The sequence below is a fragment of the Aegilops tauschii genome, chromosome 7 (assembly GCF_002575655.3).
Source record: "Aegilops tauschii subsp. strangulata cultivar AL8/78 chromosome 7, Aet v6.0, whole genome shotgun sequence".
Taxonomy (NCBI): domain Eukaryota; kingdom Viridiplantae; phylum Streptophyta; class Magnoliopsida; order Poales; family Poaceae; genus Aegilops; species Aegilops tauschii.
In genome coordinates, this window is record NC_053041.3 from 583,968,710 (window position 1) to 584,040,798 (window position 72,089).

Here is a 72,089-nt window from a genome sequence, read left to right on the forward strand (position 1 = left end):
AAAAGGTTCGTCGTAAAGGGTTACGTCGATGCAAGTTTTGACACTGCTCCAGATGACTCTAAGTCTCAATCTGGATACATATTGAATGTGGGAGCAATTAGCTAAAGTAGCTCCGTGCAGAGCATTGTAGACATAGAAATTTGCAAAATACATACGGATCTGAATTTGGCAGACCCGTTGACTAAACTTCTCTCACAAGCAAAACATGATCACACCTTAGTACTCTTTGGGTGTTAATCACATGGCGATGTGAACTAGATTACTGACTCTAGTAAACCCTTTGAGTGTTGGCCATATGGCGATGTGAACTATGGATATTAATCACATGGTGATGTGAACTATTGGTGTTAAATCACATGGCGATGTGAACTAGATTATTGACTCTAGTGCAAGTGGGAGACTGAAGGAAATATGCCCTAGAGGCAATAATAAAGTTGTTATTTATATTTCCTTATATCATGATAAATGTTTATTATTCATGCTAGAATTGTATTAACCGGAAACTTAGTACATGTGTGAATACATAGACAAACAGAGTGTCACTAGTATGCCTCTACTTGACTAGCTCGTTGAATCAAACATGGTTAAGTTTCCTAGCCATAGACATGAGTTGTCATTTGATTAACGGATCACATCATTAGAGAATGATGTGATTGACTTGACCCATTCCGTTAGCTTAGCACTTGATCGTTTAGTATGTTGCTATTGCTTTCTTCATGACTTATACATGTTCCTATGACTATGAGATTATGCAACTCCCGAATAACGGAGGAACACTTTGTGTGCTACCAAATGTCACAACGTAACTGGGTGATTATAAAGGTGCTCTACAGGTGTCTCCGATGGTACTTGTTGAGTTGGCATAGATCAAGATTTGGATTTGTCACTCCGATTGTCGGAGAGGTATCTCTGGGCCCTCTCGGTAATGCACGTGACTATAAGCCTTGCAAGCAATGTGACTAATGAGTTAGTTGCGGGATGATGCATTACGAAACGAGTAAAGAGACTTGCCGTTAACGAGATTGAACTAGGTATTGAGATACTGACGATCGAATCTCGGGCAAGTAACATACCGATGACAAAGGGAACAACGTATGTTGTTATGCGGTTTGACCAATAAAGATCTTCGTAGAACATGTCGGAGCCAATATGAGCATCCAGGTTCCGCTATTGGTTATTGACCGGAGATGAGTCTAAGTCATGTCTACATAGTTCTCAAACCCGTAGGGTCCGCACGCTTAACGTTCGGTGACGATCGGTAATATGAGTTTATGTGTTTTGATGTACCGAAGGTAGTTCGAAGTCCTGGATATGATCACGGACTTGACGAGGAGTCTCGAAATGGTCAAGAAAAAAAGATCGATATATTGGATGACTATGTTTGAACTTCGGAAGGGTTCCGGGCAAGTTCGGACAAATACCGGAGTACCGGGGGGTTACCGGAACCCCCCAGGGCGTGTAATGGGCCTATTGGGCCTTAGTGGAGAAGAGGAGGGGCGGCCAGGGCAGGCCGCACGCCCCCTCCCCCTCTAGTCCGAATTGGATAAGGAGGGGGGGGGGGGGCGCCCCCCTTTCCTTCCCCCTCTCTCCTCCTTCCCTCTCTCCTACTCCTACTCTTGGAAGGGTTGGAGTCCTACTCCCGGTGGGTGTAGGAGTCCCCTTGGGGCGCGCCTAGGAGGGCCGGCCCCTCCCCCTCCTCTACTCCTTTATATACGGGGGAGGGGGCACCCCATAGACACAAGTTGATCAGTTGATCTTTTAGCCGTGTGCGGTGCCCCCCTCCACCATAATCCACCTCGGTCATATCGTAGCGGTGCTTAGGCGAAGCCTTGCGTCGGTAGCATCATCATCACCGTCATCACGCCGTCGTGCTGATGGAACTCTCCCTCGAAGCTCTGCTGGATCGTGAGTTCGAGGGACGTCATCGAGCTGAACGTGTGCTGAACTCGGAGGTGCCATGCGTTCGGTACTTGGATCGGTCGGATCGTGAAGACGTACGACTACATCAACCGCGTTGTCATAACGCTTCCGCTTTCGGTCTACGAGGGTACGTGGACAACACTCTACCCTCTCGTTGCTATGCATCAACATGATCTTGCGTGTGCGTAGGAAGATTTTTGAAATTACTATGTTTTCCAATAGTAGTTTACCGTTTTTATTAAGCTGGGATGTCACATGCACTCCCCTCAAAGGAACTGACTTGCCCGTCGGCCCAGCAGGAACGTTCCCACCTAGCACACTTATGTGTGTGCGAGTGCCAACATCCACATGTACCCCATGTACGCATCAATGACCCGCATACGCCCACGTAACCACGAGGGTCGACTTTGATTCCAACTTATAAAGCCCCGACCAAACTCATCGGTTCCTGGGCCTTGCGAGCTGAGATCTGGACTAGTCCCACATACCAAGTTCTTTTGGATGGGCTCCGAAAAAGAAGGTACATCTTGTTTTATATGAGTAGTCTATCCTTCCTATTAACCCGGGATCTCACACTTCCCCTGTGTGAAGTGTCGATAGTTTGTCGTAACGTGCAACAAATAGAAGAATGGGATAAATAGCTCCCATGTTTTATAACTATTCCTTGTGTTACCGCATGGGCATACGCGCTGAAAGTTATGTGTTAGCGTAGCTCGTGCTGGGTGACCTTGTTAGCGTCATAGCTCCCATGCTTTATAGTTATTCCTCTTGTTACCGCATGGGCTTACGTGCTGAAAGTTATGGGTTAGCGTAGCTCTTGCTGGGTGACCTTGTCGGCGTCATTGAGGTGGGAGCACCTCTCTCTCTAGCCTCGATCTGCACTACCCTAGTGCCATCGTTTTTTATTTGTGTGACCCTAGTGGAGACATGGAGGAGAGGGTGGGGGGAGGATGAGCTCGGATCCGCTGGTGGCTCGATGGAGCGGGGTCATGGCGGCGGCAGTGGCGGTTGTGGTCATTGGCAACCTCGGCCACAAGATCCCGATGAGGAAGGCTCGGACGGTGGGTGGCCTAATGGTGATGCGGGGGCGATGCTAGTTGTTGGTTGCTGCCTGACCATCGGTGTGCTACCTGCTGCTCCTTACATCCCAGAGAGAGAGAAATAATTTTTTGACTTTAACTACTGCTGTGCCAGGTGGGGTTCAAAGACCAGTGACACGTCACCCTCAATACCACTATTGCTCTGGTTGTGGGCGGAAGTTAGCCGGTTTTGACACTAGAGGGATCAATCGTGGCTCAAAATATTTCGAGGAACCAAATGTAGACTTTTGGTGATTTTAACGTACAAAAACATACTTTTCTCAAGTGATATATGACAATTTCGAACATCAATAGTTGGGCACTATACTCTTTTTTTTTTAGTACATTGGGCACTCTACTTAATTTCCACGGTTCGCATTTTTGCACAATTAACGCTTGTTGTCAACAAAAAAGGAAAAAACAGCGCACCGTTGGGACGTGGAGTTTCTACACCCAAGAGCAAATGCTCCTGGTGTGAACAGTAAAATCAAAAAAAATAAAAAAATCTGAATTTTTTATGGCATACTTTCACAAATGTTTGTTGTGCATGCAAAATTTCATCCCAAAATCACATTGGTGGAAGGCGTGGTAAAAAAATTAAAATCGATGCTCTGAAAATGTTACTTACAAAAGCATTTTGGAGCACCGACTTTGTTTTTTTTTGTGTACGACTTCCATCAATGTGATTTCGCGATGAAATTTTGCGTGCACGACAAACATTTGCGGAAGTATGTCACAAAAAAATTTCAGAAAATTTTGAATCTTTTTTCTAATTTTTCGATTTTACTGTTCGCACCAGGAGCATTTGCTCCTGGATGTAGAAAGGCACTTTCGGCACCGTTGTTTCTTTTTTGAAGGGGAGCAGCGCACAGTTTCTTGTCCGATAACACGAATATGGTTACTCGTGCACGTCCTGCGCATCGTTGCTCACGTCGACCGGCGCCGCGCGCCGCGATCCTGTCCGGCTTGGTCAACTGCATCGCCGCCACACCCGGCTCCACCAGCACTGCCAAGGAGACCTGGCATTTACCTTCTACGTACTACGTACGTAGTACCAAACTAAGCCAAGGACCGCACTGCCAAGGGCGTCGCGGTCATTGCCGTCGTCCATGTTTGGCATCAAACCAAGCCAAGCTGAAGGAAGAGGAAAGATGCCATCATTGGCGAGCGAGCAATGCCATCCTCTGGGTTTCAGAAGGAGCGAAAAGATGAAAACCAGCGCGCCCTTCTTCAAACCCAAAATGCTTGTTATAATGGGTTCTGGGTCGCAGCCGCGCGAGTAAAATGCGAGTTGGCCCTCCTCAGCCTCGTCCTTTTCAGTTTTGGCCTTACCGGCCATTTCATCGAACACTTGGCATGCACAGCCTTCGTCTCGTCGCCGACGAACTCCGGCAAGCGCGAGCACTCCTGCGACTTGCGTGCCGTGTGATCTCCGGGGCCAGATACTCGTGCGTGCCAACGAACGACGTCGACGAGCTCCGGCATGCCCCCCCTGCTGCTGCTGCTGGCTGTTGTTCGATCTGGACCCCCTATCTGGAGCCCGTGGAGGCGCCCTTGTTGCTGCTCTGGTACCCGAAGAGCTCACGCATGAAGCATGCGGGCTGGATGCAGGCGGCGGCGTTGGGGCCGGAGGTGCTGCATCTGCACGGCAGGGAATGCCTAACATGCAATTGTCCGGGCTCGGCGCCATGCTGATGCAGGTGCCTGCCGGTGCCGCCAATGCTGCTGTCCGGGCTCGCCACGCCGCTCACAGGCGGGGACGCGTCCCAGTCTCACACGGCCAGCGCCTTGCCGCCGTCTCGCGCATGATTCAGAGCCACGAAAAGGGCTGAACAGCAGAACAGCAATAAGCATACTACTGGCAAACAATCTTTACACAACACACTGCCCATAAGCTCGAGCAGAGCAGAGCAGAGAGCGAGGAAAAGACCTCTCCGTTGCCTCTCAGAGTTTCAATTTCAAGGTTTGAGATTGCTATAAATAATTAACTGCAATTTTGGGAGTTTCGAGCCTTCTCTTCTCCCTTTCTGTCTCATTCCAAAACAGCAACAACTCAAGATGATCATCAACCAGAGCATTAGCAAGAAACACGAAATGAGCATGGCCCCATATACACACCATCTATCCATATGCGCACATCGCAATATTAGCTCAAAATTTCATAACAAGTGGCAAACTTGACCCATCGATTCATAACAATGTTAAATCTAAATTTCTACCAGCTATAAAAAGCTACAGCTTGCTAAGGATACTGAAAATATAACAATTCCTTGTGCAACGAGCTACATGCTAAAATCAAATCTTAGTAATGTGTGACATCTAGTAACACCGTGCATGAGCAACAGTATTCACAAGAAGAAAAGAAGACTACTACTGGTAGGAGCTTGTACCCTACCAGGCCTGGGACGTAAGCGGTAAGGGAAGGAGGGGGCTGGGCGAGGCGATGAGCGGCCCGCGCCGGCGGCTGGGCGCCGTCGCGGAAGAGGAAGATGGCAGCAGCAGCGCAAGAGGCAGGGGCGGCTAGGGTTCCGGCTCCTCTGGGAGCCGGGAAATAGAGATAATATTCTTATTGCTTAATCTCAAAAAGAGTCTTACAACATATATTTATAACCTAGATAACTTGCATATGAATTAACCTAAGATAAGTTGTGGGCTAAGATTGCCCGGCGGGCCTTCTACGGCCGTAAGTCAGGCCGGTCATAACATCTCTCCCCGCCTGCGCAAACAGCTCGTCCTCGAGCTGAAAGTCTGGATAGTGTTGGCGGAACTCATCACGCTGTTCCCAAGTGGCCTCGTCCTCCGGAAGTCCAGCCTACTGAATCAGCACGTAGCACACCCCGCGACAGAGCTGGGCCTTCAAGACCTTCTCCGGTCTCGGAAGGATGCGCCCGTCGAAGGTGGGAGGCAACGCGGAAGGGGCCGCAGGTGGCTCCCCACGGAAAGGCTTCAGCAGCCCCACATGGAAGACGTCGTGGATGCGGGCACCGGCAGGAAGCTGAAGGCGGTAAGCCACCTTCCCGATGCGCTCCAAGACAGGAAAAGGCCCGGCGTAACGAGGCCCAGCTTGCGCTTCGCGCGCGGGTCCAGTGACTGCGTAGAGCGGGAAAGAAGACGCAGCCACACCCAATCTCCCACCGCGAACTCCACTTCACGATGGTGGTCGTCGTAGTAGTGCTTGGCTAGCTGCTGGCCCTGAAGAAGGCGTTGCCGGACTTCGGCCAACATCTCGTCCCGGCGCCGCAGAAGCTCACCCGCCACCTCTGTCCGAGCCGTGGCCGAATCAACCAGAATGATGGCTGGGGGCGGTCGGCCATATACCACCTCAAAAGGAGTGGCACGCAGGGCGGAGTGGTAGGAGGTGTTGTAGCAGTACCCCGCCCATGAGAGCCAGTCCACCCAAGCGCGAGGACGATCACCTGTGACACAACGCAAATATATGGCAATCACCTTGTTGACAACCTCGGACTGGCCGTCCGTCTGAGGATGGAAGGCCGTGCTCAGGCGGAGTTTCACGCCCGCCAACCGGAAGAGATCGCGCCATACATGGCCGGTGAACACCGGGTCCCGATCGCTGACGATCGAAGAGGGAAACCCGTGGAGGCGAACTATCTCGTCGAAGAAGGCGCGGGCCACAGAGGCAGCAGTGTATGGATGACCGAGCGCAATGAATTGAGCATACTTGAAGAAGCGGTCCACCACCGTGAGAATGACTGATTTGCCACCCACCTTAGGGAGGCCCTCGATGAAGTCCATGGAAATATCCACCCAGACCTGAGATGGCACCTCCAACGGCTGGAGTAGACCAGCTGGCCGTAGTGTCTCCGTCTTGTTGCGCTGGCACGTCACACAAGACCGGACCCAGTCGCGGACCAGGGCCCGATCACCACGGATGTAGAAGTCGGTGCGGAGACGATGGAGGGTTTTCTGCACCCCCTCATTGTCGGTGTCAAAACCGGCGGATCTCGGGTAGGGGGTCCCGAACTGTGCGTCTAAGGTCGATGGTAACAGGAGGCGGGGGACACGATGTTTACCCAGGTTCGGGCCCTCTCTATGGAGGTAATACCCTACTTCCTGCTTGATTGATCTTGATGAATATGTGTGTTACAAGAGTTGATCTACCACGAGATCGTAATGGCTATACCCTAGAGGCCTAGCTTGGTGTGACTATGATAATGAGTATCCGCCTATCCGGACTACGCTCTCCGGTTTATATAGACACCGGAGAGATCTAGGGTTACATGGAGTCGGTTACATGAAAAGGAATCTAAATAATTGATCGCCAAGCTTGCCTTCCACGCCAAGGAGAGTCCTGCCCGGACACGGGTGCAGTCTTGGATCTTCGTATCTTCATAGCCCATCAGTCCGGCCCATGGCTAACGGGCCGGACGCTCGAGGACCCCTTAGTCCAGGACTCCCTCACTCATGGCCCGCCGAGTGAGCCAGCAGCAGCACCTGGTGACGGAGATCGTCAAGCGCCGGCACGAAGATGCGGCGCCCGTGAAGGAGCAACCCATGGGCGAAGCGCCAAGGCTCCTCCAGCTCGCCCGCAGCCAACTGCTGCTGAAGAAGAAGAGCGTCGGGCGCAGCCGCTGTCGCTCGGGGAATGTCGGTGAAGAGGCGAAGGTCGGCCCGCAGTGGATGTAGAGCGCCGCCCCCTCTGAGTCACCGCCGGTGGTGTCGTGGTCGGCTTCGCGGCGAGACAAGGCGTCGGAGACGGTGTTAAGGCGGCCCGGACGATACTCGACAGAGAAGTCGAAGCCGAAGAGCTTGTTGATCCACTGGTGCCGCGGCACGGTCGAGAGCCTCTGGTCCAGCAAGAACTTGAGGCTGTAGTGGTCCGTGCGAATCCGGAAAGACCAACCCCACAGATAGGGCCGCCAATGGCGCACCGCCTGCACCAAGCCAATGAGCTCCCGCTCGTACACCGCGAGCTTAAGGTGGCGCGGAGCGAAAGGCCTGCTGAAGAAGGTGAGAGGGCCATCGCCCTGATGAAGCACGGCGCCGAACCCTGCGCCCGAGGCGTCACAATCCACCACGAACGGGCGGTCAAAGTCCGGCATCTGAAGAACGGGGCCTGTCGTGAGGGCCCCCTTGAGGGCCTCGAATGCCGCCGTCGCCTCGTCGTCCCATGCGAAGGCGTCACGGCACAGCAAACGTGTGAGTGGCGATGCGATGAGGCCGAACTCCCGGATAAACTTCTGGTAGTATCCCGCGAGGCCGAGAAAACCGCGAAGAGCCCGCGAGGAGTGCGGCGTCGGCCAGGCTACGACGACGGCCACCTTGTCGGCATCCATAGCAACCCCGTCGGCCGAGATGACGTGGCCGAGGTAGGCGACCGAAGGCGTCCTGAACGAGCACTTCGAGCGCCTAAGATGAAGATGGTGCGCCCGAAGCTTGTTGAAGACGATGGCGATGTGCTGGAGGTGCTCCGCCCATGAGGCATTGTAGATAAGAATGTCATCAAAGAAAACGAGCACAAACCGACGTAACTAGGGCCGGAGGACGTCGTTCATCAGAGCCTGGAAGGTTGCCGGAGCGTTGGAGAGGCCAAAGGGCATCACCAAGAACTCGAAGTGGCTGTGGTGAGTCCGAAACGCCGTCTTGGCAATGTCGTTCGGGTGCATGCGCACCTGGTGGTACCCCGACCGGAGATCAAGCTTGGTGAAGAAGCGCGCCCCATGGAGCTCATCCAGGAGATTATCGACCACCGGAATAGGAAACTTGTCCTTGAGTGTGAGAGCATTAAGGGCGCGGTAGTCGATGCAGAAGCGCCACGTGCCGTCCGACTTGCGGACAAGGAGAACCGGTGCGGTAAACGACGACGTGGATATCCGAATGATGCCCGCGGCGGGCATGAGTGCACACTGCCGCTCCAACTCGTCCTTCTGCAGCTGCGGGTAGCGGTAAGGACGCACTGCCACCGGTGCGGAGCCCGGCTGGAGATGTATACGGTGATCATAAGCCCGGGCGGGCGGAAGGCCCTGCGGCTCGGTGAAGAGGTCGCCGTGCTGCTGCAGAAGGTGCTCCAATAGTGGGTGCTCGGCCTCGGAGGTGGCCGCGGCCAGCTGAAGCTGTGGCGTCGCCGGTGCGGCGCCCCCAACGCCGTCCCACCGGATGCGGCGGCCGAGCCGCCAGAAGGTCATCGTCAGAGCGTCGAAGTCCCAAAGTATGGGACCGAGGGTCCGCAAGAAGTCGACGCCGAGGATGAAGTCGAAACAGCCCAAGTCAATGCCCGGACATGTGATGGAGAAGTGTTCATCACCGACGGTGATGGGTACGTCTCGTGCGAGGCCATGACACCGGAGGCGATCGTCGTTGGCCACCGTGACCTGAAGTTGCTCCCCGCCCGTCGGCTGAAGCGCTAAGCGACGCATGGTAGCCTCGGGCAGGAAGTTATGGGTGGAGCCTGTATCCACCAAGGCCACCAAGCGCTCGCCATGGATCGTCACTGGCAAGAGCATGGTCCGCTCGTCGCGGATGCCAGCGAGCGCGTGGAGGGAAACCACTAGGGCCGTCGCCGGGGCAGCCGCGTGGGCGGCCTCAACAGCCGCGGGGGGCGGTAGTGCATCGGCCCCGTCGGCCAGGGTGTCCTCCTCGATGAATTCGACCGTCTCCAAGTAGAAGAGGTGCGGGCAGACATGGCTTGGCGTATAGGGCTCATCACAGTTAAAGCAGAGGCCCTAGCGCCGGCGCTCCATCTGCTCCACCGGAGAGAGACGCCGGAAGGGTCGCGTCGTGGCCGGGGTAGTAGACGCCAGAGCGACCGGAGGTGGCCGGCCCGACTCAGGGGCCGATCGGGCGGCCTGCCGGGCTCCTCGAGCCGGGGCGGCCGGCTGCATGGCCTGGGCGCGAGCCTCGTAGGCACGGGCGTAATACATGGCCGTCTGGAGATCCTGAGGGTCGCGAAGCTCCACGTCCACGCGAATGTGATCGGGAAGGCCACCGACAAAGAGGTTGGCGCGCTGCTGCGCCGTCACGCCCGACGCATGGCATGCCAGGGCCTGAAAACGGTCGGCGAAGTCCTGCACCATGGAGGTGAAGGGAAGGCGGCCGAGCTCCGCCAGGTGGCTCCCGCGAACCGGCGGCCCAAAGCGAAGGAGGCAGAGCTCGCGGAAGCGCTCCCAAGGAGGCATAGCACCCTCGTCCTGCTCAAGAGCGTAATACCAGGTCTGTGCTGCGCCGCGGAGGTGGTAAGAGGCGAGCCAGGTACGCTCCGATGCGAGGGTGCGCTGCACGCGAAAGAACTGGTCGCACTGGTTGAGCCAGTTGAGGGGGTCCTCCGTGCCATCATATGTGGCGAAGTCAATCTTGGCGAACTGCGGCGGTGCCTAGGTCGGAGGGCCATGTCGAGCTGGCTCGGAGGTGCGGAGCAGCGAGGCGGGTGGCGCCTGGTCGGGGGACTCCGGGTAGGGACCCGTGGAGCCGGACTGTAACGCCCGGATAATCATGCTACAATAATCCCATGTTAATCATGCCACGTCACCGCGGTTACTGTTCCTAACCTCGCAATGGTTCGAAACCGTTTCATAATTTAAATTCAAAATATGTCAAACAACAAAATTTTTCAAAAGTTGAAACAAAAATATTCGGCGGGTGCTGAATATTACAAGGGTAATTATAGTAAAGAAAACACTATGTGTAGAAATGCTAATATGCTCTAAAATAAATAAAACAGAAAAGGGAAAATAAATAAAAGAAAAAGAAAATACAAAACAGAAAACAAAAAGATAAATGAGAACCCCCCCGGGCCAGACGACCCAGCTACTAACCAGGCCGGCCCCAAACCGGCCAGCCCACCCCCACTCCTCCATAACCCCTCCCCACGACACTGAAACCCTAACCCCCACGTTCCCCACTCCTCTCCTCTCCTCCCTGCTGGATCTGGATTGGGGCGACAACCCCGCCGACCGCGCCCCGTCTGCTGCCGCTCGAAGGCCGCCCCCCCTCGCCGGACTGCCTCCCCTGCGACGCGCCGTCTCCGTCCTCCTCCTCACGCACCGCTGCCCCGTGCCCTACTCCCCGCGGTGAGGCCCCGCCTCCCTCCGCTTCCCCCGCTCACCGCGCTCATCTCCCCCTGCCCGCGCTGGCCGGCGCCCCGCGCACCCTTGCCTGCGCCCCGGCGCGCGAGCCCGCACCCCTGGAATCCCGTGCGCTCGCCCAGCTGGCCGCGCCTGGTTGCGCCTGCCGTCTGCCCCGCCGCGGCTCCCGCTCCGCTCCGGCCGCGCGCCCCGCCTCCACTGCTTCTTGCCGCCGCACTCCGCCTCGCAGCCCCCCCCCCCCGTGTTGTCCACGACCCGCGCGCCTCGCTCCTCCTTCGCCGCCCCAACCCTGCCGCTGCATCGCTCCGCCGCGTCCGCGGCCACCTCGCCTTGCGCCACCGCCTCCCCTGCTCCCGCCACCTTGGCCATGGCCTCGCCCCTCTCCTGGCGTCGCCGCTGGCCATTGGCCGCGCGCACCCCGCGGCCTCCACCGGCCGCCCGTGTGCCTGCTGGCCTCGCCGGGTCCAGTCACCCGCGCCCCGCCGCCGGCGCCGGCGTGCGCGCCACGCTGCTCCTCCGCCGCCCGGCGCCCGCTGTTGCATCGACGCCCGTTGGGACTGGGCGCCAGCGCCCGCTTAGGCCCCAATGGCCACAGATAGATGGGCCCGTTCCCCCTGTACCTATGACAAAGGGGGCCCAGCCCCAGAACGTTTTAATTAAAAAAATTAAATAAATAAATAAAATTAAATATTAATTAATCAAATAATTAACTTAATTAATTTTGTTTAAATTACCTAATTAAGATTAATTAACCTAACTAACTACTGTTAATTAGCTAAACAGTCCCTGGCTGGTGGGACCCACCTGTCAGGTTGACTAGGTGTGCTATGGGTGATGGGCCCAGACCCCTGTGCGCTTAGGATTAGACCGGCGTGCTGACCTCTCTGTTGTGCCTAGGTGGGGCTGCGACGTGTTGATCTTCTGAGGCCGGGCATGATCCAGGAAAGTGTGTCCGGCCAAATGGTATCAAGCGTGTTGGGTTATGTGGTGCACCCCTGCAGGGAAGTTAATCTATTCGAATAGCCGTGATCTTCGGTAACAGGACGACTTGGAGTTGTACCTTGACCTTATGACAACTAGAACCGGATACTTAATAAAACACACCCTTCCAAGTGTCAGATACAACCCGGTGGTCGCTCTCTAACAGGGCGACGAGGGGAGGATTGCCGGGTAGGATTATGCTATGCGATGCTACTTGGTGAACTTCAATCTACTGTCTTCTACATGCTGCAAGATGGAGGTGGCCAGAAGCGTAGTCTTCGACAGGATTAGCTATCCCCCTCTTATTCTGGCATTCTGCAGTTCAGTCCACTGATACGGTCCTTTACACATATACCCATGCATATGTAGTGTAGATCCTTGCTTGCAAGTACTTTGGATGAGTACTCACGGTTGCTTTCTCCACCTTTTCCCCCTTTCCTTTCTTTCTAGTTGTCGCAACCAGATGTTGGAGCCCAGGAGCCAGACGCCACCGTCGACGACGACTCCTACTGCTTTGGAGGTGCCTACTACTACGTGCAGGCTGCTGACGACGACCAGGAGTAGTTTAGGAGGATCCCAGGCAGGAGGCCTGCGCCTCTTTCGATCTGTATCCCAGTTTGTGCTAGCCATCTTATGGCATCTTGTTTAACTTATGTCTGTACTCAGATATTGTTGCTTCCGCTGACTCGTCTATGATCGAGCACTTGTATTCGAGCCCTCGAGGCCCCTGGCTTGTATTATGATGCTTGTATGACTTATTTTATTTTTAGAGTTGTGTTGTGATATCTTCCCGTGAGTCCCTGATCTTGTTCGTACACGTTTGCATGTATGATTAGTGTACGATTGAATCGGGGACGTCACACGGACGGCCCGCCGAATTGCGGAAACGGGGTCGGCTGCTTCGGAGCCATAGTGTAGACCGGCGATGGCGACGACCCCGCCGCCCAAGCTGGTAGTGGCGACGGAGAGGGCGGAAACGGACCTGATGGATCGGCAGTCCCGCCGGCGAGGACGCCACTGGGCTGGGCAGAGATGGCGCCGGTGGTTCCAGCGTCGGCTGCGGAGGGTGGGCGGGCGCGTCGGTGGCTGCGGGGGACGGCGGCTGCAGATACCACAGAGGGGCCGCGGCCGGAGAGGTCCTGCCGGGGTGCCCCGCCTGGAACGGCAGCAGCGGCAGCCCGGTGCAGGCCGGCGCACCCGGGGTCGGCCACGGCAACGCCGGGGCCCCTGCCTGGAACGGCAGCAGCGGTTGCCCGCTGTATGCATGCGCGCCCTGGGACGGCCACGGCAGCGCGGGGTGGCCGTAGGCGGCGATCGGCCCAGCCGACAGAGGTGCGTACGACCCAGCCATATACTGGTGGTACTGGTTCAGGTGGAGCCCTTGGACGGCCGTCACGAGATCCCGCAAAGGTATTGGTGACCTGTTCCGGCGTGAAGATGGCGGTCGGCGGCGGTGCAGACGTGATGGGGGCCGGCGGCGGTGGGGAGCCCGCGGTGGTGACCGTGCCTGGCAGCGTGGGGGCCCCGGCGGTGGTCACCGGGGCGATGGACGGCGGGCCGGTGGTCATCGGCGCGGAGGTGACGACGGGCAGCGACGGCGATGGTGTGGACGAAGACATGATCGAGCCCAAGTCTCTGGATACCAAATTGGTAGGAGGTTGTACCCTACCAGGCCTGGGACGTAAGCGGTAAGGGAAGGAGGGGGCTGGGCGAGGCGATGAGCGGCCGCGCCGGCGGCTGGGCGCCATCGCGGAAGAGGAAGATGGCGGCAGCAGCACAAGATGCAGGGGTGGCTAGGGTTCCGGTTCCTCTGGGAGCCGGGCAATAGAGATAATATTCTTATTGCTTAATCTCAAAAAGAGTCTTATAACATATATTTATAACCTAGATAACTTGCATACAAATTAATCTAAGATAACTTGTGGGCTAAGATTGCCCGGTGGGCCTTCTACGGCCGTAAGTCAGGCCGGTCATAACGAACAGATATAACTGACAGAATACATATGCTTTGAAACAGCATAACGAACAGATATAACTGACAGAATACATATGCTTTGAAACAGCACCAGAAATATTAGCCTATTCTGTATGTACACAATTACCAGCTTCAACAATAGTACAGATTACAGTTAGCTGCTAATGAGTTTGTTAGCAGCTGTAGTTAACCATCTCGGAAACCATACAGATCTAACAATCTAAACAGTAAACATGCACAAGAGTATCACATAAATCTACAGGCCAACTGTCTACAACGTCCGACTCCCAGAAGCCAAAGCTCCATAACAGCCATGTGGCCCCAAGAAGCTCAATAGCAAAGGATGTTAGATGAGCCCACAATGTTAACCCACCACGTGTTACTGGAAATTCTTTTACAGCGAAGAACGTCCCTTTTGCAAAGGTATTGATCCATAAATTAACCATCTCATTTGCTTTGTAGCTTTTCTTCCAAATCTCCTTGCTGATTACAAACTTCCTAATGACCGTCAGAGCACCACACATCAGAAAAGGACCAATGACTTTTTCAACCCCCCAACGAAGAAAGAGGCTCTTTTCTGTTGCACTTGGAGCTGGCGAGCTGACAGCTGATTCTTCTTTGACACTCTCGCTCCTGGGCCACAGAGCAGACAGCAAGAACATGGCCAAATGAGAGGCCAATGAGACGCAGACTGATGAGCATGGCCACATCCATCCCTTCGCCTGTCCACTGTTATCTGCTGGTTGTTCTGTGGCCCTTCTTAGTTGATTTAGCAATTCCTTCTGCAAATTTTCTGGTAAATCGCGATAGATATTTCCAACGAGATTTGCAACTTGTGAAATTATGAGCTGATTCGTTTGGCTGTCTTCTTGTGGCTTGAATGATTCAAATGAATTAAATGTACCGCTACAAAATTGAGAAATAAAGCAAATATCAGAATAGGGCATTTCTAACTTTATCAGTGTGTATCCTAGTCACATGTTAAACTTATGGGCCATAATCATATACTACATATAGCTTCTAATTTATCACACATCACAATGAGGTAGCAGCCGAAATTATCATTTCCAAGCAAAATGAACAAAGGAAACTTGCACCTAAAATGAGAGATAGCTGCTCATGACCATATCACCCTATGCTATTTGCGTATTTATTAGTTAAGAAGGCCTTCCATTTTTACATTTGATACCAAGCAGCAACTGGTATGAGCCCATTACGGTAGAAAAATAACTAAAACAATAGGACAATTTTTTTCTGCAATCATTTATTTATGAGAAGAATGCAGTAAGAACATCGATATAAAAGCCCTAATTAACCGTACAACTACACTATATCTATCGGATCTAATAAGATGATCATGGAGCACAACTACCAACACAAAACTAAATTAGAAGCTAAGTGGAATCGTTTACAGTTTAAAGACATACTATGGCACATTTTCAGTTGCAAGTTGCAATTGAGCTGTAAACTAAGGCACTGTAGCATCATACCTGCGCAGGGGAGGTAGCAGACCAGCCTCCATCCAGCTGATTTCATCATCACGAGCTAAGGTTTTCCCCAAACGGGCCATCTCAATTCCAACTTCACCGACATGCATTGGCTTAAGGTTTGCCTCACTGTGATCATGTAACTTATCCAGCATTGACAAGGCATTATCGAGAAACTGTACAAGATATTCAGGTTTGAGGAAGGGCGGCAAGTGCTTGTCGGGTCGCACGCAGGAGGGCGTGCTCTTGGTGACCGGAATAGTTGAAGGTGCGGGCATCGAGTAATCCGGCGACGCCACCAGAGGAGCAACAGATGCACGAAAGACGAGGCGCGGCGGCGGCAAGTTCTTGACAACGGGGTCGCTCAAAACAAGCGGCGGCACGCCGGGCCCTGGCAGAGCAATTTCTGCCTGATTGATGGCAGAGCTTCGTGGAGGATGGGGCGGCGCTCGCGCCGTGACGGCGAGGCGAGGCGGCGGCAGGTTGTTGGCGAAGGAGCCGGGAAGGAGAGGCGACGGCAGCAGGTTCTTGGCAACGGAGCCGTGCGGAAGAGGCGGCAGAGTAATCCGTAGCTGCTTCTTCGCGGGGCTTCGGGGACGACGGGGCGGCCCTGGTGCCGGGACGGCGAGGGGAGGAAGTAAAGGCGGCCCTGGCGTCAGGACGGGGAGGCTGCGTAGAAGCAGCGGCGGCGAGATGCTGCAGAGTGGTGGGGGACGAACAGGCAGGCTGGCGTCGATGGGAGCGTCCATCCGGCGGCTGTGATGTTGGACAGAGGTAGTCGCAGCCCGACGGCGTGCGGAGGGGGAGCCACGCCGCCGACGGGGCCGAGTCGAAGAGGCCGCCTCCTGGCCACGACGACGGCCGTCAACAGCCGGCCCTGACGATCCAGGAGCGCTGCAGCAAAAATGCATGGGAGACGGTCGGCGTCGAGGAGCAGGACCACGAGCACACGCGGCCGACCGTCGGCGTCGAGCAGAGTTCCTCGGAACTCCATGCTTTTTTCTCTGTTTTCCTCCCTGTTCTTGTTTCAGATTCTCAGAATTTCAGATCTAGGTTTGGAACCCGACCGTTAGGGGAGAAAGAGGCTTTCTCTCTCTCTTCTGATCTACCAGGCTTCTCTCTTCACCCTCCTGGGCCGGGCCTCCTGTTGATCGCTTGTTTCTCTTGGGCTTATTGTTGTGTCGCGATTTGTACCACCTGGGCCCGTAGTAGAGCTGATTCCTCATACGGGGGAGAGGTGAAAGCACACTATAGAAGAAAAAAAAGTGGCAGAAGGCTATCTAAGAGAGTTTTTTTTTCCTGAAGCACTATCAGAAGATGTTTGGCAGGAATATGCTAGTACAACTAATTAAGCGAAACAAATTTGGTAGGATAAATAAATTCATAATGGGCGATATTTTACCTGAATTGGCGGTTGAATTGTGCCAAAAGAACTGTTTTGGTGTTACGCGCAAGGATATCTATAATTGAGGGGGGGGGGGGGTATCTTGAGACGGGTGGAGATCGATTGGTATTGCATAAATCAAGCAAGGATATTCAATAGTCAGTTTCTAGTATAGACTTCGAACTATCGTTGGACTGGACAACAACATGCCAACATTCACTCTACTACCTCTTCTATGCAAGGAGTCAAGATATATGACACTGCTAGCATTAAGGGGTCTACCCATCAAGATGATTCCAAGAGCTATTGGAGATCTTTTTAATTAGTCCCCACCATTTGGGCTTGCGTAACTGAGGTCCATTGAGAAGCTTTCAAATTTGTTGACACTAGACCAATGCCGGAGCTTGAGCCAAAAACATGGGGGGCATGGGCTTAGGGGGGGGGGGACAAACATAATTGTTTTTGGCTTATATTTAGTGGAAATAGGCCTAATACAAAGGGATATAGGCTTGTTTTCTTCTGAACTTTGGGCGGGGGGCATGGCCCAGGTTGGCCCCATGAAGCTCCGTCACTACACTAGACCTTTTGCATCCGGCATACATGAGTTGCCTAGTGTGATTGTGAAACTGAAGAAGCTTAGGCACTTTTTGTCGAGAAAGAAATGGATCCATACTGGAAAGAGTTTCAATGTAGTAGTGGTATGCATACCCCCAGTGGTCTTCGAAAGAATTTCAATGTAGTAGTGGTATCTTGTATGCATACCCCCAGTTCTTTGGTCGAGGTCTGTGCTTCGCACCTCACAGTTTCGTGCGCGGGGTTCTCTTCTTCTATGGGTGTCAATCCTACACATTGCCATTATGTTGTGCGGATGTTTTCTCAGGACAGAGCCACACTTCAAGCTATTCCGTTACTATTTCCAAGTTAAGGTCCAGAAGAACTTCCCAGAGAATATCACATAGAAAGCAACATTCAATGAAAACTTCATGGAAATGATGTTTGCACATTTGAAAAAAATCTGGAAAAAAGAGAGATGTTAAGAGGGTGATGTTTTATCGACTTGCAGGATTTCAAGTTGAAACACATTATGAGATGTGAGCTATGAAAAAACAAATTCAACAGTAAATAGTGACGTTATTGTTTGACACTATTCAATGTTAATTTTGTTATTTTTGTAACTCACATCCCATAATGTGTTTGAACTTGAAATTTGCCATGGCAATAAAACATCAACATCTTAATATCCGTAATTTTTTTAGATTTTTTCATAACTTTAAAACATATTTTCACCTAGTTTTCATCATTTTTTACTGAATGTTGGTTTCCATGTGATATTCTCCCATTACAGAGATGCACATGTGTCACAACATGGCTGGATAACAAATTCGATTGACCCACAAACAAAAATCAATCAATATTGTTAGAACCTAAGCACGATGCTAAAAAAGCCTAAGCACATTTAGGGGAAAGTGGTTTTACCCTACAAAGAACATTGCGTTTGAGAATTCAATTGTCCCCTGGCGGCGCCTAGGGTTTCCTTTCCTTGCGGCGACTCCCTTATCGTAATTCCACCTTGTCCCGGTGATCCTCGCTGTGATCCCTACTGATCGTGAATCCCATCGATCGTCAAAGCCCTAAGTCTTGCGCGTCTCGTGCGTTTTCGCTGTTCCATTGCGCCTCCAAGTTCCCATGGAGACGACAGCGGATGCACAATCCACCAACTAGGGCGGATCTCAGGGTCTTGCCGCTGGTGATCTAAGGGACCTTTTCGAGAAGCTGGACCTCCACAAGGAGGAGTTTGATGATGTCGTTGTTGAGGAACAAGCTCTCGATCTCTTGGAGGAAATTCGCTGGCTTGCCCTAGCCAAGGTTCACACCACAAAGAACTTTAGCCAAGTCGCCTTCTTCCAAGATATGCGATCGGCCTCGAATACTGCCCAACCCGTCCGCTTCAGACCAATTGGTCGAAATTTGTTTGTTGTCCAAGCCTCTGGCCTTGGTGATTGTGATCGTATGATGACTCAGGGGCCATGGTTGTTTCGCAACTTGGAGGTGCTACTAGCACCCTATGATGGGTTTATGAATTCCGATGAAGTGTTAAACATCCATATGCCCATCTGGCTACAAATCCACAAACTGCCTGATGGTTATTGTAGAAAGGGTATGGTGGAGAAGCTTCTGGAAAACGCTGGAGAAGTGCTGGAAATCAAAATCACCGACAACTCCAGGGGTGATTACATCTATGTGCATGTCAATCATGATGTGAGGAAACCTCTCACAAAATTGTAAGTGTGGTGAAAGCTAAAGCACGCAAGGTCTATGATGTGAGGTATGAAAAATTAGCAAGGTTCTACAAGGCATGTGGCTTCATAGGACATGAGCACAAAGAGTGTGGCAATGGGGTTTTTGTAGAGAAAGATTTAAAGTTTGGTGACTATCTATATGTTGAACCCCCAGTACGTGCTCGATCTGATTGGGAACCAAGCCGTGTTGATACGAAGGTGAGCCCCGATCTGAAAGGGGGGGGGGACCCTTGAGTAAGCAAGATGATCCCACTGTAGATGGGGATATGAATGATACTACAACAAGCCCTGTAAGGTTACCAAATATGGCTGATATGGCGCTGGACAGATCATCCCATATACGTCTGAATTTGGATGATATTTCAGCAGTCAAAAACAAGAGCAGCAAATGCAGTCAATGGAGATAATCTGCTGCTGTTAACTGATGGCAGAGAGGATAAATTAGCTGATGATGCTTCTCTATGTTCTAGCATGGGCAGCAAGCTGATACGTCTCCAACGTATCTACTTTTCGTAACGCTTTTCCTCTTGTTTTGGACTCTAATTTGCATGATTTGAATGAAACTAACCACGGACTGACGCTGTTTTTAGCAGAACTACCATGGTGTTGTTTTTGTGCAGAAATAAAAGTTCTCGGAATGGAATGAAACTTTGCGAGGAATTTTCATACAATAAATAAGAATTTCTGGAGCCAAGATCCACCGGAGAGGGGCACCTGGGTGGGCACAACCCACCAGGGCGCGTCCCTCTCTCCTGATGTGCCCACGTGGGTTGTCCCCACCTGGTGGCCCCACAGACCCTGAAACCGGCGCTATAAAATCCTATTTTTCCAGAAAAAATCAGGGAGAATGAATTATCGCGATCCACGAGACGGAGCCGCCGCCACCTCCTGTTCTTCATCGGGAGGCCAGATCTGGAGCCCGTTTGGGGCTTTGGAGAGGGGAATCTTCGTTCTTCGTCATCACCAACCCTTCTCCATCGGGAGGTAAGGAACTGCCATCCAGTTCCGCTTTAGATTCACCTTCTGTTATGAGAAAACTTGCAACACCACCACATGCTATCAATTCTAATATGTCGCAAATTATTGATGATGCTACTTCTGCTATGGATAATGCTTATGATGATGCTAGTACCTTGCTTGATAATGATGATGTGCCACTTGGTGAATTTCTTGATGAGCAAATTGCTAGAGTAATACAACATGATGTTGTTGCATCTGATGATGAGCTTGAAACTGAAACTCCTGAAACACTTTCTAGAACTAGCCTTCCTAGATATGAATTGCCTAAGGTACCGGAAGGTTATGTTATGAATGAGGAGACAACTATAGATATTCTTGCTTGTAAGGATAGAGATGATCTAGAGAAATTACTACGCAAGTATAAAGAAAAATCTCTGAATGCAAGAATGAAATGTGATCCTAAGTTTGCTACTTCACCTATCTTTATTGATGATAAGGATTATGAATTCTCTGTCGCGTTAATTACTTTGGTTGAATCTGATCCTTTCCATGGTTATGAAACTGAAACTGTTGTGGCATATCTTACTAAGTTGAATGACATAGCCACCCTTTTTACTCATGATGAGAAGACTTGCTATTACTTTGTTCTCAAATTATTTCCTTTCTCATTAAAGGGCGATGCTAAATCTTGGTACAATACTCTTGCTCCTGGTTGTGTGCGTAGTCCCCAGGATATGATTTATTACTTCTCTGAAAAATATTTCCCTACTTATAAGAAACAAGCGGCTTTACAGGAAATATTTAACTTTGTGCAAATTAAAAAGAGAGTCTCCCACAAGCTTGGGGGAGGCTTTGCCAAATACTTAATGCTTTGCCTGATCATCCTCTTAAGAAAAATGAAATACTTGATATGTTCTATAATGGACTAACCGATGCTTCTAGGGATTTCCTAGATAGTTGTGCTGGTTTTTTTTCAGGGAACGAACTGTTCGGCAAGCTGAAGAATTATTGAATAACATATTGAAAAATTATGATGATTGGACTATTCCTGAACCACCGCGTAAACCCACTCCGAAGAAGAGGGGTATATTATATCTCAGTCCTAAAGATATGCAAGAGGCAAAGAAATCTATGAAGGAAAAAAGTATTAAAGCAGAGGATGTTAAAAATTAACCTCCTATTGAAGAAATACATGGGCTTAATACACCACCACCTCCAAAGGTGGTAGAGGTAAATTCTGTTATGAAGTTCAATGATAATGACAATCCTCACAATATGCATCCTAGCCAATGCCTTTATGAGTTTGAAAACTATATTAGAAAACAAGATCACTTCAATGCAAATGTTATGAAACAATTGAAATACAATTCTGATATGATTGCTCGCTTGAGTGACTTGTTATTTAGAATCTCAAATGATGTTAGAGGTGTTGGAAAGCACGCTTCTATGGTTCAAACTCAGTTAGAACAAGTTGCTAAATCTCAAAGAGAGCTGCTAGATGAAATGAATCATAATAATATACATGACTTTGCTGTTAGAGTTGCAACTAGAGGAGGTAAAATGACTTAGGAACCACTTTATCCTGAGGGACACCCAAAGAGAATAGAACAAGATTCACAAAGAAATAACACTAGTGCACTTAGTCCTTCTAAAAAGAAAAAGAAGAAGAAAAATGATAGGACTTTGCATGCTTCTAGTGAACCTGAAATAGAAAAACCTCCTGACAATGATAATGAAATTTCTATCTCTGATGCTGAAACTCAGTCTGTTAATGAACACTCACCTACTGATAATGAAAAAGATAATGATGAGGTTAATGAGGATGCTCAACCAAATAGTAAAGAACCAGACAATGATGTTGAGATAGAACCAACTGTTGATCTTGATAACCCACAACCTAAGAATAAAAGGTATGATAAAAGTGACTTTGTGGCTAGAAAACACGGTAAAGAAAGAGATCCGTGGGTTCAAAAACCTATGCCTTTTCCACCTAAGTCAACTAAAAAGAAAGATGATGAAGAATTTGAACGCTTTGCTAAAATGCCGAGGCCAGTCTTTTTGCGTACTCGCTTGACTGATATCCTTAAAATGCCTCCTTATGCAAAGTATATGAAAGACATTATCACCAATAAGAGAAAAATACCGGAAGCTGAAATCTCCACTATGCTTGCTAATTATACTTTTAAAGATGCAGTACCTAAAAAACTTGGAGATCCGGGAATACCAACTATACCTTGCTCTATCAAAAAGAATTATGTGAAAACTGCTTTGTGTGATTTAAGAGCTGGTGTTAGTGTTATGCCTTTCTCTTTATATAAAAGACTTGATATGAATAAACTCACACCTACTGAAATATCTTTGCAAATGGCTGATAAATCAACTGCTATACCTATCGGTACCTGTGAGGATGTGCCCGTTGTGGTTGCTAATGTTACTATTTTGACTCACTTTGTTATACTTGAGATGCCCGAGGACAACATGTCGATTATCCTTGGTAGACCCTTCTTGAATACTGCAGGGGCTGTTATTGATTGCAATAAAAGCAAGGTCACTTTTCATATCAATGGTAATGAGCATACGGTGCACTTTCCGAAGAAACAATGCCAAGTGAATGGTATTAATGTTATTGAAAAATCCCCGACAATCACTATTGGAAGTTTTCAAATACCTCTACCTACTGTCAAAAAGAATTATGAAATGCTTATTGTTGGGGACATTCATATCCCCATTGAGGTAACTTAGTGATTTATGAAAGTTCTTCGGTTTCATGCTAATCGAAAGTGTTTGTTAATAAGACTTGATCAACCTTATTAATGGATCATTTTTGAGAGGTACGAAGTTGATGAATTGAGTACGCACTACCTTCTGTCCCTACTTTTTGTTTTATATTTTTATTAGTTAAATAAAATAAAATGCAATGTTTTGTCTGTTTTGGGAATTTCCCGTGCAATAAAAAAAATGACCCCAAAAAAAGTTCTCAGAATGCCATGGAAATTTAATACAATTTTTTTTGAATATTTCTGAATTTCCGGTGCAAATAATATCAGAGGGAGGTGCACCAGGTGGGCACAACCCACCTGGGCGCGCCAGGACCCCCAGGCGCGCCCTGGTGGGTTGTGGTCCCCACGTGGGCCCCCTCACTTATCTCTTCACATCACATCATCACTTACCTCCAGAAAAAAATTCTCCATTGCTCTCTCTCCCGTGTTCTTGCTCTCAAACCCTCGGATTTCGATCTCTTTGCTCGAAGCTCCATTTCCGAAACTGTTTCGGGGATTGTTGCTTGGTATGTGACTCCACCGTTTGTCCAATTAGTTTTTTTAGTGGTTTATATTTTGAATAATTAGCTACTCTTGGTGATGTTGTAGATGAGCTTGCATGTTGAATTCTTAGAGTTCTAAGTAGTTTGAGTGCTTGCTATGGCCTCTATGTATCCCTATGAGTAGTTGGTGTCATTTTTGTGAAGTTTTGTTGAGAAAATTTTATGGACTAAAAATTTCAGAATTTTTGTTCATAGGAAAACAATGAATATCTTTAGGAAGTTTGGCTCCAAGAAGAACTCCAAGGGTGTTATTGGGGAGTCATCTGATAGTGATCTCCATCCTCGAAGGCTGGTGGAAGTACGGCCATGTGAATGGCCGCACACCCCGTTCATGGAAGAGGTTGGAATCCTTTAGGAGTTCACACAATATGCTGCTAATGCCGTCCTCACCGACTTCATCGCAACTGAACGTGAATAGTATCATCTCCTCACAAACTTCTTTGTTCAAAGCTTTACTTTTCTTCCTAGGAATAATCCTCCTGAAGTGAGTTTTTGATTTATATGATGAAAACCTTCAGATACCACTTACTAAATTTTGTAACATATGCATGATGCCTTCTGATGGGAGCTTAGCTGAGCCTAGGCTGGCAGAGTTTGAGGCCTTTTATCGTACTTTGACAGTGGGAGATGAGAGAGGGGTGTCGGCTGTCACTGCCACTAGCATACACTTTCCTGCAGTGCATTATTTTACTTTATTTATCGCTAAGTGTTTGCTTGCCTGGGAAAAAGTGGGTGCGCTCAGCGCACCAGACTTTGCTGTTTTACGTCGTGCATTAGAGGGCGATGTGATGCCCGGATAATGAGGCTACAGTAACCTCTGCTAATGATGCCACGTCACGTCGATTACTGTTGCTAATCTCGCGTTAGTTCAAAACCGATTCAAAATTCAAAATTCAAAAACAAGTCAAACAATTAAAGTTTTCAAAGGTCAAAACTAAAATATTCCAGGTGTGACAAATAATACCTAGATAATAATGGTGGAGAAACCAACATCCTTAAAAATGTTTGAATGTCCTAACATAAATAAAACAGTGGCAAAACAATTAATTAAATGCCTTTTATCATTTATAAAATATCAAACTATTTTAGTTAGGAGTGAAACTTTTTGTGGCAGTGGGTCAAACCATAACACTAATTTAGAAACTATTTTCCTAATTTATAAAACTAAGATAAATAGAAAACAAAATAGAAAACTACTAAAGAGAAAAGAAAATGCAACAGAGAAAACAAACAGAAAAAAGGGGAAAAGACACCCCCCCACTGGGCCTCCCAGCCCAGCTAACCGGCCGGCCCAAACCGGCCCACTAGCCGTCCCCTTATCCACTCCAGCCCCCCCCACTCCCCACCGACAACCTCCACCTCCCCACTCCCTCGCTCCCCCACTCCCCGATCCCATCTGGATCGGGGCAACGACCGCGACGCCGCCGCCTCGCCCCCGTCGCCGGACGCCCCCATCGCCTTGACGCCCGCGTCGACCCACCCTTCCCCGCGCCCCGACGCTGGTGCTGCCCTTCGCCGGACCTCGACCACCTCCTCCGCCACCTCGCCTCCCCGCGTCGGCCTCGACAACCCTGGCCCGAGCCACCACCCGTGGCCCCGTCAACGGATCGCCGCCGCCCGGAGCTGACCTCCGCCTCGACCGCGCCTCCTCGCCGGACTCCTCCGTCCTTGCGCCGCTGTCCTCGCCCAAGACATGGCGGGATCTCGCGCCTCCCCGACGCCCCCACAACGCCGCCCCGTGCTGGGCTTCCTCCTCGGGCCGCCGCACGCCGCCACCGACTCCGGCCACCCCGAGCTTCCCCGAGCCCGCTGCCCTGTGCCCTACGTTCCCCGCCGTGAGCCTCGTCCGCCCCCCTCTTCTCTCCCCGTCATCGGATCCGGTCCGCGCTCGCGCTCACCACGCGCCCGCACGCGCGCGTCCGTATTCACCGCGCCCGCACCGCGGCCGTTGTCGCCCTGTGCGCAGACGCGCGCCCGCGCCCACCCGCACCACAGGCCGCGCCCGCGGGTGCCTCGCGCCCCAGCCTCTACGCCGCTCGCTCGCGACCACCACCGTCCTACTGCACCCCGCATGCGCCCACCTACGCCTGCGCGAGCCCCGCCGCCCCGATGCGTGCTCGCCGCCCCGCCACAGCCGTCCGCGGCCACCTCCACCCGCGCCCGACCTCGGCAACCCGTGCCTGCCTTACTCCTCGCACCGGCCGCGGCCTCACCTAGCGCCGCCCTTGGCCGCCGGCGCCCTACTGCTGGCCTGGGCAAGGGCCCCGATAGGCTGGCGCCCGTCGCCCGTATCCCCCTCGCCCGTTCGGGCTGTGCCCGTAGCCCACACCCGCTATGGCTCCTCGAGAGCCACTGTCTAGGGGGCCCCACGCCCCTGAGAACGAAAAAAAGAATTAAAAAAAATTAATAATAATAATATATATAAATAACAATAATGATAAAAATAATAATATATTAAAAATAATTAATTAATTAAAGAATTAATTAACCTAAATAATTTTTGATTAATTAAACTAATCTAATAACTAAACTAATTAAACTGTTAGTTAATTAATTAATCAGTCAATGACAGGTGGGTCCCGCACGTCAGTTTGACCCAGTCAACGCCCTGTTGACTGCTGACATCATGCTGACGTCATGATGACGTCAACAGGCACTATTCTAGATAATGTTGAATTAAATAAATTAAATACATTCTAAAATGATTTAAAAATTTAGAAAATCATATAAAATAAACCGTAGCTCAGATGAAAATACTTTCTACATGAAAGTTGCTCAGAACGACGAGACGCATCCGGATACGCAGCCCGTTCGTCCGCCACACATCCGTAGCATAGAAAACCTGTAACATTTCACCTTCGGTTCATCTGTCCGAAAACGCGAAACACCGGGGATACTTTCCCGGATGTCTCCCCCCTTCACCGGTATCACCTCATACCGCGTTAGAACACGTCTAGCTCTGCCTGTTGTCCTGTTATGTACTTGCTTTCTACGTATTTACTGTTTCTCCCCCCTCTTCTATTCGGTAGACCCCGTGACAATGCTGATGCCCCTGTGGTCGACTACGTCACCGACGAACCCTCTCTCTTGTCTGAGCAACCAGGCAGGCCCCCCCCCTTGATCACCAGATATCGCCTATTCTTCTCTATACTGCTTGCATTAGAGTAGTGTAGCATGTTACTGCTTTCCGATATCCTATCCTGATGCATAGCCTATCCTTGCTACTACTGTTGTTACCTTTACCTGCAATCCTACATGCTTAGTATAGGATGCTAGTTTTCCATCAGTGGCCCTACATTCTTGTCCGTCTGCTGTGCTATACTATCGGGCCGTGATCACCTGGGCGGTGATCATGGGTATATACTTATATACTAAATACATGACACATGTGATGACTAAAGTCGGGTCGGCTCGTAGGAGTACCCGCAAGTGGATCTTTGTGGCGGAGCGACAGGGCAGGTTGAGACCGCCTAGGTGAGAGGTGGGCCTGGCCCTGGTCGGCGTTCGCGGATACTTAACACGCTTAACGAGATCTTGGTATTTGATCTGAGTCTGGCCATTTGGTCTATACGCACTAACCATCTACGCGGGAGTAGTTATGGGTATCCCGGCGTCGTGGTATCAGCCGAAGCCTTCGTGACGTCAGCGACTAAGTGGCGCGCGCCGTGTTGGACCGCTTTGACGTAACCGCCGTGATCGTGTGGGTTGCTAGGTCTGCTCGCGGCCGCGTTCGCAACGTGCAGGTGTGCATAGGGCGTTGGGCCCAGACTCCTGCGCGCTTAGGATTAGACCGGCGTGCTGACCGCTCTGTTGTGCTTAGGTAGGGCTGCGACGCGTTGATCTTACGAGGCCGGGCATGACCCAGAAAAGTGTGTCCGGCCAAATGGGATCGAGCGTGTTGGGTTATGTGGTGCACCCCTGCAGGGAAGTTTATCTATTCGAATAGCCGTGTCCCTCGGTAAAAGGACGACCCGGAGTTGTACCTTGATCTTATGACAACTAGAACTGGATACTTAATAAAACACACCCTTCCAAGTGCCAGATATAACCCGGTGGTCGCTCTCTAACAGGGTGACGAGGAGGGGATCGCCGGGTAGGATTATGCTATGCGATGCTACTTGGAGGACTTCAATCTACTCTCTTCTACTTGCTGCAAGATGGAGATGGTCAGAAGCGTAGTCTTCGACAGGATTAGCTATCCCCCTCTTATTCTGGCATTCTGCAGTTCAGTCCACTGATATGGCCCTTTACACATATACCCATGCATATGTAGTGTAGCTCCTTGCTTGCGAGTACTTTGGATGAGTACTCACGGTTGCTTTTCTCCCTCTTTTCCCTTGTCTATACCTGATTGTCGCAACCAGATACTGGAGTACAGGAGCTAGAGATCTCGAGGATGATTCTACATGGAGTTCGGCTTCGAGGAGTAGTTAGTAGGTCCCAGGCAGGAGGCCTTGCCTTTTCGATCGTTGCTACTTTTGTGCTAGCCTTCTTAAGGAAAACTTGTTTAACTTATGTCTGTACTCAGATATTGTTGCTTCCGCTGACTCGTCTGTGATCGAGCACTTGTATTCGAGCCCTCGAGGCCCCTGGCTTGTATTATGATGCTTGTATGACTTATTTATGTTGTAGAGTTGTGTTGTGATATCTTCCCGTGAGTCCCTGATCTTGATCGTACACATTTGCGTGCATGATTAGTGTACGGTCAAATCGGGGGCGTCACAAGTTGGTATCAGAGCCAACTGCCTGTAGGAATCCCCCTTTCCAACTCCTTGGCCGAAGTCGAGTCTAGACATTTCCAAAACGTTTACTAACATGGCTGTGTGTCTTACGGGCCCACGTCGCCATTGGGTGGTATTAGGATCTTTTACTCCTTGTCTATACTCTGGGACTCTGATCTCTCTTCTATTCGGGTTTGGTGAATTTTACTAAATCTAACATTAGGATCTCGTTATCACTTTCACCCGGAGAGCCCCTTATTACTGATGATCGTCTGCTGCACATGAAGACCCTGAAGATACTCTCCGCTGATAACCCGAGAACTTGTGTTCATTGCTTTTGCAATTCCCTTTTATCGATAAACTCCTATGAATAACTACGTATACTCGCCATTCATACAATGTTTCCCAGTTGATCTTGTTATTACAAGATACCCCAAAATTCTCTCTGTTGTTCCGAGAATCCTTTGAGCTTACTGCCTTGCTGTTCTTTGTCACCTGAATACCCCTACGGATAATTCTCGCACTTACCAAGTATCCGGTCATCCCCAGTTGTTTCAAGTATTCCACAATAGTCTTCAAAATACTATTCGATCTTCTGATAATCCTCAGGAGCCTATTGCTCTTGAAATTCTTGTTTGCTTGCATTATGGTTAATCCCAAAATTCTCATAATCTTATTGGCATCTCTTGTCATTATCATTTTGAGTCCGTTGATTCAATTTGTTGCGAATGCTCGCAATCCTCAATCATATCCTAGAATTCATTCTTCCAGCTCAGACGTCATTTTAAACGTGAGCTGGATCTCGACCAATCAAATCATCATCGATTGTACCCCTAAGGCTATTCAACTTATCCATCCCTAATCAGAGCATTGCTTCTGATCCCTTGTCTTGGAATTCATAATTCCTTTGCATTTGAGCTTTTGAGTTAGTCAGTTGTTTCTATAGTCTGATCTCCTTGCATTCTTTCTTCCTCTGGTTGAGTACTGATGCTCACATCAGATCCCTTGGGGACCACCAGACCCTTTTGTCGGATTTTATCCGACAATGTCCTCCATATTAAATAAGCTGGTGAGCTTTTCCTCGGATACATGATGCCTCTGGTAAATTGTATCCTCTGCTTTGTGAACCATACTCTACTTTCGAGCTTGTATTATTTACTCCGAAGTTCGTGGTATATGTTCTAAGAAGCCCCGATGGCTTGAACCTATGCCTTCCTTAATATGTGTGAACTTGAAAGTTTTCATGAGTCATACTCTTCTGGTATTTTACCAGATAAGAATTTTCAACACTTCAACTTCATCAAAAGCGAGAAGTGAATGAAAGGTTATGCATTGAAGAAGTGGGAGTCGACCTTGAACTTTGCGTTCATGCCCATGGACACGATGTAGATCTTATCATTAAAGCTTTTCTTAAATTAATTATTCCCTTGGTATAATTTCATCTTATATCTGGGATCTGGCCTTTTGCAATCGTGGTTCAGACCATGTTCTCCTTTAAACACCATTTCTCGTACAAGTTGGGCACTTGTCTTCTGCAGAGCAATACCCCAGTCCAACCTCTACCTAGGTTTGTCGTCGAGTATTACCCCCCCTGGTATCTCGAGATTATCACGGAGCTGCATAACTTATTATGAGTTCTCCATCAAGTGCTACATTCTCATTGATTCCAAATTTTCACGGGCTTTGAGTTTTTAAACACTCAAAACCACCGATAATTGAATCGAGTCCGCACTACGGTTCAACAACTTTTAGTAATGCTCCTTACTTACGAGTTTGAACTCGATCACGTCATTCCTAGCCTACTCGGCTACATCATTATCGTGCTGATTTTAACTGTGCTACCTGGTCCTTAATCACGGAGCACAACCTTCGACGGTGAGCTAATCTTACGTCGATCTTCCTCGTCATATCACTTCTCCTTGAACAGCAAACTTGATTTCGAGTTTGTGTCCTACCCGTGGTTCCAATAACCTTTCGCTTTCATCATTCCTTTGACTTGATGTCATCATCGATCAATTACATCTTCTTGAAAACCTCTCGACAAATTTGTCGTGATCATTGTCAACAATTTGACTTCTTCCAAGTTGTGTGTCGAAATTCAGGATGAGAAATACCATCCTTGCCCCTCGATGAATTATGTTATCATCGACAATATTCTTACCTTCCCCCCCAACACGAACTTGTTCATATTTTGTGATGTATCTTGATTTCCCCAGCTATCCAACTTATGTTATGTTCTACCGTGGAGTATTACCATTTTTGATGTCAAGAATGTCGTGAACATTACTCCACCTCTTAAGAATTCTGGGTACAGTGATACTTCTCACCATCACCATTCTTTCTTGGTCCCCGTGTAGTTTCTAAACGAAATACCGACAAATGGTCTGTGATGTGTAGATTTTAAACTTCTAGCAACCCTATTGCTTTGAAGTTATTGGTCTATAGTTCCATTCTAGGTCTATGGATTAATGAATCATCATTCGAACATTGATCGTGCTACCTAGCCCATATTTCGGGTGCACATTTCAGCCAATGTTTAACTGTGTATGTTTTCCTCGAGCATACTTCATTAAGTCATTCGATCTAGCTAATGTTATCTCCTTGTTCACATAGTTTTGGAAATCCATCTTTTGGAAGTCTCAATGGATTGACGCTGAGTCAATCAATCACCTCCTCACCTCTCCTTGGTTTAATGATGAACTCTTGTTTCGGAACTTGCTTTCATGGTTCATTTCCCGAGAATCTTGCAATGTCATCCCATCAATTTGTGTTGCACCTTTCTTCTCAGACATCCTAAGTCTGAGGTAACCTGACACCAATCTGATCTGAATCTTGGTCAGAAATGATGGTTGGAACGTAATTCCAAGAGTTATAACATTAGTCTTTTTATAACCAGGTAAGATGATGTCATGCCTAGCACACATGGCCGGATGACCTATTGGTATAGTATCCTCCTTACCAAGGTTAGCCCTTCTTCCATGAGGAAATTGTAAGACTTATTCCATAAGTTGTTCCTGATGGAACCTTTGCGAATCCATGGCCTGATCTTACCTATTGACCATGTCAATGCTATCTCGAAGCATGTCTATGGTACTCTGGTTTTCAACAGGAACATTTGAAGCCCAAAGCTAATTGTTTCCTGCTCAATTATCCAAACACCATTGTATGGGTAATGTCATGAAATTTCCTTCCCCTTACCTAAAGAGTTTTCTACGTTATATCCCGTCATGGATATCATGCTCTGCTTACCCTTGGGAAGAATATACCCTTGAAATATGTGTTTTAACACATTTTCCTTTCCATTCTTCTGTTTAATCTGATAATCTTATTTTCCTTTCCATTGTTTGGTTTAACCTTTCTGGTGAACTATATGATCTAAGCAGTAATATTCTCCTGCTTATGTAAACACCTCGGTGTACAAGTCTGTCAGTAAGACCCTGTTATTATTGTTGGTGACATTTCGGTAACCACCGATGGACGAGAACTTTGCCTAATGGTCCGCCTCGTTTAAACGAGCAGGAAAATGGTTCTCTTCGTCCCTCGCCCTTGGTACCGATGATGTTGCTGACATATAACTGACAGGCTACCCTCTGACATGCCTTGCTATCATGATCGTGCAAGATGTCACCGCCCTTCCTACTTTTAACCCACATGGTGGGCCCATAACCCACAGATCCACAGGATCGAAACCTGACTCTTCTGTACACCCTGTTGTTAAAGTTATTCCTCGAGCTTGACTTCATGTGTAATTCATGGGCCACATGCCTAGTAATCTATTCTGGTATCAGACGCAATACTTACTCTCGCCGCTCTGAACCCCTTTCTCACTCTGGTTCAGACTTCGAGCAACTATCTATCCGCTGGGAACCTCTTATTGTACCTTCGTACCTTACTCTCGATGTATTTTATATGTTCAACTCGAGAGATAATCTTATGCTCATTCATGGGTTAACCCCAGATTGTTTCCCCTCATAAGCACTCTGTCGTAGCCGAGCTGCCCCTTACCTATTCGTAAGTACGTTGGAGATCCCGAAGAAAGGGTGACGACTTGATCCTGGTGACTTGAAGCAGAGAATTGAAGACATCAACGAAAGGGATCAACCTCTTCGAAACAGCAACTGAGACCGAGAAAAATTCGTTAGAATTTCGTAATCAAATCCCTTCCCCCTTACTCCCGCTCCTAAATCTCGGGACGAGATTTCTTGTAGTGGAGGAGGATTGTGACGCCCGGATAATCAAGCTACAGTAACCTCTGCTAATGATGCCACGTCACGTCGATTACTGTTGCTAATCTCGCGTTAGTTCAAAACCGATTCAAAATTCAAAATTCAAAAACAAGTCAAACAATTAAAGTTTTCAAAGGTCAAAACTAAAATATTCCAGGTGTGACAAATAATACCTAGATAATAATGGTGGAGAAACCAACATCCTTAAAAATGTTTGAATGTCCTAACATAAATAAAACAGTGGCAAAACAATTAATTAAATGCCTTTTATCATTTATAAAATATTAAACTATTTTAGTTAGGAGTGAAACTTTTTGTGGCAGTGGGTTAAACCATAACACTAATTTAGAAACTATTTTCCTAATTTAGAAAACTAAGATAAATAGAAAACAAAATAGAAAACTACTAAAGAGAAAAGAAAATGCAACAGAGAAAACAAACAGAAAAAAGGGGAAAAGATACCCCCCCACTGGGCCTCCCAGCCCAGCTAACCGGCCGGCCCAAACCGGCCCACTAGCCGTCCCCTTATCCACTCCAGCCCCCCCACTCCCCACCAACAACCTCCACCTCCCCACTCCCTCGCTCCCGGATCGGGGCAACGACCGCGACGCCGCCGCCTCGCCCCCGTCGCCGGACGCCCCCATCGCCTCGACGCCCGCGTCGACCCACCCTTCCCCGCGCCCCGACGCTGGTGCTGCCCTTCGCCGGACCTCGACCACCTCCTCCGCCACCTCGCCTCCCCGCGTCGGCCTCGACAACCCCGGCCCGAGCCACCACCCGTGGCCCCGTCAACGGATCGCCGCCGCCCGGAGCTGACCTCCGCCTCGACCGCGCCTCCTCGCCGGACTCCTCCGTCCTTGCGCCGCTGTCCTCGCCCAAGACATGGCGGGATCTCGCGCCTCCCTGACGCCCCCACGACGCCGCCCCGTGCTGGGCTTCCTCCTCGGGCCGCCGCACGCCGCCACCGACTCCGGCCACCCCGAGCTTCCCCGAGCCCGCTGCCCTGTGCCCTACGTTCCCCGCCGTGAGCCTCGTCCGCCCCCCTCTTTTCTCCCCGTCATCGGATCCGGTCCGCGCTCGCGCTCACCACGCGCCCGCACGCGCGCGTCCGTGCTCACCGCGCCCGCACCGCGGCCGTCGTCGCCCTGTGCGCAGACGCGCGCCCGCGCCCACCCGCACCATAGGCCGCGCCCGCGGGTGCCTCGCGCCCCAGCCTCTACGCCGCTCGCCCGCGACCACCACCGTCCTACTGCACCCCGCGTGCACCCACCTGCGCCTGCGCGAGCCCCGCCGCCCCGATGCGTGCTCGCCGCCCCGCCACAGCCGTCCGCGGCCACCTCCACCCGCGCCCGACCTCGGCAACCCGCGCCTGCCTTACTCCTCGCACCGGCCGCGGCCTCACCTAGCGCCGCCCTTGGCCGCCGGCGCCCTGCTGCTGGCTTGGGCAAGGGCCCCGATGGGCTGGCGCCCGTCGCCCGTATCCCCCTCGCCCGTTCGGGCTGTGCCCGTAGCCCACACCCGCTATGGCTCCTCGAGAGCCACTGTCTAGGGGGCCCCACGCCCCTGAGAACGAAAAAAAGAATTAAAAATAATAATAATAGTAGTATATATAAATAATAATAATGATAAAAATAATAATAATATATTAAAAATAATTAATTAATTAAAGAATTAATTAACCTAATTAATTTTTGATTAATTAAACTAATCTAATAACTAAAGTAATTAAACTGTTAGTTAATTAATTAATCAGTCAATGACAGGTGGGTCCCGCACGTCAGTTTGACCCAGTCAACGCCCTGTTGACTGCTGACATCATGCTGACGTCATGATGACGTCAACAGGCACTATTCTGGATAATGTTGAATTAAATAAATTAAATACATTCTAAAATGATTTAAAACTTTAGAAAATCATATAAAATAAACCGTAGCTCAGATGAAAATACTTTCTACATGAAAGTTGCTCAGAACGACGAGACGCATCCGGATACACAGCCCGTTCGTCCGCCACACATCCGTAGCATAGCAAACTTGTAACATTTCACCTTCGGTTCATTTGTCCGAAAACGCGAAACACCGGGGATACTTTCCCGGATGTCTGCCCCCTTCACCGGTATCACCTCATACCGCGTTAGAACACGTCTAGCTCTGCCTGTTGTCCTGTTATGTACTTGCTTGCTACGTATTTACTGTTTCTCCCCCCTCTTCTCTTCGGTAGACCCCGTGACGATGCTGATGCCCCTGTGGTCGACTACGTCACCGACGACCCCTCTCTCTTGTCTGAGCAACCAGGCAAGCCCCCCCCTTGATCACCCGATATCGCCTATTCTTCTCTATACTGCTTGCATTAGAGTAGTGTAGCATGTTACTGCTTTCCGATATCCTATCCTGATGCATATCCTATCCTTGCTACTACTGTTGTTACCTTTACCTGAATCCTACATGCTTAGTATAGGATGCTAGTTTTCCATCAGTGGCCCTACATTCTTGTCCGTCTGCTGTGCTATACTATCGGGCCGTGATCACCTGGGCGGTGATCACGGGTATATACTTATATACTAAATACATGACACATGTGATGACTAAAGTCGGGTCGGCTCGTAGGAGTACCCGCAAGTGGATCTTTGTGGCGGAGCGACAGGGCAGGTTGAGACCGCCTAGGTGAGAGGTGGGCCTGGCCCTGGTCGGCGTTTGCGGATACTTAACACGCTTAACGAGATCTTGGTATTTGATCTGAGTCTGGCCATTTGGTCTATACGCACTAACCATCTACACGGGAGTAGTTATGGGTATCCCGGCGTCGTGGTATCAGCCGAAGCCTTCGTGACGTCAGCGACTGAGTGGCGCGCGCTGTGTTGGACCGCTTTCACGTAACCGCCGTGATCGTGTGGGTTGCTAGGTCTGCTCGCGGCCGCGTTCGCAACGTGCAGGTGTGCATAGGGCGATGGGCCCAGACCCCTGCGCGCTTAGGATTAGACCGGCGTGCTGACCGCTCTGTTGTGCTTAGGTAGGGCTGCGACGCGTTGATCTTACGAGGCCGGGCATGACCCAGAAAAGTGTGTCCGGCCAAATGGGATCGAGCGTGTTGGGTTATGTGGTGCACCCCTGCAGGGAAGTTTATCTATTCGAATAGCCGTGTCCCTCGGTAAAAGGACGACCCGGAGTTGTACCTTGACCTTATGACAACTAGAACTGGATACTTAATAAAACACACCCTTCAAGGTGCCAGATAAAACCCGGTGGTCGCTCTCTAACAGGGTGACGAGGAGGGGATCGCCGGGTAGGATTATGCTATGCGATGCTACTTGGAGGACTTCAATCTACTCTCTTCTACTTGCTGCAAGATGGAGATGGTCAGAAGCGTAGTCTTCGACAGGATTAGCTATCCCCCTCTTATTCTGGCATTCTGCAGTTCAGTCCACTGATATGGCCCTTTACACATATACCCATGCATATGTAGTGTAGCTCCTTGCTTGCGAGTACTTTGGATGAGTACTCACGGTTGCTTTTCTCCCTCTTTTCCCTTGTCTATACCTGATTGTCGCAACCAGATACTGGAGTACAGGAGCTAGAGATCCCGAGGATGATTCTACATGGAGTTCGGCTTCGAGGAGTAGTTAGTAGGTCCCAGGCAGGAGGCCTTGCCTTTTCGATCGTTGCTACTTTTGTGCTAGCCTTCTTAAGGCAAACTTGTTTAACTTATGTCTGTACTCAGATATTGTTGCTTCCGCTGACTCGTCTGTGATCGAGCACTTGTATTCGAGCCCTCGAGGCCCCTGGCTTGTATTATGATGCTTGTATGACTTATTTATGTTGTAGAGTTGTGTTGTGATATCTTCCCGTGAGTCCCTGATCTTGATCGTACACATTTGCGTGCATGATTAGTGTACCGTCAAATCGGGGGCGTCACAGGCGACATCACTTATAGTTTGGGAGCTATTGTGGCACGTCGCCTCCACATTAATAGGTCTAAGGGTAAAATACATGGTGGGATTTTCGCTACTCTTTTGGCGGCTCACTTCGAGGTTGAGATACGCCCTCATGATTACCCTCTTACTAAAGTTTACCAAGACCGCGCAACCATGGATCACCACCATTTTACTGATATCGAACCACCTGACATCCCTGTTCCATATAACCTGGTTTTCAGCGTCGTCAGTCATGATGTTATTCCATTGCCTGCTCCTGCTTTGTTTGATTCTGTTGCCAGGGGCGGATATAAGATTATGCCTGCGGACATCATCGCCTACCGGAACGATCAGGCTGCAGCAGAGGAGGAGCCTCAGCAGTGGGATGAGTGGATGCCCGCTCCTAGTACCCCGACTACTATCCAGGCTTCTGATTGATTACCAAGTTAGGCCAACAGCGTAAGCTTGGGGGAGTACGTGTTTCTCACCGACATCACATGTTTTCATTGTATCATCCATGTTTAGATTTATTTTTCTTGCCTTCTTCTTGTGTGTTTGAGAAACTTGAGAAAAACCAAAAAAAAGTTGTAGTTAATCTACTTTCTATGCATGCTTTGTTGTAATATTAAAAAAAGAAAACCCAAAAAGATTTCCTTGTTCTTCTTTTGCTTGTTGGGAGCTTTCCCGTGTAAATAATCTTTCTCATTTTGCTTTTCTCTTTTATTTGCTTGTTCAAGAAAACCAAAAGCTCCAAAAATATTTTAGTGTGTTTCTCGAATTCCTTTTCTTTTATTCGAGTCGTACCAAGGTGAAGACCACGATGAAAATGTTGAGTGGCTCTCATTTGAATAACTGTTTGATCTAATAAAGATCCCATTTTACCTTGTCTTCTCCTATTGAATAAAATGTTTGCAGATTCCAGCTTAGTCCACGGCACTCTTGCACTATTATTATTTTCACATCGTTTGGTCGTGCAAGTGAAAGACAATAATGACGATATTCGATGAACTGGCCGTGGCAGAGAGAAACAGGTACGAACTCGACTTGTTCTGTTTGTGTAAATATGTTTAACCTAGTATCCATGCTTCAACCCATTATGATTAAACATGTTTGCAATGACAATTAGAGATTATAGTTCCTCATGCCATGCATAAGTAGCTGAGAGTGGATAATAATTTATCTTGGATATCAACATTGCATTAAAATGATTGTGATGTAATATGATGATATGGTATCCTCCTCTGAATGTTCGAGTGGCTTGACTTGGCACATGTTCATGCATGTAGTTGAATCAAAACCAACATAGCCTCTATGATATTTATGTTCATGGTGTTCATATCCTACTCATGCTAGTGTCCAATGCTACTTATGCATAATGCATGTTCATGACCGTTGTTGCTCTCTAGCTGGCCGCTTCTCAATCTAATTGCTAGCCTTCGCCTGTACTAAGTGGGAATTCTGCTTGTGCATCAAAAACCTTGAACCCAAAGTTATTCCAGATGAATCCATCATACCTACCTATATGCGGTATTACGCTGCCGTCCTAAGTAAATTTGCATGTGCCACCTCTAAAAAACTTCTAAAAAATATATCCTTTTTGTGTGCCTGGATCGTTCACGGAACGATAGGAGGTGGTCGGTATCTTCCATGCTAAGCGGGTTATTCTTAGGTCGAGTGTTTATTCACTCGCCATCGCACGAGAAAAGGGCGGTAATAGGGATTCCCAGTCACGAACTCAAAAATGCAAATAATTAAACAAAACTCCCCCGGGACTATTGATTGGTATGGACGACACCCGTTGTTTCGGACAAGCTGTGGAGTGTGATTGTTGGTGGAGGGGGATGATAATCCCCAAGTGCAGGGAATCATCATAGCAATTCCCAATGGTGGAAGTGATAAATATGGAGTGTCGAACCCACAAGGAGCTAAAGGTAAGATCAATATTCTCTCAAGTCCTATCTGCCACTGATACGACTCTACGTACACCGAACGTTTGCTTCCAACTAGAAACAACAACTAAAACTACGTTGTGGGTATGAAGAGGATAACTTTGCATGGTATCGGAGAGCTAAAATATAAAAGTAGGTGTTGTTGTCATAAAGTTAGAATATATTACTAAAGTATTATAAATAACGAGTGTGGAATAATAATGGATCGGTGTGCGGAATTGTCCTAGGCAATTGTTAACAAGACTGGTAGTCGTCATTGCAATTTCATATGAGGGAGAGGCATAAGCTAACATACTTTCTCTTCTTGGATCATATGCACTTATGATTGGAACTCTAGATCATCAATCAGCCCAAAGACAAAGGATATCTACTCAAAACATCATAGGATGGCAACTCATCATTGGATCATAATATGTGGCATAAAGCACCATGTTCAAGTAGGGATTACAGCGGGGTGCGGGATAGTGGACTGCGTAAAAGAGATGAGGATGGTGATGTTGATGAAGACGATCACCGCGGCGATGATGGCCCCTCCGGGATCCTCCTCCATGGCCTCCGGTGATGATGGCCCCCTCCAACAGGGTGCCAGAGAGGGCCTAGATTGATTTCTCGTGGCTACAGAGGCTTGCGGCGGCGGAACTTCCGATCTAGGTTATTTTCTGGAGGTTTGTGCATTTATAGGAGAGGTTGGCGTCGAGAACAAGTCAGGGGGCCCCACAGGAAGTCCACGAGGCACAGGGGCACGCCCCAGGGGGGTGGGCGCGCCCTCCACCCTCGTGGGGCCCACGGGCCTCCCCTCCGGTAACTCTTCGTTCCAGTATTTTTTATATTTTCCAGAAAAATTCTCCGTTGATTTTCATCGCATTCCGAGAACTTTTATTTCTGCACAAAAACAACACCACGGTAGTTCTGCTGAAAACAACATTAGTCCGGGTTAGTTCTAATCAAATCATACCAGAATCATATAAAACTATTGTAAACATGGCATGAATACTTCATAAATTATAGATACGTTGGAGACGTATCAGGGGAGTAAACCTTTACTTTTATTGCTTGGGAACTGCCACTAGCGTGCTTAGCATGGAAGATATTGATAACTGATGGTCGTGAAGTAAATGGGAAGGGTGCATGTCTCAAAATATCATTTACCTCTGTTTTAATAACTTGAGCTCTGGCACCTCTGTAAATCACTGCTTCCCTCTGCGAAGGGACTATCTATTTTACTTTTATGTTGTGTCATCACCCTCTAAAACAAGCGCTAGAACCTGAGAGCACTGTTGTCATGACTTATGCATTGTGTGTAGCTAATGTTGGGTGCATCATGACTGGATCTTTTCTACCATGAATTACAATGTTTAGTCGCTGCTTGAACTTCGGAGGTGCTCCGCATTTATGTTTTGCGGTCTCAGAAAGGGCTAGCGAGATACCACTATTGTCATATTATATCATAATTGTTTTGACAACGTGTTGCCATTTGAGATACCTTATTATTGCTCGCTAGTTGATTATGTCATTGATATGAGTTAATATAATCTTTAAGAGTTATTATCGGCATGTTTAGTTATAATGTTGGCTGAAATCCTAGGTGCTGTTTAAGCCTATTTATGCAAACAAGAGAAAAAGAGTTCGTAAAAGTTTTTCTTTTTCACTTTCAGTTTATCAACTGAATTGCTTGAGGACAAGCAAAGGTTTAAGCTTGGGGAAGTTGATACGTCTCCAACGTATCTACTTTTCCTAACGCTTTTCCTCTTGTTTTGGACTCTAATTTGCATGATTTGAATGAAACTAACCCCGGACTGACGTTGTTTTCAACAGAACTACCATGGTGTTGTTTTTGTGCAGAAATAAAAGTTCTCGGAATGGAATGAAACTTTGCAAGGAATTTTTATACAATAAATAAGAATTTCTAGAGCCAAGATCTACCGGAGAGGGGCACCTGGGTGGGCACAGCCCACCAGGGCGTGCCCCCTCTCCTGGCGTGCCCAGGTGGGTTGTCCTCACCTGGTGACCCCGCAGACCCTGAAACCGACGCTATAAAATCCTATTTTTCCAGAAAAAATCAGGGAGAAAGAATTATCGCAATCCACGAGACGGGGCCGCCGCCACCTCCTGTTCTTCATCGGGAGGCTAGATCTGGAGCCCGTTTGGGGGTCTGGAGAGGGGAATCTTCATTCTTCGTCATCACCAACCCTTCTCCATCGCCAATTCCATGATGCTCCCCACCGGGAGTGAGTAATTCCTTCGTAGGCTCGCTGGTCAGTGAGGAGTTGGATGTGATTCATCATGTAATCGAGTTAGTTTTGTTAGGGCTTGAGCCCTAGTATCCACTATGTTCTAAGATCGATGTTGCTATGACTTTGCCATGCTTAATGCTTGTCACTTTGGGCCCGGGTGCCATGATTTTAGATCTGAACCGTTTATGTTATGATCATTATATCCATGTTCTAGATCCGATCTTGCAAGTTATGTTCACCTACTACGTGTTATGATCTGGCAACCCCGGAGTGACAATAGTTGGGACCACTCCCGGTGATGACCGTAGTTTGAGGAGTTCATGTATTCACCCTGTGTTAATGCTTTGTTCCAGTTCTCTATTGAAAGGAGGCCTTAATATCCCTTAGTTTCCAGTATGGACCCCGCTGCCACGGGAGGGTAGGACAAAAGATGTCATGCAAGTTCTTTCCATAAGCATGTACAAATATTTACTGAATACATGCCTACATTATATTGACGAACTGGAGCTAGTGCCGTATCACCCTAGGTTATAACTGTCTCATGATGAATATCATCCAACAAGTCACCGATCCAATGCCTACGAATTTATCCTATATTGATCTTGCTAAGTTATTACTGCTATCATCACTATTACACTTGCTACAAAATTACTGCCATCACTGTTACCTTTACCGTTACTGCTGCTACTATTATCAAAACTATCATACTACTTTGCTACTGATCACTTTGCTATAGATAATTAATCTCCAGGTGTGGTTGAATTGACAACTGAGCTGCTAATACTTCAAATATTCTTTGGCTCCCCTTGTGTCGAATCTATAAATTTGGGTTGAATATTCTACCCTCAAAAACTGTTGCGATCCCCTATACTTGTGGGTTATCCCAAGCATGCAAAGCGTGATGGCAAGGATTCAGCTTCTACCAATCTTAAGGCGAGCTCCATGGAGGAGTGCCGTCGGACACAATGAGTTACTTAATATGGAACTACCGGGGGGCGGGGAACCGTCGGGCAGTTCGAGATGTTGGGGCTCTTGCAAAAGCCCATTCCCCGAGGTTCGTCTTCATGTCTGAAACAAGGCAATTGTCTGCCAAAGCTCAAACGATAAAATGGAAGCTGGGCCTAAGAGGTTTCTATGGTGTTGATTGTGAATGTCGTGGAGGGGGATTGACTCTATTTTGGGGACGATTCCCTCTAGGTGCCAGTACTTGATGCGTGCAAGCGATATATTGATATGAGTATTGTTGATCAAGGATCCGGAAAGTCATGGAGAACAACTTTCGTCTATGGCGAGCCTCGTGTGGAGCACCGTCAACACATGTGGGATCACCTAGTTAGATTGAAGGGAGTTTCAAACTTGCCATGGCTAGTATGTGGGGACTTCAATGAAGCCCTATGGCAGCATGAACACTTCTGGAGAATGAGCCGTATTGAAAGTCAGATGGAAGCTTTTAGAGTTGCACTCATAGTTTGTGAGCTTACGGATCTTGGTTTCTCCGAGGCGTCGTCCACCTTTGATAATGGCCAGTGGGGTCAAGGTAATGTTCGTGTCCGACTAGACCGAGCATGCGCTAATGATGACTGGAAAGACATGTTTCCGTTTGCAAGGGTGCATCACTTGGTCTCACCACGCTCGGGCCACTGCCCCCTTCTGTTGCATGTGGAAGAAGCTGAGGATAAACGGTGTAAGGGAAGTCCAAAGTATGAAATATTGTGGGAGCGTGTGTTGGGAAACGGAGCATGTAATTTCAAAAATTTCCTACGCTCACGCAAGATCTATCTAAGAGATGCATAGCAACGAGAGAGGAAGGGTGTGTCCACGTACCCTCGTAGACCGAAAGCGGAAGCGTTTGACAACGCGGTTGATGTAGTCGAACTTCTTCTCGGTCTGACCGATCAAGCACCGAACGTACGGCACCTCCGAGTTCTATACACGTTCAGCTCGATGACGTCCCTCGAACTCTTGATCCAGCAAAGTCTCGAGGGAGAGTTTCGTCAGCACGACGGCGTGGTGACGATGATGGTGAAGTGATCCGCACAGGGCTTCGCCTAAGCACTACGTGAATATGACCGGAGGCGTAAACTATGGAGGGGGGCGCCGCACACGGCTAACAACTATTTGTGTGTGTTCTACGCGCCCCCTCCCCATGTATATATAGGTGGAAGGGGGAGGGGAACAACCCTAGGGCGCCCTGATACGTCTCCAACGTATCTATAATTTTTGATTGTTCCATGCTATTATATTATCCTTCTAGGATGAGTTATATGCATTTATATGCTATTTTATATGATTTTTGGGACTAACCTATTAACCCAGAGCCCAGTGCCAGTTTCTGTTTTTGCCTTGTTTTTGAGTATCGCAGAAAAGGAAAACCAAACGGAGTCCAATTGACCTGAAATTTCACGGAGATTATTTTTGGACCAGAAGAAGCCCACGGAGCATCGGAGATGGACCAGAAGAGTCCCGGGCTGCCCACGAGGGTGGGGGGTGCGCCCACCCCCCTGGGCGCGCCCCCTACCTCGTGGACAGCCTAGAGACCCCCCTGACTTGTTCCCGATGCCAATACCTCTTATATATACCCAAACTTCTAGAAAGAAACCTAGATCGGGAGTTCCGTCGCCGCAAGCCTCTGTAGCCACCAAAAACCAATCGGGACCCTATCCCGGCACCCTGCCGGAGGGCGGTTCCATCACCGGTGGCCATCTTCATCATCCCGGCGATCTCCATGACGAGGAGGGAGTAGTTCACCTTCGGGGCTGAGGGTATGTACCAGTAGCTATGTGTTTGATCTCTCTCTCTCTCGCGCGTTCTTGATTTGGCACGATCTTGATGTAAGCTTTGCTATTATAGTTGGATCTTATGATGTTTCTTCCCTCTACTCTCTTGTAATGGATTGAGTTTTCCCTTTGAAGTTATCTTATCGGATTGAGTCTTTAAGGATTTGAGAACACTTGATGTATGTCTTGCATGTGCTTATCTATGGTGACAATGGGATATTCACGTGATCTACTTGATGTATGTTTTGGTGATCAACTTGCGGGTTCCGTAACATTGTGAACTTATGCATAGGGGATGGCACACGTTTTCGTCTTGACTCTCCGGTAGAAACTTTGGGGCACTCTTTGAATATCTTTGTGTTGGTTGAATAGATGAATCTGAGATCGTGTGATGCATATCGTATAATCATACCAACGGATATTTGTGGTGACATTGGAGTATCTAGGTGACATTAGGGTTTTGATTGATATGTGTCTTAAGGTGTTATTCTAGTACGAACTCTATGATAGATCGAACGGAAAGAATAGCTTCGTGTTATTTTACTACGGACTCTTGAATAGATCGATCAGAAAGGATAACTTTGAGGTGGTTTTGTACCCTACAATAATCTCTTCGTTTGTTCTCCACTATTAGTGACTTTGGAGTGATTCTTTGTTGCATGTTGAGGATAGTTATATGATCCAATTATTTTATTATTGTTGAGAGAACTTGCACTAGTGAAAGTACGAACCATGGGCCTTGTTTCCTAGCATTGTAATACCGTTTTCGCTCACTTTTATCATTAGTTACCTTGCTGTTTTTATATTTTCAGATTACAAAAACCTATATATACCATCCATATTGCACTTGTATCACCATCTCTTCGCTGAACTAGTGCACCTATACAATATACCATTGTATTGGGTGTGTTGGGGACACAAGAGACTCTTTGTTATTTGGTTGCAGGGTTGCTTGAGAGAGACCATCTTCATCCTACGCCTCCCACGGATTGATAAACCTTAGGTCATCCACTTGAGGGAAATTTGCTACTGTCCTGCAAACCTCTGCACTTGGAGGCCCAACAATGTCTACAAGAAGAAGGTTGTGTAGTAGACATCAAGCAATTTTCTGGCGCCGTTGCCGGGCAGGTGAGTGCTTGAAGGTATATCTTTAGATCTTGCAATCGAATCTTTTAGTTTCTTGTTTTATCACTAGTATATTCTATAAAATAAAACTACAAAAAAATGGAATTGAGGGTACCTCATATGCTTCATCTTTTTAATATCTTTCATGAAAATAAGGATTCTGATAATTGTGCCAAAATGTTAGAAGAAGAATGCATTAGAAAGTTTGGCACTAAATATTTGAATGATGAGCATGATTGCAATGTTGTTAGTATGAATTCTTTGAATATCCATAGTACTAATGATTATTGCACTAGTCATGATGGAAATGTCTCTTATAAGCATGTCAATTTTTGTGGACTGCATAGAGTTTGCAAGTACACACCAAATAGGGAAGATAGAGTTTGCAAGAGGCATAAATAGTTAGAAACTAAATGGCTGCAAGAGAGGCTAGATGCTTGTGCTGAAAATTTAAAATTTCTTTGCCATCCTTGTGAACTTTGCAATGAACGTGATCATTTAAACCTCCAATGCAAATTGTTTCATGATCGAATCGTGTCCAAAAATTGTGATGACTTGATTTCCCTTGCACATCATAATGAACTTAGTTTGCTTGTGGGTTATGAAGAAATGAAACATACCACTAAGGATCTCCCAGAATTTATCCTTGATAAAGTTCTTGATTTTGATCTAGAGGAAATTTATATGTATTATGCGGTGAATTGCATTGAAAATCCTTATATTGCCAATCACATAAAGACAAGAAAACAAATAGAAGATGAAGAGAATACTAATGAAAGGGAAGAAACTTCCCAATATCCTCCTATTATTTTTTATGATGAATCAGGTAACGAGGAGGAGTTTTCTATTCAACCAATCTCATTAATAAGGAGCTCAAAAAAGAGGGTTAAACCCACACATGATGTGAAGAAGAAAAAGAAAAGACGGAGAAGCAAAGGTAGAAAGGTATCCCTCCCAAATGATGTTGCTCCTATTACTCATTGTGATGATGATAATTGCTATATTATTGGTGCTATCCATACTATTAATGATGAGAGTGATTATGCTTATGATATGAGAAGGCCCAAGCTTGGGGATGCTATGTTTGATGAGAATGACATGTTTGAGAATATATTTGCAGCAATTAATGTTTGTCCCAAGCTTGGGGATGCTATGTTTAACGAACATGATATTTTTAGTCTCCCAAGTATGGATGAGCAAATTTATTATGATGATAGCATGCCTCCTATTTATGATGATTATTGTGATGACACTTATGCTATGAAGAGTAGTGATGATTATATTTATAAAACTTGTCATGATTATGATTACCCTTTTTCTGAACACTACGCTTTTAAAGTGGAAATAATTTATAGTATTCGAGTCTCTTATGATACTCCCACTATTCCGAAAGAGAAGAATTTTGCTTATGTGGAGAGTAGTAAAATTTCTATGCAAGTAGATCATGAAAAGAATGCTTTATGTGATGGTTATATTGTTGAATTCATTCATGATGCCACTGAAAATTATTATGAGGGAGGAATATATGCTTGTAGGAGTTGCAATAATATCAAGTTTCCTCTCTATGTGTTGAAAATCTTGAAGTTATGCTTGTTTTGCCTCCCTATGCTAGTTGATTATTGTTTCCGTAAGTTGTTTGCTCACAAAATCCCTATGCATAGGAAGTGGGTTAGACTTAAATGTGCTAGTCATATTCTTCATGATGCTCTCTTTACGTTTCAATTCTTATCTTTTAAGTGAGCATCATTGAAATCATCATGCCTAGCTAGGGGCGTTAAACGATAGCGCTTGTTGGGAGGCAACCCAATTTTATTTTTGTTCTTTGCTTTTTTCTCCTGTTTAGTAATAAATAATTCATCTAGCCTCTGGTTCGATGTGGTTTTATGTTTTAATTAGAGTTTCTGCCAAGTAAAACCTATAGGATCTTCTTGGGTGATAATTATTTGATCTTGCTGAAAAAGACAGAAACTTTCTGCTCACGAAAACAATTTTTTAAAATCACCAGAACGTGATAAAATACTGATTCCAGTTGCAGTAGATCAATAATCAAATTGTCTGGGTCGTCCTATTTTTTTCAGAATTTTATGAGTTACAGAAGTCTGCGTTAGATACAGATTACTACAGACTGTTCTGTTTTTGACAGATTCTGTTTTTCGTGTGTTGTTTGCTTATTTTGATGAATCTATGGCTAGTATCGGAGGTTATGAACCATAGAGAAGTTGGAATACAGTAGGTTTAACACCAATATAAATAATGAATGAGTTCATTACATTACCTTAAAGTGGTGGTTTGTTTTATTTCGTTAACAAAGCTCATGAGATTTTCTGTTGAGTTTTGTGTTGTGAAGTTTTCAAGTTTTGGGTAAAGATTCGATGAACTATGGAATAAGGAGTGGAAAGAGCCTAAGATTGGGGATGCCCAAGGCACCCCAAGGTAATATTCAAGGACAACCAAGAACCTAAGCTTGGGGATGCCCCGGATGGCATCCCCTCTTTCGTCTTCGTTCATCGGTAACTTTACTTGGAGCTATATTTTTATTCACCACATGATATGTGTTTTGCTTGGAGCGTCATTCTATTTTCTTTTGTTTTGCTTGCTATTTGAATAAAATACCAATATCTGAAATTCTTAAATGTTAGAGAGTCTTCACATGGTTGCATGATTATTCGACTACTCATTGATCTTCACTTATATCTTTCGGAGTAGTTTGTCGTTTGCTCTAGTGCTTAACTTATATCTTTTAGAGCACGACGGTGGTTTTATTTTGAAGAAATAGATGAACTCTCATTCTTCACTTATATTATTTTGAGAGTCCTAAACAGCATGGTAATTTTCTTTGGTTATGAAATTAGTCCTAATATGATAGGCATCCAAGAGGGATATAATAAAAACTTTCATATAAGTGCATTGAATACTAAGAGAAGTTTGATACTTCATAGTAGTTTTGAGATATAAAGGTGGTAATGTTAGAGTCATGCTAGTTGGGTAATTGTGGAATTGAGAAATACTTGTGTTGAGGTTTGCAAGTCCCGTAGCATGCACGTATGGTAAACGTTGTGTGACAAATATGAAGCATGGGGTGTTCTTTGATTGCTTTCCTTATGAGTGGCGGTCGGGGACGAGCGATGGTCTTTTCCTACCAATCTATCCCTCTAGGAGCATGCGTAGTAGTACTTTGCTTCGAGGGCTAATAAACATTTGCAATAAGTATATGAGTTCTTTATGACTGATGTGAGTCCATGGATTATACGCACTCTTACCTTTTCGCAATTTGCTAGCCTCTACGGTACCGTGCATTGCCCTTTCTCACCTTGAGAGTTGGTGCAAACTTCGCCGGTGCATCCAAACCCCGTGATATGATACGCTCTATCACACATAAACCTCCTTATATCTTCCTCAAAACAGCTACCATACCTACCTATTATGGCATTTCCATAGCCATTCCGAGATATATTGCCATGCAACTTTCCACCGTTATGACACGCACCATCACTGTCATATTGCCTTGTATGATCATGTAGTTGACATCGTATATGTGGCAAAGCCACCATGCTTAATTTTTCATACATGTCACTCTTGATTCATTGCATATCCCGGTACACCGCCGGAGGCATTCACATAGAGTCATATTTTGTTCTAAGTATCGAGTTGTAATTCTTGAGTTGTAAGTAAATAAAAGTGTGATGATAATCATTATTAGAGCATTGTCCCATGTGAGGAAAGGATGATGGAGACTATGATTCCCCCACAAGTCGGGATGAGACTCCGGACGAAAGAAAAAAAAAGAAGAAAAAGAGGCCAGAAAAAAAAGAAAAAAAAAGAGAAAAAAGGAAAAAAAGAGAAGGCCCAAATAAAAAAAGAGAAAAAAATGAATGAGAGAAAAAGAGAGAAGGGGCAATGTTACTATCCTTTTTCCACACTTGTGCTTCAAAGTAGCACCATGATCTTCATGATAGAAAGTCTCTTATTTTGTCACTTTCATATATTAGTGGGAGTTTTTCATTACAGAACTTGGCTTGTATATTCCAATGATGGGCTTCCTCAAAATGCCCTAGGTCTTCATTAGCAAGCAAGTTGGATGCACACCCACTTAGTTTCTTTTTGATGAGCTTTCATACATTTATAGCTCTAGTGCATCCGCTGCATGGCAATCCCTACTCCTCGCATTGACATCAATTGATGGGCATCTCCTTAGCCCGTTGATTAGCCGCGTCAATGTGAGACTTTCTCCCTTTTTGTCTTCTCACATAACCCCTATCATCATACTCTATTCCACCCATAGTGCTATGTCCATGGCTTGCGCTCATGTATTACGTGAGGGTTGAAAAGGCTGAAGCACGTTAAAAAGTATGAACCAATTGCTCGGCTTGTCATCGGGGTTGTGCATGATGGGAGCATTTTGTGTGACGAAAATGAAGCATGGCCAAACTATATGATTTTGTAGGGAGGAGCTTTCTTTGTCTATGTTATTTTGATAAGACATAATTGCTTGGTTAGCATGCTTGAAGTATTATTATTTTTATGTCAATATTAATCTTTTATCTTGAATCTTTCAGATATGAACATTCATGCCACAGTAAAGAAAATTACATTGAAAATTATGTTAGGTAGCATTCCACATAAAAAATTCTGTTTCTATCATTTACCTACTCGAGGACGAGCAGGAATTAAGCTTGGGGATGCTTGATACGTCTCCAACGTATCTATAATTTTTGATTGTTCCATGCTATTATATTATCCTTCTAGGATGTTTTATATGCATTTATATGCTATTTTATATGATTTTTGGGACTAACCTATTAACCCAGAGCCTAGTGCCAGTTTCTGTTTTTTTCCTTGTTTTTGAGTATCGCAGAAAAGGAAAACCAAACGGAGTCCAATTGACCTGAAATTTGACGGAGATTATTTTTGGACCAGAAGAAGCCCACAGAGCATCAGAGATGGACCAGAAGAGTCCCGGGCTGCCCACAAGGGTAGGGGGCGCGCCCACCCCCTGGGCGCGGCCCCCTGCCTCGTGGACAGCCCGGAGACCCCCCTAACTTGTTCCCGACGCCAATACCTCTTATATATACCCAAACTTCCAGAAAGAAACCTAGATCGGGAGTTCCACCGCCGCAAGCCTCTATAGCCACCAAAAACCAATCGGGACCCTGTTCCGGCACCCTGCCGGAGGGGGGTTCCATCACCGGTGGCCATCTTCATCATCCCGACGATCTCCATGACGAGGAGGGAGTAGTTCACCCTCAGGGCTGAGGGTATGTACCAGTAGCTATGTGTTTGATCTCTCTCTCTCTCTCGTGTTCTTGATTTGGCACGATCTTGATGTATCGCGAGCTTTGCTATTATAGTTGGATCTTATGATGTTTCTCCCCCTCTACTCTCTTGTAATGGATTGAGTTTTCCTTTTAAAGTTATCTTATCGGATTGAGTCTTTAAGGATTTGAGAACACTTGATGTATGTCTTGCATGTGCTTATCTATGGTGACAATGGGATATTCACGTGATCTACTTGATGTATGTTTGGTGATCAACTTGCGGGTTCCGTAACATTGTGAAGTTATGCATAGGGGTTGGCACTGTTGGGCAACGTAGGAATGTCAAAATTTTCCCTACGCACACGCAAGATCATGGTGATGCATAGCAACGAGAGGGGAGAGTGTGTCCACGTACCCTCGTAGACCGTAAGCGAAAGCGTTACGACAACGCGGTCGATGTAGTCGTACGTCTTCACGATCCGACCGATCAACGGTTGATGTAGTCGTACATCTTCACGATCCGACCGATCAAGTACCGAACGTATGGCACCTCCGAGTTCTGCACACGTTCAGCTCGATGACGTCCCTCGAACTCCGATCCAGCCGAGTGTTGAGGGAGAGTTTCATCAGCACAACGGCGTGGTGACGATGTTGATGTTCTACCGACGCAGGGCTTCGCCTAAGCACCGCTACCATATGACCGAGGTGGATTATGGTGGAGGGGGGCACCGCACACGGCTAAAAGATCAAATCAATTGTTGTGTCAAGAGGTGCCCCCCTGCCCCCTTATATAAAGGATCAAGGAGGAGGGGGCCGGCCAAGGGGAGGAGGCGCGCCCAAGGGGGGATTCCTACTCCCACCGGGAGTAGGACTCCTCCTTTCCTTGTTGGAGTTGGAGAAGGGAAGAGAGAAGGAGAAAGAAGGAAGGGGGCGCCCCCCTTCCTAGTCCAATTCGGACCAGCCCATGGGGAGGGGTGCGGCCACCCTTTGGGGCCTTTCTCTCCTTTCCCGTATGGCCCATTAAGGCCCAATACGAATTCCCGTAACTCTCCGGTACTCCGAAAAATACCCGAATCACTCGGAACCTTTCCGATGTCCGAATATAGTCGTCCAATATATCGATCTTTACGTCTCGACCATTTCGAGACTCCTCGTCATGTCCCCGATCTCATCCGGGACTCCGAACTACCTTCAGTACATCAAAACACAAAAACTCATAATATAACCGTCATCGAAACGTTAAGCGTGCGGACCCTACGGGTTCGAGAACTATGTAGACATGACCGAGACACGTCTCCGGTCAATAACCAATAGCGGAACCTGGATGCTCATATTGGCTCCCACATATTCTACGAAGATCTTTATCGGTCAAACCGCATAACAACATACGTTGTTCCCTTTGTCATCGGTATGTTACTTGCCCGAGATTTGATCGTCGGTATCTCAATACCTAGTTCAATCTCGTTACCGGCAAGTCTCTTTACTCGTTCTGTAATACATCATCCCGCAACTAACTCATTAGTTGCATTGCTTGCAAGGCTTATAGTGATGTGCATCATCGAGTGGGCCCAGAGATACCTCTCCGACAATCGGAGTGAAAAATCCTAATCTCAAAATATGCCAACCCAACAAGTACCTTTGGAGACACCTGTAGAGCACCTTTATAATCACCCAGTTACGTTGTGACGTTTGGTAGCACACAAAGTGTTCCTCCGGTAAATGGAAGTTGCATAATCTCATAGTCATAGGAACATGTATAAGTCATGAAGAAAGCAATAGCAGAATACCAAACGATCGTGTGCTAAGCTAACGGAATGGGTCAAGTCAATCACATCATTCTCCTAATGATGTGATCCCGTTAATCAAATGACAACTCATGTCAATGGCTAGGAAACATAACCATCTTTGATCAACGAGCTAGTCAAGTAGAGGCATACTAGTGACCCTCTGTTTGTCTATGTATTCACACAAGTATTATGTTTCCGGTTAATACAATTCTAGCATGATTAATAAACATTTATCATGATATAAGGAAATAAATAATAACTTTATTATTGCCTCTAGGGCATATTTCCTTCAGGCACACGTTTTCGTCTTGACTCTCCGGTAGAAACTTTGGGGCACTCATTAAAAAAAACTTATCAAGCGTCTTGATCTATCTCTATAGATCTTGATGCTCAATATGTAAGCAGCTTTACCGAGGTCTTTCTTTGAAAAACTCCTTCCCAACACTCTTTTATGCTTTGCAGAATAATTCTACATTATTTCCGATCAACAATATGTCATTCACATATACTTATCAGAAACGTTGTAGTGCTCCCACTCACTTTCTTGTAAATACAGGGTTCACCGCAAGTCTGTATAAAACTATATGCTTTGATCATCTTATCAAAGTGCATATTCCAACTCCGAGATGCTTGCACCAGTCCATAGATGGATCGCTGGAGCTTTGCACACTTCTTTAGCACCTTTAGGATCGACAAAACCTTCTGGTTGCATCATATACAACTCTTCTTTAATAAATCCATTTAGGAATGCAGTTTTGTTTATCCATTTTGCCAGATTTCATAAAATGTGGCAATTGCTAACATGATTCAGACAAACTTAAGCATAGATACGAGTGAGAAACTCTCATCGTAGTCAACACCTTGAACTTGTCGAAAAACCCTTTTGCGACAATTCTAGCTTTGTAGATAGTAACACTACTATCAACGTCCGTCTTCCTCTTGAAGATCCATTTAATCTTAATGGCTCACCAATCATCGAGCAAGTCAATCAAAGTCCATACTTTGTTCTCATACATGGATCCCATCTCAGATTTCATGGCCTCAAGCCATTTTGCGGAATCTGGGCTCACCATCACTTCTTCATAGTACTTAGGTTCGTCATGGTCTAGTAACATAACTTCGAGAACAGGATAACCGTACCACTCTGGTGCAGATCTTGCTCTGGTTGATCTACGAGGTTCAGTAGCTACTTGATCTGAAGTTTCATGGTCATCATCATTAACTTCCTCACTAATTGGTGTAGGAGTCACAGGAACAGTTTTCTGTGATGAACTACTTTCCAAGGAGTAGATACAGTTATCTCATCAAGTTCTACTTTCCTCACACTCACTTCTTTCGAGAGAAACTCCTTCTCTAGAAAGGATCCAAACTTAGCAACAAAAGTCTTGCCTTCGGATCTGTGATAGAAGGTGTACCCAACAGTCTCTTTTGGGTATCCTATGAAGACACATTTCTCCGATTTGGGTTCGAGCTTATCAGGTTGAAGCTTTTTCACATAATCATCGCAGCCCCAAACTTTAAGAAACGACAACTTTGGTTTCTTGCCAAACCACAGTTCATAAGGCGTCGTCTCAACGGATTTAGATGGTGCCCTATTTAACGTGAATGCAGCTGTCTCTAATGCATAACCCCAAAACGATAGTGGTAAATCGGTAAGAGACATCATAGATTGCACTATATCCAATAAAGTACGGTTATGACGTTCGGACACACCATAATGTTGTGGTGTTCCAGGTGGCATGAGTTTGTGAAACTATTCCACATTGTTTTAATTGAAGGCCAAACTCGTAACTCAAATATTCTTCTCCACGATCAGATCGTAGAAACTTTATTTTCTTGTTACGATGATTTTCCACTTCACTCTGAAATTATATGAACTTTTCAAATGTTTCAGACTTGTGTTTCATTAAGTAGATATACCCATATCTGCTCAAATCATCTGTGAAGGTCAGAAAATAACGATACCCGCCGCGAGCCTCAACACTCATTGGATTGCATACATCAGTATGTATTATTTCCAACAAAACTGTTGCTCACTCCATTGTTCCGGAGAACGGCGTTTTAGTCATCTTGCCCAAGAGGCATGGTTCGCAAGCATCAAGTGATTCATAATCAAGTGATTCCAAAAGCCCATCAGCATGGAGTTTCTTCATGCGCTTTACACCAATATGACCTAAACGGCAGTGCCACAAATAAGTTGCACTATCATTATTAACTTTGCATCCTTTGGCTTTAATACTATGAATATGTGTATCACTACGATCGAGATCCAACGAACCACTTTCATTGGATGTGTAACCATATAAGGTTTTATTCATGTAAATAGAACAACAATTATTCTCTAACTTTAAATGAATAACCGTATTGCAATAAACATGATCAAATCATATTCATGCTCAACGCAAACACCAAATAACACTTATTTAGGTTCCACACTAATCCCGAAGGTATAGGGAGTGTGCGATGATGATCATATCAATCTTGGAACCACTTCCAACACACATCGTCACTTCACCCTTAACTAGTCTCAGTTCATTATGCAACTCCCGATTCGAGTTACTAATCTTAGCAACCGAACTAGTATCAAATACTGAGGGGTTGCTATAAACACTAGTAAAGTACACATCAATATCATGTATATCAAATATACCTTTTTACTTTGCCATCCTTTCTTATCCTCCAAATACTTGGGGTAGTTCCATTTCCAGCGACCAGTCCATTTGCAGTAGAAGAACTTAGTCTCAGGCTTAGGTCCAGACTTGGGCTTCTTCACTTGAGCAGCAACTTGCTTGCCATTTCTTCTTGAAGTTCCCCTTTCTTCCCTTTGCCCTTTTCTTGAAACTAGTGGTCTTTGTCAACCATCAACACTTGATGTTTTTCTTGATTTCTACCTTCGCCGATTTTAGCATCGCGAAGAGCTCGGGAATTATTTTCGTCATCCCTTGCATATTGTAGTTCATCACAAAGTTCTACTAACTTGGTGATGGTGACTAGAGAATTCTGTCAATCACTATTTTATCTGGAAGATTAACTCCCACTTGATTCAAGCAATTGTAGTACCCAGACAATCTGAGCACATGCTCACTGGTTGAGCTATTCTCCTCCATCTTTTAGGCAAAGTACTGTCAGAGGTCTCATACCTCTCGACACGGGCATGAGTGTGAAATACCGATTTCAACTCTTGGAACATCTTATATGCTCCGTGGCGTTCAAAACATTTTTGAAGTCCCGGTTTTAAGCCGTAAAGCATGGTGCACTTAACTATCAAGTAGTCATCATACCGAGCTTTTGTCAAAACGTTCATAACGTTTGCATCTGCTCCTGCAATAGGTCTGTGACCTAGAGGTGCATCAAGGACATAATTCTTCTGCGCAACAATGAGGATGAACCTCAGATCACGGATCCAATCCGCATCATTGCTACTAACATCTTTCAAATTAGTTTTCTCTAGGAACATATCAAAACATAAACGGCGAGCAACAACGCGAGCTATTGATCTACAACATAGATATTCTAATACTACCAGGACTAAGTTCATGATAAATTTAAGTTCAATTTAATCATATTACTTAAGAACTCCCACTTAGATAGAAATCCCTCTAGTCCTCTAAGTGATCACGTGATCCAAATCAACTAAACCGTGTCCGATCATCACGTGAGACGGAGTAGTTTCAATGGTGAACATCACTATGTTGATCATATCTACTATATGATTCATGCTCGACCTTTCGGTCTCAGTGTTCCGAGGCCATATCTGTTATATGCTAGGCTCGTCAAGTTTAACCTGAGTATTCCGCGTGCGCAACTGTTTTGCACCCGTTGTATTGGAACGTAGAGCCTATCACACCCGATCATCACGTGGTGTCTCAGCACGAAGAACTTTCGCAACGGTGCATACTCAGGGAGAACACTTTTTTACTTGATAATTTAGTGAGAGATCATCTTATAATGCTACCGTCGTTCTAAGCAGAATAAGATGCATAAAAGATAAACATCACATGCAATCAATATAAGTGATATGATATGGCCATCATCATCTTGTGCTTGTGATCTCCATCTCCGAAGCACCGTCATGATCACCATCATCATCGGCGCGACACCTTGATCTCCATCATAGCATCGTTGCACCGTCATGATCACCATTGTCACCGGCGCGACACCTTGATCTCCATCGTAGCATCGTTGTCGTCTAGCCAATCTTATGCTTTCACGACTATCGCTACCGCTTAGTGATAAAGTAAAGCATTACATCGCGATTTCATTGCATACAATAAAGCGACAACCATATGGCTCCTGCCAGTTGCCGATAACTCGGTTACAAGACATGATCATCTCATACAATAAAATATAGCATCATGTCTTGACCATATCACATCACAACATGCCCTGCAAAAACAAGTTAGACGTCCTCTACTTTGTTGTTGCAAATTTTACGTGGCTGCTACGGGCTTAGCAAGAACCGTTCTTACCTACGCATCAAAACCACAACGATAGTTTGTCAAGTTGGTGTTGTTTTAACCTTCGCAATGACCGGGTGTAGCCACACTCGATTCAACTAAAGTGAGAGAGACAGACACCCGCCAGTCACCTTTAAGCAACGAGTGCTGACAACGGTGAAACCGGTCTCGCGTAAGCGTACGCGTAATGTTGGTCCGGGCCGCTTCATCTCACAATACCGCTGAACCAAAGTATGACATGCTGGTAAGCAGTATGACTTATATCGCCCACAACTCACTTGTGTTCTTCTCGTGCATAACATCAACGCATAAAATCAGGCTCGGATGCCACTGTTGGGCAACGTAGTAATTTCAAAAAAATTCCTACGCACACGCAAGATCATGGTGATGCATAGCAACGAGAGGGGAGAGTGTGTCCATGTACCCTCGTAGACCGTAAGCGAAAGCGTTATGACAACGCGGTCGATGTAGTCGTACGTCTTCACGATCCGACCGATCAACGGTTGATGTAGTCGTACGTCTTCACGATCCGACCGATCAAGTACCGAACGTACGACACCTCTGAGTTCTGCACACGTTCAGCTCGATGACGTCCCTCGAACTCCGATCCGGCCTAGTGTTGAGGGAGAGTTTCGTCAGCACAACGGCGTGGTGACGATGTTGATGTTCTACTGACGCAGGGCTTCGCCTAAGCACCGCTACAATATTATCGAGGTGGATTATGGTGGAGGGGGGCACCGCACACGGCTAAAAGATCAAATCAATTGTTGTGTCAATAGGTGCCCCCCTGCCCCCGTATATAAAGGATCAAGGAGGAGGGGGCCGGCCAAGGGGAGGAGGCGCGCCCAAGGGGGGGGTCCTACTCCCACCGGGAGTAGGACTCCTCCTTTCCTTGTTGGAGTAGGAGAAGGGAAGAGAGAAGGAGAAAAAAGGAAGGGGGCGCCCCCCCTCCCTAGTCCAATTCGGACCAGCCCATGGGGAGGGGTGCGGCCACCCTTTGGGGCCTTTCTCTCCTTTCCCGTATGGCCCATTAAGGCCCAATACGAATTCCCGTAACTCTCCGGTACTCCGAAAAATACCCGAATCACCCGGAACCTTTCCGATGTCCGAATATAGTCGTCCAATATATCGATCTTTATGTCTCGACCATTTCGAGACTCCTCGTCATGTCCCCGATCTCATCCGGGACTCCGAACTACCTTCGGTACATCAAAACACATAAACTCATAATATAACCATCATCGAAACGTTAAGCGTGTGGACCCTACGGGTTCGAGAACTATGTAGACATGACCGAGACACGTCTCCGGTCAATAACCAATAGCGGAACCTGGATGCTCATATTGGCTCCCACATATTCTACGAAGATCTTTATCGGTCAAACCGCATAACAACATACGTTGTTCCCTTTGTCATCGGTATGTTACTTGCCCGAGATTTGATCGTCGGTATCTCAATACCTAGTTCAATCTCGTTACCGGCAAGTCACTTTACTCGTTCTGTAATACATCATCCTGCAACTAACTCATTAGTTGCATTGCTTGCAAGGCTTATAGTGATGTGCATCACCGAGTGGGCCCAGAGATACCTCTCCGACAATCGGAGTGACAAATCCTAATCTCGAAATATGCCAACCCAACAAGTACCTTTGGAGAAACCTGTAGAGCACCTTTATAATCACCCAGTTACGTTGTGACGTTTGGTAGCACACAAAGTGTTCCTCCGATAAATGGGAGTTGCATAATCTCATAGTCATAGGAACATGTATAAGTCATGAAGAAAGCAATAGCAGAATACCAAACGATCGTGTGCTAAGCTAACGGAATGGGTCAAGTCAATCACATCATTCTCCTAATGATGTGATCCCGTTAATCAAATGACAACTCATGTCAATGGCTAGGAAACATAACCATGTTCGATCAACGAGCTAGTCAAGTAGAGGCATACTAGTGACCCTCTGTTTGTCTATGTATTCACACAAGTATTATGTTTCCGGCTAATACAATTCTAGCATGAATAATAAACATTTATCATGATATAAGGAAATAAATAATAACTTTATTATTGCCTCTAGGGCATATTTCCTTCAGGCACACGTTGTCGTCTTGACTATCCGGTAGAAACTTTGGGGCACTCTTTGAAGTTCTTTGTGTTGGTTGAATAGATGAATCTGAGATTGTGTGATGCATATCGTATAATCATACCCACGGATACTGGTGGTGACATTGGAGTATCTAGCTGACATTAGGGTTTTGGTTGATATGTGTCTTAAGGTGTTATTCTAGTACGAACTCTATGATAGATCGAACGGAAAGAATAGCTTCGTGTTATTTTACTACGGACTCTTGAATAGATCGATCAGAAAGGATAACTTTGAGGTGGTTTCGTACCCTACAACAATCTCTTCGTTTGTTCTCTGCTATTAGTGACTTTGGAGTGACTCTTTGTTGCATGTTGAGGGATAGTTATATGATCCAATTATGTTATTATTGTTGAGAGAACTTGCACTAGTGAAAGTATGAACCCTAGGGAATTACTTTCATTCTTTATAGAACCTATGGATGAGGCATAGGGAATGACTTTCATTCTCTCTCTATCTTCTACCATGGTCGGGATTTGAGTCTTACTCAAGTTCACACCTTGCAACACAGGCAAGAACCCTTTCTTTGACTGATCCATTTTGAATTTCTTCAAAATCTTGTCAAGGTATGTGCTTTGTGAAAGTTCTATTAAGCGTCTTGATCTATCCCTATAGATCTTGATGCACCGAGGTCTTTCATTGAAAAATTCTTATTCAAGTATCTTTTTATGCTATCCAAAAATTCTATATTATTTCCGATCAACAATATGTCATCCACATATACTATCATAAATGCTACAGAGCTCCCACTCACTTTCTTGTAAATATAGGTTTCACCATAAGTCTGTATAAAACCATATGCTTTGATCACCTTATCAAAGCGTATATTCCAACTCTGAGATGCTTGCACCAGTCCATAGATGGATCGCTGGAGTTTGTACACTTTGTTAGCACCTTTAGGATCGACAAAACTATTGGTTGCATCATATACAACTCTTCTTTTAAGAAATCCTATTAAGGAATGCAATTTTGACATCCATTTGCCAGATTTCATAAAATGTGGCAATTGCTAACATGATTCAGACAGACTTAAGCATCGCTACGTGTGACAAAATCTCATCGTAGTCAACACCTTGAACTTGTCGAAAAACCTGTTGTGACGAGTCGAGCTTTGTAGATAGTAACACTACCATCAGCGTCTATCTTCCTCTTGAAGATCCATTTATTCTTAATGGCTTGCCAATCATTGGGCAAGTTCATCAAAGTCCACATTTTGTTCTCATACATGGATCCTATCTCAGATTTCATGGCCTCAAGCCATTTTGCGAAATCTGGGCTCATCATCGCTTCCTCATAGTTCGTAGGTTCGTCATGGTCTACTAACATGACTTCTAGAACAGGATTACCGTACCGCTCTGGTACGGAACGTGCTCTGGTTGACCTACGAGGTTCGGTAGTAACTTGATCTGAAGTTTTGTGATCATTATCATTAGCTTCCTCTCTAGTTGGTGTAGGCATCACGGGAACGGTTTTTTGTGATGAGCTACTTTCCAATTCGAGAGAAGGTACAATTACCTCATCAACTTCTACTTTCCTCCCACTCACTTCTTTTAAGAGAAACTCCTTCTCTAGAAAGCTTCCATTCTTGGCAACAAATATCTTGCCTTCGGATTTGTGGTAAAGGTGTACCCAATTGTTTCCTTAGCGTATCCTATGAAGACGCACTTTTCTAATTTGGGTTCGAGCTTATCAGGCTGAAAACCTTTTGACATAAGTATCGCATCCCCAAACTTTTAAGAAATGACAGCTTAGGTTTCTTGCCAAACCACAATTCATACGATGTCATCTCCACGGATTTAGACGATGCCCTATTTAACGTGAATGCAGCTGTCTCTAATGCATAACCCCAAAACGATAGTGGTAAATCGGTAAGAGACATCATAGATCGCACCATATCTAATAAAGTACGGTTACGACGTACGGAGACACCATTACGATGTGGTGTTACAGGTGGCGTGAGTTGTGAAACTATTCCACATTGTTTTAAATGAAGGCCAAACTCGTAACTCAAATATTCGCCTCCGTGATCAGATCGTAGAATTTTTTTGTTACGATGATTCTCCACTTCACTCTGAAATTCTTTGAACTTTTCAAATGTTTCACACTTGTGTTTCATCAAGTAGATATACCCATATCTGCTCAAATCATCTGTGAAGGTCAGGAAATAATGATACCCACCGCGAGCCTCAACACTCATCGGACCGCATACGTCGGTATGTATTATTTCCAATAAGTCAGTGGCTCGCTCCATTGTTCTGGAGAATGGAGTCTTAGTCATCTTGCCCATGAGGCATTGTTCGCAAGCATCAAATGATTCATAATCAAGTGATTCCAAAAGTCCATCCTGCGCTTTACACCAATATGACCTAAACGGCAGTGCCACAGATATGTTGCACTACCATTATCAACTTTGCATCTTTTGGCATCAATATTATGAATATGTGTATAACCACGATTGAGATTCAACAAACCATTCACATTGGGTGTATGAACATTGAAGGTTTTATTCATGTAAATAGAACAACAATTATTCTTTGACTTAAATGAATAACCATATTGCAATAAACATGATCCAATCATATTCATGCTCAACGCAAACACCAAATAACATTTATTTAGGTTCAGTACTAATCCCGAAGGTAGAGGGAGTATGCGATGGTGATCTTATCAACCTTGGAATCACTTCCAACACACATTGTTACCTCGTCCTCAACTAGTCTCTGTTCATTTTTGTAACTCCTGTTTCGAGTTACTAATCTTAGCAACTGAACCGATATCAAATACCTAGGGGCTACTATGAACACTAGTAAAGTATGCATTAATAACATGTATATCAAATATACCTTTGTTCACTTTGCCATCCTTCTTATCCACCAAATACTTGGGGCAGTTCCGCTTCCAGTGACCATTTCCTTTGCAGTAGTAGCACTCAGTTTTAGGTTTGGGTCTAGCTTTCGGCTTCTTCACGGGAGTAGCAACTCAATTTCCATTCTACTTGAAGTTCCCTTTCTTTCCCTTTTTCTTGAAACTAGTGGTCTTGTTAACCATCAACACTTGATGCTATTTCTTGATTTCTTCCTTCACTGATTTCAGCGTCGCAAAGAGCCCGGGAATCGATTTCGTCATCCCTTACATATTATAATTCATCACGAAGTTCTAGTAACTTGGTGATAGTGACTAGAGAACTCTGTCAATCGCTATATTATCTGGAAGATTAACTCCCACTTGATTCAAGCGATTGTAGTACCCAGACATTCTGAGTACATGCTCACTAGCTGAGCTATTCTCCTCCATCTTGTAGGCAAAGTACTTGTCAGAGGTCTCATACCTCTTAACACGGGCATGAGTCTGAAATATCATTTTCAGCTCTTGGAACATCTCATATTCTCCATGGCGTTCAAAACATTTTTGAAGTCCCGGTTCTAAGCTGTAAAGCATGGTGCACTTACCTATCAAGTAGTCATCATACCGAGCTTGTCAAACGTTCATAATGTCTGCATCTCCTCCTGCAATAGGTCTGTCACCTAGCGGTGCATCAAGGACATAATTCTTCTGTGCAGCAATGAGGATAATCCTCAGATCACAGACCTAGTCCGTATCATTGCTACTATCATCTTTCAACTTAGTTTTCTCTAGGAACATGTCAAAAATAAAATAGGGGAGCTATACGCGAGCTATTGATCTACAACATAATTATGCAAATACTATCAGGACTAAGTTCATGATAAATTAAGTTCAATTAATCATATTACTTAAGAACTCCCACTTAGGTAGACATCCCTCAAGTCATCTAAATGATCACGTGATCCATATAAACTAAACCATGTCTGATCATCACATGAGATGGAGTAGTTTTTAATGGTGAACATCTCTATGTTGACCATATCTACTACATGATTCACGTTCGACATTTCGGTCTCCAGCGTTCCGAGGCCATGTCTATACATGCTAGGCTCGTCAAGTTTAACCCGAGTATTCCGCATCTGCAAAACTGTCTTGCACCTCTTGTATGAGAACGTAGAGCTGATCACACCAGATCATCACGTGGTGTCTCGGCACGATGAACTGTCGCAACGGTGCATGCTCAGGGAGAACACTTATACATTGAATTTTTTTAGTGAGGGATCATCTTATAATTCTACCGTCGTACTAAGCAAAATAATATGCATAAAAGATAAACATCATATGCAATCAAAATATGTGACATGATATGGCCATCATCATCTTGTGCCTTTGATCTCCATCTCCAAAGCACTGTCATGATCTCCATCGTCACCGTCTTGACACCTTGTTCTCCATCGTAGCGTCGTGGTCGTCTCGCTAACTATTGCTTCTACAACTATCGCTAACGCATAGTGATAAAGTAAAGCAATTACATGGCGTTTGCATTTCATACAATAAAGCAACAACCATAAGGCTCCTGCCAGTTGTCGATAGCTTTTACAAAACATGATCATCTTATACAATAACGTATATCACATCATGTCTTGACCATATCACATCACAACATGCCCTGCAAAAACAAGTTAGGCGTCCTCTATTTTCTTGTTGCAGGTTTTACGTGGATGCTACGGGCTTCTAGCAAGAACCGTTCTTACTTACGCATACAAAACCACAACGGTGATTTATCAAGTTTGTTGTTTTAACCTTCAACAAGGACCGGCCGTAGTCAAATTCGATTCAACTAAAGTAGGAGAAACAGACACCCGCCAGCCACTGATAACCCACAAGTATAGGGGATCACAACAGTTTTCGAGGGTAGAGTTTTCAACCCAAATTTATTGATTCGACACAAGGTGAGCCAAAGAATATTCTCAAGTATTAGCAGTTGAGTTCTCAATTCAACCACACCTGGAAAACTTAATATCTGCAGCAAAGTATTTAGTAGCAAAGTAGTATGGAAGTAACGGTAACGGTGGCAAAAGTAACAGTAGCAGTTTTGCAGTAATTGTAAGAGTGGCAACAGTAAAGTAACTAAGCAAAGATCAATCTGTGAAAAGCTTGTAGGCATTGGATCAATGATGGATAATTATGTCGGATGCGATTTCTCATCCAACAGTTATAACATAGGGTGACACAGAACTAGCTCCAGTTCATCAATGCAATTTAGGCATGTATTTCGAATATAGTCATACGTGCTTATGGAAAAGAACTTGCATGACATCTTTTGTCCTACCCTCTCGTGGCAGCGGGGTCCTATTGGAAACTAAGGGATATTAAGGCCTCCTTTCAATAGAGTACCAGACCAAAGCATTAACACTTAGTGAATACATGAACTCCTCAAACTACGGTCATCACCGGGAGTGGTCCCGATTATTGTCACTTCGGGGTTACCGGATCATAACACATAGTAGGTGACTAATGACTTGCAAGATAGGATCCAGAACTCACATATATTCATGAAAACATAATAGGTTCAGATCTGAATTCATGGCACTCGGGCCCTAGTGACAAGCATTAAGCATAGCAAAGTCATAGCAACATCAATCTCTGAACATAATGGATACTAGGGATCAAACCCTAACAAAACTAACTCGATTACATGATAAATCTCATCCAACCCATCATCGTCCAGCAAGCCTAAGATGGAATTACTCACGCACGGCGGTGAGCATCATGAAATTGGTAATGGAGGATAGTTGATGATGACGATGACGACGGATTCCCCTCTCCGGAGCCCCGAACGGACTCCAGATTAGCCCTCCCGAGAGAGATTAGGGCTTGGTGGCGGCTTCGTATCGTAAAACGCGATGAATCCTTCTCTCTGATTTCTTTCCTCCCGAACATGAATATATAAAGTTGGAGTTGAGGTCGGTGGAGCCTCAGGGGGCCCACGAGACGGGGGGTGCGCCCAGGGGGGGGGGGGTAGGCGCGCCCCCACCCTCATGGACAGGGTGTGGGCCCCCTGGTGTTGATTCTTTCGCCAGTATTTTTTATATATTCCAAAAATATTCTCCGTGAAGTTTCTGGTCATTTTGAGAACTTTTATTTCTACACAAAAATAACACCATGGCAATTCTGCTGAAAACAACGTCAGTCCGGGTTAGTTCCATTGAAATCATGCAAGTTAGAGTCCAAAACAAGTGCAAAAGTGTTTGGAAAAGTAGATACGATGGAGACGTATCAACTCCCCCATGCTTAAACCTTTGCTTGTCCTCAAGCAATTTAGTTGACAAACTGAAAGTGATAAAGAAAAACTTTTACAAACTCTGTTTGCTCTTGTTGTTGTAAATATGTAAAGCCAGCATTCAAGTTTTCAGCAAAACCAACCATATTCATAATAACACTTAGGTCTCATGTTTACTCATATCAATGGCATAATCACCTAGCGAGCAATAATAGAAAATCTCGGATGACAACACTTTCTCAAAACAATCATAATATGATATAACTAGATGGTATCTCGCTAGCCCTTTCTAAGACCGCAAAACATAAATTAGAGCACCTTTGAAGATCAAGGACTAACTAAACATTGTAATTCATGGTAAAAGAGATCCAGTCATAGTCATACTCAATGTAAACTAATAGTAATGCATGCAAAGGACAGCGGTGCTCTCTAACTGGTGCTTTTTAATAAGAGGATGATGACTCAACATAAAAGTAAATAGATAGGCCCTTCGCAGAGGGAAGCAGGGATTTGTAGAGGTGCCAGAGCTCGAGTTTTGAAATAGAGATAAATAATATTTTGAGTGGCATAATTTCATTGTCAACATAACAACCGAGAGATCTCGATATCTTCCATGCTACACACATTATAGGCGGTTCCCAAACAGAATGGTAAAGTTTATACTCCCCCACCACCAACAAGCATCAATCCATGGCTTGCCCGAAACAACGGGTGCCTCCAACTAACAACAGTCCTGGGGGAGTTTTGTTTGCAATTATTTTGATTTGGTCTGAGCATGGGACTGGGCATCCCGGTTACCAGCCATTTTCTCGTGAGTGAGGAGCGGAGTCCACTCCTCGTGAGAATAACCCACCTAGCATGGAAGATACATACAACCCTAATTGATACATGAGCTATTCGAGCATACAAAACAGAATTTCATTTGAAGGTTTAGAGTTTGGCACATACAAATTTACTTGGAACGGCAGGTAGATACCGCATATAGGAAGGTATGGTGGACTCATATGGAATAACTTTGGGGTTTATGGAAGTGGATGCACAAGCAGTATTCCCGCTTAGTACAAGTGAAGGCTAGAAAGAGACTGGGAAGCGACCAGCTAGAGAGCGACAACAGTCGTGAACATGCATTAAAATTAATCAACACTGAGTGCAAGCATGAGTAGGATATAATTCACCATGAACATAAATATCGTGGAGGCTACGTTGATTCTGTTTCAACTACATGCTTGAACATGTGCCAAGTCAAGCCACTCGAATCGTTCAAAGGGGGATACCACCCTATCATACCACATCACAACCATTTTAATAGCATGTTGGCACGCAAGGTAAACCATTATAAACTCCTAGAAAATTAAACATGGCATGAGCAACTATAATCTCTAATTGTCATTGCAAATATGTTTCATTCATAATAGTCTGAATCAGGAACGATGAACTAATCATATTTACAAAAACAAGATAGGTCAAGTTCATACCAGCTTTTCTCATCTCAATCAGTCCATCTTATATCGTCATTATTGCCTTTCACTCGCACGACCGAAAGGCGTGGATAATAATAATAGTGCACGTGCATTGGACTAAGATGGAATCTGCAAGCATTTAATACACAGGAGAAGACAAGGTAATATGGGCTCTTGGTTATATCAACAATAATGCATATGAGAGCCACTCAACATTTTCATCATGGTCTTCTCCTCTCAACCCCCAAAGAAAAGAAATAAAACTATTTACACGGGAAAGCTCCCAACAAGCAAAAGAAGAACGGGAAATCTTTTTGGGTTTTCTTTTAAATATTACTACTATAGGCAAGGAAAGTAAACTAGCTAAAAGGTACAACTAAAGTTTTTTGGTTTTTCTTAAGGTTTTTCAAACACACAAGAGGAAAGCGATAAAAAGGAAAGTAAACTAGCATGGATAGTACAATGAAAAAGTATGAGCACCGACAACTAGCATGAGTGTGTGAACATGAATGTAATGTCGGTGAGAAATACGTACTCCCCCAAGCTTAGACTTTTGGCCTAAGTTGGTGTATGGCCATGGCTGGCCTAGCGGATATCCGAAGTTGTAACTGGGGTTGTACTGAGATGCAGCCGCTACTGCCTCACGAGCTGCAGCTTGGAGGCGAGCTGCCTCCGTCCTCCTCTCGTACTCGTTCGCCTCCTCCCTGGTTATAACATATCTCCTTTTTGCCTGAAAGTCAAAGAAAGCAGGAGCAGGGAGAGCAATATGGACAGCGCGACGTCTGTCAAAGAGTAGTCGGTACTGGAGCGACTGTGGATTCCTCTCAACAAATTGATGGCAAACCATAGCATTAAAATCTAGATAAGTAGGAGGCAACTCCATATCATTTTCATGTATGGGTACCTCAAGATAATTAGCTAAACGGGTTGCATAAATTCCCCCAAACAAATCTCCACTAATACTGTTATGATGGAACCTTCGTGCAACAATAGCCCCCAAGTTATATTGTTTATCTCCTAATACTGCACTTTTGAGGACACTAAGATCTGGAACGCACATGTGACAGGCTTCATCTTTACCGTTAATACATCTACCTATAAAGAGAGCAAAATAATGTATGGCGCGCGGGAAAATGGATGCTCCCTATGGTAGCTTGCGTAATTTCTCTAGATTCCCCCATAGTGATACTAGCAAGAAAGTCTTTATATTCAGATTTGCGAGGTTCACTAGCATTACCCCACCGCGGGAGTTTACAAGCAGTATTAAAATCTTCTAAGTCCATGGTATAAGATTTATCATAAAGATCAAATAGGACAGTGTGAGAATTGCGTGCTGATGTAAATTTAAACCTTCTCACAAAGGAATCAATTAGGTAGTAATATTGGGGGCACTTATCTGACACGAAGCCCTCAAGTTCAGCATTACACACATACGCGTCAAATTCCTCCTTAATGCCTGCTTGGACCATAAAGTCTTCTGACGGCCATTCACAAGGCTGCACTTGAGCTTCTCTTGGTAGTTCATAGTCCGGGTCACGTATCGCGAGCCTTGGTGCTTGCTTCCTTGAGGAACCACCTTGGTACATTTTCCTAAACATTTTTATTCCTCTAAAAAAATTCTGAAATTTTTAGTAACTCAAAATAAAAGTGAACCAAACTCAACAAAATTGATAGCAACTACTCCCACAAGTGCCTAGAGACTATATCATGCATTAATAAATAAAGCACTAGAACAAAAACTAATTGGACCATTGGAAGAGTCACATACCGAAGAACAATCCCCCAAAGCAGTTTTGTGAATGGAGCTTTGAGCAAGGAGATCAAAAATCGCAGCAAAACGAGCTAGAACATGGGTTTGAGCTGTGTGGTGATTTTTTCTGGAGGAAGACGAAGTGTGTGGGTGCAGGAATAAGTGGAGGGGGCCATGTGGGGCCCACGAGGTAGGGGGGGCGCCCAGGGGGTTAGGGCGCGCCCTGCATCCTCGTGGCCAGGTGGTTACCCCCTCTGGTGTGTTCTTAGTGCCAGATATTCTTAAATATTCTACAAAAAATTATATTGCAATTTTAGGGCATTTGGAGAACTTTTATTTTCAGGGTATTTTTATTGCAAGGATAATTTAGAAAACTGACAGAAAATACTATTTTTGCTTTATTTAATCTAAATGACAGAAAGTAAAAGGAGGGTACAGAGAGTTGTGCTTTCTAACTTCATCCATCTCATGCTCATCAAAAGGAATCCACTAACAAGGTTGATCAAGTCTTGTTAACAAACTCATTCTGAATCGCATGAAACCGGAGAATTTTTGAATAACACTAGGTTACCTGTAACACCCTGGGAATCATGCTACAGTAACCCCCTGTGATTAAGCTAATCATGTGCTAAACAGGGCTTGATCACATTTGAACCACACCCTTGTCAAACTCCTAGTTCAAACTTCAATTAAATTTAAAAGTGGAAAATAAAAGTTTTCAAAAATTCAAACAAAAATGTTCAGTGGGTTCTAAATAATACACTGGTAATTATGGTGGAGAAATCACATTTTTATAAAATGTCTAAATACTTTTAAAATGAAATAAGACAAAAAAGGAAATAAACAAATAAGAGAAAACAGAAAACAAAACAGTCAAAAGAAAAAAAAAAGGGAGCAGGCCTTTTCCCCCCCCCACTGACCCCGGCCCAAAACCCCCGAACCCCCCCCCCCGGCCCAAGCTGGGCCGCCACCCGCGCCCCGCGCCCCGGCCCAACCCACCTCCCCCCGCGTCCCCTTCCTGTTCCCCCGACCGGGGACGGAACAGTGGCCGTCCTCGCCGCACCCCCTCGCCGGCGACGGGGAGGATAAGGGCGCCAGCTCCCCCGCCTCCTCGGGCCTCTCTCCCACTCGCCCCCGCTCTCCCTCGGCCTCTGCGCCTCCTCCCCCGCCAGATCCCCCTCCCTCTCCCCTCCGTTCCCCTCTGCCCGAGAGCGCTCGCCGCCGTTCACCGTAGTTCCCGCGGCCACCGTGCCCAGATCGCCCCGACGACGTGCCCGAGCGACTCCCCGCCGTCGACTACGCCGACTGCGCCATCGGGAACGAGCCGAGCGCCACTGCATCGGCCTCCCCGAGCTCGTCTTCCCCGCACGTCCGCCGTCGATCGTCGCCGACTCCGGCTACCCCGCGCCCTCCCCGAGCTCGCTGCCACTCCCTACGGCTCCACTGTGAGCTCCTCTACCTCCTCCCCCTCTCCGCTAGCTCGCCCGCGCTCCGTAGCTGCTCCCCCCACGCGCGCCCGAACGCCGCGCCGCGGAGCTCGCCGCCGGCGGGTCTCCGGTGACCAAATGGTCACGGGTCAAGCCCGTTGCACTCCCCGCCGTACGTAGATGCCCCCCCGCCCATACGCTTGCTCGTTTGCCCGCCGTAACCGCGTTTCCGTCGAGCACCCGTAGCACCTCGCCGCCGGCGAGCTCGTAGCGGTCGACTCCGGCCGTTCCAGCCCCTCCGACCACCGCCGTTGGACGCGCGACGTCGAGCCGCGTCGAACGCGCCCAGCCACGCCTCCGGAGACCCCCTGTACGCGAAGCCCGTACCCCTCCCGAGCCGCGCCGCCGTGCGTCTGGTCGCCGGCGTTGCTCCGGCGCCGGCCGCCGACGTGGCACACCTGGGGCCACCCCTGGGTCACTGCCAGTGGCCCCCACGGGCCCAGTTGACTGGGTTGACCCAGTCAACTGCTGACTGGGCAGGCCCAGTCACTGACATGCGGGCCCCGCCGCAATAATTAAAAAAAAGAAAAGGAAAAGAAAATGTTTTATAAATAAAATTAATTAGTTTAAATAATCTCTCACTGACAGGTGGGCCCAGTAGTTAATTAACTAAAAACTAATTAGTTTAATCCTCTGTTAACCCACTGTCTATGACAGGTGGGTCCCCCGTGTCAGTTTGACCAGTCAACCCGGACTGTTGACCTGCTGACGTCAGCATTACCTCATGCTGACGTCATAATTCATTTTTCTGAATATAAATAATTCCAGAAATTCAAATAAACTTTGAAAATTCATATCTTTTAAACCGTAACTCGGATGAAAATGTTTTCTATATGAAAGTTGCTGAGAACGACGAGACGAATCCGAATACGCAGTCCGTTCGTCCACCACACCTCCCTAACCTATTGAACTAGCAACTTTCCCCCTCCGGTCCGACTGTCCGAAAACGCGAAACATCGGGAATACCTCCCGGATGTTCCCCCCCATCACCGGTACCACCTACTGTCGCGTTAGGACACCCCTAGCACCGCTCATTGTCATGTCACGCATCGTCATGCTTATGTTTGCATTGTATTTACTGTTTCTTCCCCCCTCTTCTCTTCGGTAGACTACGAGACCGACACTGCTGCTGCCCAGTTCGACTACGGAGTCGACGACCCCTCCTACTTGCCAGAGCAACCAGGCAAGCCCCCCCCCCCTTGATCACCAGATATCGCCTACTCTCCTCTATACTGCTTGCATTAGAGTAGGGTAGCATGTTACTGCTTTTCGATATCCTATCCTGATGCATAGCCTATCCTTGCTACTACTGTTGTTACCTTTACCTGCAATCCTACATGCTTAGTATAGGATGCTAGTTTTCCATCAGTGGCCCTACATTCTTGTCCGTCTGCTGTGCTATACTATCGGGCCGTGATCACCTGGGCGGTGATCGCGGGTATATACTTATATTTATTTACATGACACATGAGATGACTAAAGTCGGGTCGGCTCGTAGGAGTACCAGCAAGTGAATCTTTGTGGCGGAGCGACAGGGCACGTTGAGACCGCCTAGGTGAGAGGTGGGCCTGGCCCTGGTCGGCGCTCGCGGATACTTAACACGCTTAACGAGATCTTGGTATTTGATCTGAGTCTGGCCATTTGGTCTATACGCACTAACCATCTACGTGGGAGTAGTTATGGGTATCCCGACGTCGTGGTATCAGCCGAAGCTCTTTTGACGTCAGCGACTGAGTGGCGCGCGCCGGATTGGACTGGAACGCCACTAGGCTAGGTCTGCTTCCGGCCGCGTACGCAACGTGCAGGTGTGCATAGGGCGATGGGCCCAGACCCCTGCGCGCATAGGTTTAGACCGGCGTGCTGACCTCTCTGTTGAGCCGAGGTGGGGCTGCGACGTGTTGATCTTACGAGGCCGGGCATGACCCAGAAAAGTGTGTCCGGCCAAATGGGATCGAGCGTGTTGGGTTATGTGGTGCACCCCTGCAGGGAAGTTTATCTATTCGAATAGCCGTGTCCCTCGGTAAAAGGACGACCCGGACTTGTACCTTGAGCTTATGACAACTAGAACTGGATACTGAATAAAATACACCCTTCCAAGTGCCAGATACAACCCGGTGATCGCTCTCTAACAGGGAGACGAGGAGGGGATTGCCGGGTAGGATTATGCTATGCGATGCTACTTGGAGGACTTCAATCTACTCTCTTCTACATGCTGCAAGATGGAGTTGTCCAGAAGCGTAGTCTTCGACAGGACTAGCTATCCCCCTCTTATTCTGGCATTCTGCAGTTCAGTCCACTGATATGCCTCTTTACACATATACCCATGCATATCTAGTGTAGCTCCTTGCTTGCGAGTACTTTGGATGAGTACTCACGGTTGCTTTTCTCCCTCTTTTCCCCTTTCTATACCGGATTGTCGCAACCAGATGCTGGAATTCAGGAGCCAGACGCCACCGTCGACGATGACACCTACGACACTGGAGGTGCCTACTACTATGTGCAGGCCGCTGACGACGACCAGGAGTAGTTAGGAGGTCCCAGGCAGGAGGCCTTGCCTTTTTGATCGTTGCTACTTTTGTGCTAGCCTTCTTAAGGCAAACTTGTTTAACTTATGTCTGTACTCAGATATTGTTGCTTCCGCTGACTCGTCTATGATCGAGCACTTGTATTCGAGCCCTCGAGGCCCCTGGCTTGTATTATAATGCTTGTATGACTTATTTATGTTTTAGAGTTGTGTTGTGATATCTTCCCGTGAGTCCCTGATCTTGATCGTACATATTTGCGTGCATGATTAGTGTACGGTCAAATCGGGGGCGTCACAAGTTGGTATCAGAGCCGACTGCCTGTAGGAATCCCCCTTTCCACACTCCTTGGTCGAAGTCGAGTCTAGACAGTATAAAACTTTTACTAACATGGCTGTGTGTCTTACGGGCCCACGTCGCCATTGGGTGGTACTAGGATCTTTTACTCCTCGACCTTTACTCTGGGACTCTGAACCCTCTTCTACTCGGGTTAAACGCATTTACTAACTCTAACACTAGGATCCCGTGACCGCGTTCACCCCAAAGATGGATAAACCATAGATGTTTCTCAGAATAGTATTTTGAACAATTCACACACTGTCATTTGACTCCTTTGAAACGTCTTTGCTTTCAGATGGAACCCACGAGGCAGGTTGTTCGCCACACGATGGCCATTGGTGCCTCGGGATCACCTGCGGTGCTAGCTGAGATGATG

General features: G+C 46.5%; 1 protein-coding gene and 1 long non-coding RNA gene across 2 annotated transcripts; one reads left to right on the plus strand and one right to left on the minus strand.

Moving 5' to 3' along the window:
* Positions 1 to 10,863: 10,863 nt before the first annotated feature.
* Positions 10,864 to 12,777, plus strand: LOC141026449 (uncharacterized). Its single transcript, XR_012188618.1, has 2 exons — positions 10,864 to 11,023; positions 12,470 to 12,777. It is a non-coding gene; the product is annotated as an uncharacterized lncRNA (long non-coding RNA).
* Positions 12,778 to 13,989: 1,212 nt separating this feature from the next.
* Positions 13,990 to 16,615, minus strand: LOC120969637 (uncharacterized). Its single transcript, XM_040396863.3, has 2 exons — positions 15,485 to 16,615; positions 13,990 to 14,900 (listed from the first exon to the last, which is right to left on the minus strand). The coding sequence occupies exons 1-2, from the start codon at positions 16,390 to 16,392 to the stop codon at positions 14,207 to 14,209; spliced, it is 1,602 nt and encodes a 533-aa protein (XP_040252797.1). The 5' UTR covers positions 16,393 to 16,615; the 3' UTR covers positions 13,990 to 14,206.
* Positions 16,616 to 72,089: the final 55,474 nt, after the last annotated feature.

Excerpts from the sequence above, each read along its gene's own strand:
- LOC120969637 (XM_040396863.3), bottom strand. The coding sequence starts at position 16,392 with ATGCATTTTTGCTGCAGCGCTCCTGGATCGTCAGGGCCGGCTGTTGAC. Across the intron at positions 14,901-15,484 it reads CTGCTACCTCCCCTGCGCAG|CGGTACATTTAATTCATTTG; the intron begins GTATGATGCTAC and ends TCAATTTTGTAG.